At 33.5% G+C, this 64,767-nt stretch overlaps 4 protein-coding genes across 6 annotated transcripts in view; 2 read left to right on the top strand and 2 right to left on the bottom strand.

Moving 5' to 3' along the window:
- Nucleotides 1-6,500: 6,500 nt before the first annotated feature.
- On the top strand, nt 6,501-15,409 carry LOC134722114 (uncharacterized). Of its 2 annotated transcripts, none has more exons than XM_063585638.1 (3): nt 6,501-6,835; nt 12,391-12,546; nt 13,921-15,404. In XM_063585638.1, the coding sequence occupies exons 1-3, from the start codon at nt 6,781-6,783 to the stop codon at nt 14,094-14,096; spliced, it is 387 nt and encodes a 128-aa protein (XP_063441708.1). In that variant the 5' UTR covers nt 6,501-6,780; the 3' UTR covers nt 14,097-15,404. The 2 variants fall into 2 exon arrangements, with proteins under 2 accessions (XP_063441708.1, XP_063441707.1); XM_063585637.1 differs by lacking the exon at nt 6,501-6,835 and adding an exon at nt 10,138-10,237 and having other exon boundaries at nt 13,921-15,409.
- An 8,216-nt stretch (nt 15,410-23,625) lies between these two features.
- Nucleotides 23,626-40,447, bottom strand: LOC134722113 (mitochondrial import receptor subunit TOM40 homolog 1-like). Its single transcript, XM_063585636.1, has 7 exons — nt 40,134-40,447; nt 38,844-39,010; nt 38,386-38,487; nt 27,402-27,507; nt 26,648-26,779; nt 26,031-26,216; nt 23,626-25,485 (listed from the first exon to the last, which is right to left on the bottom strand). The coding sequence occupies exons 1-7, from the start codon at nt 40,315-40,317 to the stop codon at nt 25,334-25,336; spliced, it is 1,029 nt and encodes a 342-aa protein (XP_063441706.1). The 5' UTR covers nt 40,318-40,447; the 3' UTR covers nt 23,626-25,333.
- A 3,970-nt stretch (nt 40,448-44,417) lies between these two features.
- Nucleotides 44,418-61,903, bottom strand: LOC134722112 (large ribosomal subunit protein uL3m-like). Of its 2 annotated transcripts, XM_063585635.1 has the most exons (10): nt 61,800-61,903; nt 52,001-52,207; nt 51,604-51,694; nt 50,866-50,994; nt 50,549-50,648; nt 49,215-49,275; nt 48,562-48,656; nt 48,302-48,318; nt 46,747-46,824; nt 44,418-44,684 (listed from the first exon to the last, which is right to left on the bottom strand). In XM_063585635.1, exons 1-10 carry the CDS (start codon nt 61,877-61,879, stop codon nt 44,433-44,435), a joined length of 1,110 nt encoding a protein of 369 aa, XP_063441705.1. In that variant the 5' UTR covers nt 61,880-61,903; the 3' UTR covers nt 44,418-44,432. The 2 variants fall into 2 exon arrangements, with proteins under 2 accessions (XP_063441705.1, XP_063441704.1); XM_063585634.1 differs by lacking the exon at nt 48,302-48,318 and having other exon boundaries at nt 48,545-48,656.
- A 1,149-nt stretch (nt 61,904-63,052) lies between these two features.
- Nucleotides 63,053-64,767, top strand: part of LOC134722111 (T-cell immunomodulatory protein-like) — a 19,466-nt gene continuing 17,751 nt past the window's right edge. Inside the window, exon 1 of the mRNA XM_063585633.1 lies at nt 63,053-63,325. Within this exon, the coding sequence (XP_063441703.1) occupies nt 63,145-63,325 (181 nt within the window). The 5' untranslated portion in view covers nt 63,053-63,144. The remainder of the gene's footprint in view (nt 63,326-64,767) is intronic.

The raw sequence follows: 64,767 nt of genomic DNA, 5'->3' as shown, positions 1-64,767 counted from the left end.
ATCCCAAATTCATGTATTTAGTTTACATGTTTAATGTTATATTTGTAATTCTCATCAGATTTTGTCAAATGTGTTGACGTCTTCTTATTATATATTTAGGTATGACGAATAGAAAAATTAACCACCTCCTCTTTATTAATTATATTAAATTTTGTACGATTATTTACGTTTGAAGTTAGATTCATAACAAACTGGACATATATATATATTACAGTTAATTGCTATTAATAAGTATTGCAATATGCATTTTGTTTAAAGGAATTATCAGTATTTAGTTCTAAATCAATCCTAATTCTATCTCATTTTTGAATGATAGTTTTTCATATGTGACGTCATGCTGTTTCTAAATTTCATAAATTCAAATGTGTCATAACGTTTCTGCCTTTTCGCCATCGTATGTGACGTCACAATTTTTTTAATTACGTTGACGCCGGGACTGATTCGGATGTGTGTCTATTTTGTGATATACTTGGGTTTAGTTTTCTGTAATTAGTTAATATTTCAGTTTCATTATGTATATCTCTTTCATATTCATTTGTTAAAATTTACTGTTTGCAATAGCATTAAGTATTCTATATAATAAGGATGTTCTTATCCCGTGCATAAAAACAATGCTGTATTTGTCAAAACCTTTTCAACTTTTGATCTTCAGTGCTGTACAACTTTGTACCTTTTTCACGTTCGATCTTTTATATCTAGGCGTTATGTATTCAGGTTTAGTTTTCTGTAATTAGTTAATACTTTAGTTTCTTTGTGTATATCTCTTTCATATTCATTTGATAAAATTTACTGTTTGCAATAGTATGAATTGTTCTATATAATAAGAATGTTCTTATCCCGGGCATAAAAACAATGCCGTATTTTGCGAAATCTTTTCAACTTTTGATCTTCAGTGCTGTACAACTTTGTACTTTTTTCACTTTCGATCTTTTATATCTGGGCGTCACTGGTGAGTCTTGTGTGGGCAAGGCGCGTTTTTGGCGTATTGAATTTTAAACCTGATGCTTTTTGTTATCTGTTAATCATGTTTTTCTGTGTCTAATATGTTCTCCTATTTATTTGTATTGTAGTCCTGTAATATTATGTTGTCATTTCAATGTTAAATTTAACTTTGCCATTAAAGTGCGAGGTTTGGCATGCCTTAAAACCAGGTTCAACCAACCACTTTTATTCCCCTTTAAAAGTGTCCTGTACCAAGTCAGGAAGATGGTCATTGTTATAATATTGTTCGTTTCTCTTTGTGTTGCATTTTAACGTTGAGTCGTTTGTGTTTTCTCTTATTTTTGAGATATTGAGATAAGACGTGGCACGGTACTTGTCTATCCCAAATTCATGTATTTGGTTTTCATGTTACATTTGTTATTCTCCTGGTGTTTTGTCTGATGATTGGTCTGTTTCGGTGTTGTGTCGTTGTTCTCCTCTTATATTTAATGCGTTTCGCTCGGTTTTGGTTTGTTACCCCGATTTTGTTTTTTGTCCATGGATTTATGAGTTTTGAACAGCGGTATACTACTGTTGCCTTTATTTTCCATTGTTTTTGTACAAGCATTCAAGCAGCGCCTGCATGTGAAGATGATATCTCTCAGTTAATACAAAATTTCAATAGCTTGCATATTCTAGTATAGTTATTTTCTTGATGTAATGCTGCTGCTTACAAAAGAAGATTTTGAACTAATAATTCCAAGTGGAGAAGTTGAAATCCTGTCTTCTAAAATGTCGACGATATGTTTCAATTGTCGTAAACACAATCCCCGAAATACGATATACAGTGGACTTATCACCTGCATGGTTTGTACTTACATTAGTATATTACATTAGTAACACGACGGGTGATATATAGAGAGCAGAATCAGCTTCCCCTTCGAGAGCACATAAGATCAAACCCTATTTTTTGGGGTGTGCCCAGATGTAAATCTATTAAATCATATAAAATGCCGATTTTGAAGGTAAATTAAAAAAGGAATGTCAGAAAAACTGACAATATCAAAATTTATCAACCAACGCAACCAGTGAACAACCAGTTATTCCTGACACTGTACCAACTTTTTTGGAAAAAGTTCACGAATGTTATTTGTTAACATTGTTTATAGTTAGCTAAACCTTCTTCTTGTATGATAGCTGTTTATAATTCCGAACCAAACAAAAATAATAGGTTAATGAGACAATAATTGGGATAAAGCAGCAAAAAGTGTGTAAACATACATCACAGACATGCAAAACAAATGACAGATAAATCTAAAAAAGAACATACAAATAAATCTCACAAAAACACCATTAAAAACCTTTTTAAGAACCGACGCAATTGAAGAAGTTAAGTTGGACACAAAGTTGACAAAGACGCCGATCAAACCAGTTTTTGTAGTTGATAGTATATAATTGATGTGTAAGTTTTATTTTTAAATCTTGTTGAGTTTGTTATTACTAGTATATATGGCCATTAGAAATAGCAATTCACTCTCTTATTCAGAGAAAACATCAGTATTTGATAAAATTACATTACATTCAAAACGTGGCTATAAATTCCGTTATTTTTATTTTTAACATCATAACAATTTACAAAAGTTAGTTAATATTTTCTTTCACTTTTAAAATATGGTTTAATTATCTAAAGACGTCACCTCATTTTTCTGTGTGGCTCCCAGGAGTATTTAAAAGATAATTCATATTATTGATTGTTTGCCAATGCTGTATAGCCGATAGTGACTAACGATCAGGTGATTATTAGGAATTGGTAAAAAATAATTATACTGTGTCACCATGTTGAAACTCAAATTCAAAGGTCACAGGCAAAATTACCAGTAAGATGGATTTGGCTAATTCTTTAGGGACTTTCTGGTTATAAACTCTATAATTATGTCGGTTCTTTTACTTCATTGGCATTCAAATATTCGGCTGTAAGCGTTCCTGGTGAAGGTAAATCCAGGAAAGCGCTTCGGACGCATACAATGTATAACGTGTTGTTTTAATTGTTTACAGAAAAATGTCAATATTGCTGCTGGAAGACGATCATCCCTAAGACTATCATAACCTTATTAGTCAGTTCTTCGGGACTGAGGTGATTTATGACAAATCTTTCTAATATTGTCCGTTAGTTAGTTTTCAAATCATAAAGAAACTAAAGGTTCAAATTAAATCTCTCATATATACCTGATGAAACTGAATCCAGAAAAGGGAACCGAACGCATAAAATTTACTATGTGTTGTTTTCATTTTTTTTTAAAGCTGGATCGAAACCTCTGCTTGTGGACAAAAGTCCCCTATGGTATTATCAGCTCATCAGCCAGTACTTCGGTACTGACATGATTTTATCAGACCTTTCTTGAATTTTCCGTTTAAGAATTTTGAAATTATAAAGAAGCTAATGCTTCGTATCCAGCAGGAACATTTCAAAGTCACCTTAGAGGGATTTGGCTATATTGGATCCTAGATTACCTTAGCTGTATTTGGCAAAACTTTAGGAATTTTTGTCCATAGATTTACGAGTTTTGAACAGCGGTTTACTACTGTTGTCTTTATTTAAGAAGGTAGATAAGTGTGGATTACCTGGGAAGTTTAAGGCTTGGATATACCAACATGGGTTGTTACCAAGACTCGCGTGGCTTCTCATGATCTATGAAATGCCAGTAGCAGTCGAAGCTATAGAAAGAAAGATAATTTGTTCCCTCAGCAGATGGCTAGGAGTACTATCAAGTTTTACAGCCATAGGTCTTTACAGTAGATCATCACAACTCCAGCTACCTCTAACATCAACTTTGGAGGAATGCAAGGTATAAAAGAGCAGACTTGTTATGAATCTCAGACTTAAAGCATAGCAAGATTAGTAAGGCTGGAATCAAGAAACGTACTGGGAGAAAATGGTCAGCGAGAACTGCAGTAGATCAAGCAGAAAGTATTCTTCATCACAAAGACATAGTGGTCAACACCATGACACATTCCCAACAGCGGTCAAACGCATTAACAAAAGAGAACAGCACCATGGTGCAGTCAGAAATAAGAACAGTAGAAGAAGAACAAAGGACAAAGCAGTAGAGCTTAGCCGTCAAGGAGCATGGATGAAGTGAGACTTTCCAGAAAGAAAGATCACATGGGCAGATTTAAGGGGGATGGAACCATTCAGTATTCATTCATACTTAGATCAGTGTACGATGCACTTCCTTCTCCTTCATGAAGAGGGACGAAAGATACCAGAGGGACAGTCAAACACATAAATCGAAAATAAACTGACAACGCCATACATGGCTAAAAATGAAAAGGACAAACAAACAATAGTACACATGACACAACATTGAAAACTAAGAATAAACAACACCAAAAACTAGAGGTGAACTCAGGTGCTCCAGAAGGGTAAGCAGATCCTGCTCAACATGTGGCCTGTCGTGTTGCTTATAAGATAACAAATCCGGTAAATACTAGTAGTCTAATTCGGTAGGTCACATTCATGAAGGGGAACTTACACCAGTGGGGATCGATAGGCTGCAAGTTATGTGGTGAAAGAGGCACTATGGCAAATATTCTTTGATGCTGCAAGGTTGATCTGACACAGGGAAGATATCGATGACGGCACAACAAGGTCTAAAACATCTCGCAGGGATGATATTGAGAGAAGAATGAAGAGACAGAGGCAAAGCAGATCAGATTCGTCAGAGAGGGAGATACTGGACATGCAACGAAGTCACATCAGCACTTCATCTTGGACAAGGGCAGTGAATGGAACAAGAGGGCTGATATTGACAAGAAGCTTGTGTTTCCAGAATGTGTAGAGATAACCCTACGTCCAGACATTGTAGTTTGGTCATAATCGTCAAAGATGTTAGTTGCAATAGAACTGACAGTCCCTTGGGAAGACAGATGTGAAGAAAGAAAAGTACACAGAGATGATGCCAATATGTAGAGAGGTTGAACATCATGGCTGTTCCCAGTAGAAGTAGGCTACAGAGGTTTTCCTGTAGTAGATATAGAGGATGCTACAGGGAAAGGGAATAGTCGGAAAGGCAAGGAAGACAACAGTAAGATCGCAAGGAGATGCAGCTGAATGATCATCTTTCTGGTTATGGCATTGCCGATATGATCTGACCTGGAAGCCTTGTGCTGATGAGTAGAGGTTTGGCCACCTCTTTGAACTGCCAACTGGAGGATGTAATGGTACAGGGTCGAAACATCTGGTGAAGTTTGGAAACATCTGAAGACATCAAAGTACCAGAAGAGAGCGACAGATTCAGATAAGAAGGAAGATGAGCAGTCAAGTGAATATTACAGCAGAAAAGCAGAATACCACAATCTGTAGTAGTGATTATAATCTATCAAACGTTTGATACGGTGCTTTTTCTCCGACATTTGGTTTTTAGCAACGACCAAAAAGCAAAAGAGACTGACAAAAAGTAAAATTACCGGACAAAAAGTAAAATGGACCGAACTTGAAGCAACGGACAAAGAGCAAAAGCGAACAAAAAGCGAATCCCGGACCGAAAGCACCATATCACACGTTTATCTCTTTGGATTTAAACATTTTCTGCCTCAAGTGAACTTAATGAACGATATACATGCTGTTTATTATGATAGATAGAAACTACACATGTCGAGCGCACAAAAGTAAGAATAGTTTGATCTTTTTTTCATATAATGTTTACTTGAAAAAAAGACTATCATATAATATATTTACCATCAACACCAAATTTGACACAAAATAAACTTGTGGAGAACGTGCGAAACATTGCAGGGGTCAATTTAGGAGGGCTTAATTCTTCGTCGCCAGTTTTTCCAATGGTGCCGGGAGAGAAAAAAAAGTTTTCATTTAAAAAGACACATTTGTCTTTCCTTAAAGTTTTATCATGGTAGTGCTGTTGCATCGTGTATGTAAACCGCATTTACAGATTCGATTTACAAATAATTTCCTGAATTCAAAAAAAAAAAAGGACGTATCCAAGCATTTGTAAGCCTGTAACAACAAGTCAGTGTCTATTTTTGACTGACTGACCGTCTATAAACAGAGCTCTAGTCTATAAACCCTACTTTGAAAGGACGCTAGAGATTTGATTGTTATCTAACTCTGTTTAATTTTAGATTTTTTTCCCTTTACATTATGATTTTAGCTCTTTTGATGCTTAACTTCTGTTTTGTTGGTTAAATTAATGTAATGGAATGTTTCGAATTTCTATATTTGTAGTTGAAGAAATATTTACTCGTTAGTTTTGGGGTTGTTGTTTTAATAACTTTTGGTTGTAAATCAACTTCATACAAATTATAAAATGACGCGGTTTTACAAATTTTGAGGTTTTTTTTTAAATAATTGACAAAAGTCGAGGTAAACATCCCACCATGAATAATTTAGTAGGAATAAAAGACATGTCCTTGTACAAACAAAGTTAGATTTAAACAATATGTAATGTTAAACAACTTTCTCAAATTTCCATCTTATTTTTGCGTTGACAAAACTGTTAAAAGTCCTTGGTTGTCATATTATCCCGTTATAGCCTCGACCTCGATATGTTTGTTGGTTAAGTTATATAGGTGTCTCTTTCTGAGGGGCATTTTTGATAAGAGAGATAAATTCATAACAATAATACTCAGTAAACAGTGTTTATAAAAAAGATACGAATGGCTGATTCGCAGTAAATTAATTGATTGAATATTAATTGCATTAAATACTAGTCGGAACTTCCTAAGCTTACAACTATCCCAGAATCAATCCATCAGAGCCAAAGCATTGTGTATCGATTGATCGGATCAAGTTTACATCTATATGTGTTAGACATAGCTTTATTGGATAGCTAAGGACTTAAGATGGAGATTACACAATTTGCATTTGTTATAATTTTCCTAGCGAATATTGTTGAAGGTAAGTTTACTATATATTTATTTGATTTGGAGAAGTGGGCTTTGAAAATAGCAAATTGAAAACTTCTGAATCGATATTAATTATTCCTAAGCCTATGTCATATATAAGTCGTGTTGCCAGTGAATGTAACTTCTGTATTGGCATTTAGAGGTCATTCTAGGACAGTAATATATAATATCGTATTTTGTTAGCTTTCGGAGCGATTTCTGTAGTGATATTTGTCCTCGAGTTTACTCAATCTAAAACAGAGTATCATATTAAAAAGAAAATAAAGGCAACAAAATCAGATAAAAAATCGGATACTATCAAAAAGCACCGATCCTTAAAACACCAAGTACAACAAAAGCTTAGAACATCGTATTGGAACTACATAGAAAACATTATAATCGAAGATAGTAAACTGAAAGACAGTAAACCAAGCAAAAAATTTTGGTCATTCATAAAAAACCAAAAAAGTGAAAATATAGGTGTATCACCACTAAAGGTAAATGGTATCACAAAAACAAACCCCCAAGATCAGGCTGAAGCACTTAACCATCAGTTTCACTCAGCATTTACCACACCTAAACCTTTGAAATTATCTCACATTTGTGAACTAAAATCCGCAACACATAAACTTGAAATGAAGCAAATAAACATCACCCCAGAAGGAACATCTAAATTACTAAAAAACTTAAACCCATCAAAAGCTATTGGTCCAGACAAAATATCACCTCATTTTCTAAAAGAAGTTCATCATGAAATCTCACCTATAATATCTGACTTGTTTAATTCATCAGTAAATACAGGCACAGTACCAAACGACTGGAGAGAGGCCTTGGTTACACCAGTTTTCAAAAAGGGAGCAAAATCTAAACCTGAAAACTACAGGCCCATCTCTCTAACCTGTATCCTTAGTAAATCACTAGAACATATAATAGTATCATCCATAATGAAACATCTGGACATTTACGATTTACTATATCCACTGCAGCATGGTTTTAGATCAAAAGTTAGCTGTGAAACACAACTTTTAACTTTTACACAGCAAATACTGGATTACATGGCAAACGGTAAACAAACTGACGTAGTTGTCATGGACTTCTCAAAAGCGTTTGATAAGGTGGACCATCAAAGACTTATCCTAACACTGAAACGCATGGGAATAAATAACATAACAACAAATTGGATAGAGGCATGGTTATCGCATAGATCACAAAAAGTGGTGGTTGACAGTCACACATCAAATAGTTGTCCTGTATTGTCAGGCGTTCCCCAAGGGTCTGTTCTCGGGCCATGCCTGTTCTTAATTTACATTAATGACATGCCAGAAAACCTTAAAAGTAATGTTCGCCTCTTTGCAGATGACACTATTGTGTATCTAACAATCTCATCATTAGATGACTGTCACACCCTTCAATCAGACCTACATAAACTGGAACAATGGGAGCAAGAATGGCTTATGTCCTTCAACCCAGACAAATGTGAAATCATCCACATAACAAGAAAACATAAACCAATCATCTATAAATACACATTACATAATCATATTTTAAAATCAACAAACAAAGCAAAATATCTTGGCGTTTCCATCACAAACGATCTGACATGGAATTCTCATATAAATGACATCACGAACAAAGCAAATGCATCACTGAGATTTATAAAAAGAAACGTCAAAACTAACAGCATAAAAACAAAAGAACTGGCTTACAAAACATACGTAAGACCAAAAATTGAATATTGCAGTGTCGTCTGGGACCCCTGGCAGAAACAACAAATACATAAAATTGAAATGGTACAGAGAAGAGCTGCCAGGTATACACTCAACCAATACAGCTATCAAAGCAGTGTAACAGCCATGCTTGAACATCTAAGATGGCCAACATTACAACAAAGAAGAAATCTTGCATCCGTCACCATGCTATACAAAATTCAACACCAATTAGTCTCCATCCCAGTAAATACATACCTAATACCATCCAAAGAACATAAATTTATACAGCCATTCTCTCCCACAAATTATCATTTGTATTCATTTTTTCCTAGAACAATAAGGTTGTGGAATACCCTACCATACCAAGTAGCCTGTAGCCCAGACTTAGAAGCTTTTAAGTCTGGTGCAAAACCACATATGTATTGCTAAATCAAACCATGTTTTTAACTATATACAAAAAAAAAAAAATTAAAAAAAATGTTTTTTCTTGCAATTATTGTAAATATGTTTAGTTTTAATTTGTTTCCCTAGCATGTGCCTTCTTGTAATCTTCAACATATTGAAGTTAAGAAGTATTATGTAGATGTATTAGATGGTTCGGCTTCGGAAGCAACTGGTGTATTGGTATTTAGGCCTAAGAGTCGCCTAACAATGAATCGAACTTACTCTGAAGTTTGGAGTATGTAATTCAATGTCTGTTTGTTGTTGTGTATCATATTTGTTTTTCGAAAATGTTTTTTTATGTAAACCAGCTTGTTAGTTTTCTTTTTTAAACTGAATACAAAAATTATTTCGGGGCCTTTATATAGCTCTCATATATATGTTTTGATCATTTTTGAATGCCGCACCGAAGTCTATAGTTGCGTTCTTCTTCGACATTAGCCTCTGCATGGTTGACAGTTGTCTCATCGACTTATTTACTTAGAGGTTATTCTATAGAATATGCTACATCAGTATTGTTAGGGGTGAAAGTGAAGGTCTCCGTACGATAATTTTACATATGATAAAAGAATTGTATCTAACACTTTTATGGCTTTTTTCTCCTGTTCAATAAGGGACCGCTTCGGTTGTGTCGTGGTAGTTTAATCGCCTCATGTTAGGGAGGTCAAACCAGACTTGGAAATTAGTTGGTATGTTCTAGCTATCCGCTAAGCATACGGAGTGTGAAGAGCAATAAGTCGTAGGCTCGGAGTCATAATAATCTGTTTCTTAGTTTGTCTTTTGGTCTTGTACAAAGTAGGGGTTATGTTTATATCATGATTGAAATGACGTTTTCGTATTGACAATGCAAATTAAATTTGCATTCATCAGCTTCGTCATCCAGTGAGGCATTTACTCACGTATCTATAATACTAAAATTACGAGGTCCAATTTGTCAGCCGTCATCACGTAAAAACGACGAATCAAAGAATTCAACTTTATATATGACTAATATAGTACAAATGTGTAGATTAAAAATTACACCACTCCAGGCCCTTTTGTTTTCCACGTAATTAATATTGCCAATAATTAAGAAGTTCCGGGTCGAGTCCGAAACCGATACCAATAGTATATTCATCTGTTACCTATTACCTTATCTATACGTTCTGCATTTGACAGGCGCACCACCAAACGGTGTATTCAGGATATGCTATATACACGGGTCATAATCACAGGGTTGACACTACTAAATTGTCAAATGGTTACCTATTGTAGTATTTTAATCAGTAAGACTTTATAAGATAACAATTAATACGAATACTAAAAATAAGGCGTATAGGTACAGTTTTCAATTTGTTAGCGATGATCCCCAAGGGTGACTGGGGTATAGAAATATGGTCACTTGGTCTTCTCCCGACTGGCAGTAAAACACTTGCCGAAGTGGGGCGTCCGTTTGGCTGTGCGGGATGTATTAAGTTCGCAGTCACGTCCGGTCAGAAGGGGACGTTAAATCCGATGCCTCGTGTAAAGAGAGTGCCACACTCTTTGCACGTTAAGAACCCTTGCAACAACTCTTTGAGGGGTCCGTAGGTGACCTGTTGCTAGGCAAAATTTCTGTCCATATCCAATATACCCTCTTTTTCCGGTGGCAGTCCAAATTTCTCCGACCATCATCCCATATGGCCTCGATTGTATCAACCTACCTATTGTATTCATTGTGAACTTGTTCTCGTCCTGAATATGCATGAAATATTTGCCACTGGACGTTAAGCAACCAACAATCAATCAATCAATTTGTTAGCGGGCATGACGTAAAACAGCGAATCAAAGAATTCAACTTTATTTATAACTAATATAGGACAATACTGTTGATTAAAAGAATACTCCATCCCAGGACCTTTTGTTTTCCAAATAATTAATATTACCAATAATTGATAAGTTCCAGTTAGACGGGTTCAAACAGAAAGATTTGAAAGCAGAGACAACTGTGATAACTATCTTATAATCGGCATGACTTTATCAGATGACAATACTAATACAAAAATAAGTCTTGCGCATAGTTATATACTTTAATTCAGTCACGGACCCGCGATATCATGAGAGACCTGGGTGCTTCATACTTTGTATATAGATGCCTCATGTTACGAAGTTTCCGTAGGTCGTCAAATGTCCTTGACCTCACTTTCATGGTTCAGCTCTTAATATAAGTAATAGGATAATTATATTTAGTATGTGCGTACCTTGCAAGGTCCTCATGTCTGTCAGACAGTTTTCACTTGACCTCGACCACATTTCATGGATAAGTGAACAAGGTTAAGTTTTGGTGGTCAAGTCCATATCTCAGATACTAAAAGCAATAGGGCTAGTATATTCGGAGTATGGAAGGACTGTACGGTGTACATGTCGACTGGCAGATGTCATCTGACCTTGACCTCATTTTCATGGTTCAGTGGTTATAGTTGAGTTTTTGTGTTTTTTGTGTTTTGGTCTGTTTTTCCCATACTTTATGCAATAGATCTACTATATTTGGAGTATGGAAGGACTGTAAGTTGTACATGTCTAGCGGGCAGATGTCATCTGACCTTGACCTCATTTTCATGGTTGAAAGGTCAAAGTTAAGTTTTTGAGTTTTGGTCTTTTTATCTAATACTATATGCTATATACGTCAACTATATTTGGTGTATGGAAATATTTTATGATCTATATGTCAGTCGCGCAGGTTTTAGTTGACCTCGACCTCATTTTCGCAATTCATTTCTCAGTGTTAAGCTTTTGTGTTTTGGTCTATTTTTCTTAAACTATAAGTAAAAGGTCATGGTTCATTGGTCTTTGTTTAGTTATCTTGGTTAATGTTAAGTTTATGTGACAGTTTTGAATAAAGCTTTGTACTTAGGACTATCAACATAATATCAATGTCATAAGTAAAGAAGGCGAGACATTTCAGTGTGCGCACTCTTGTTTTTTTTTAAAGTGACCAAGAAGGTTATAAAAACAGGATTAATTGTTATTCGCTTTACGTCCAGTGGCAAATATTTCATATGTGTTTAGGACGAGAACAAATTACCAATAGGGGATTGAAAGGCGGGAAAGTTAGAAAATCGTGTAAATTTTTTTATATAGTTTTAGAAATTTAGCCTTGAAACAGGCCACATTAGGTTGAGATTACTTACAGATGCATATACAGATATTGAGACATCGGATTCAATGTCCCCTTTCTGGCAGGTTCACCATTCAGAATGATGAGTATATAGTTTTTGTTCCAGTAGTATAGCACCAGTCGCTTTTGTCACCGCTCTGGTAAGTTTGTGAAGGAGTTAGCATCTGGATACAGTAATATATGGTATGTGCATGATATTAATTTGTCAGTAAATACTATTTAGATTAAAAAGTTCAATCAGACATACAATGAGTATGACTAAGAATGTGTATATACTTGTAGGTAAAATGTTGAAGTGTTACACCTGTGACTCACGACAAGATGGCCAATGTGGAGAAACCTTTGGATATACTAAAGTCCAAGCTGAAAACAAAAAGCTGATAACAGACTGCAAGGAAAGTCAGGTCTGCAGGAAAACAACAGTGGAAGACTATGCAGGTACTTATTATGTGCATTGAAAGTTTTGATAACGTAAACACAATATATTCATTGGTGGAGAGTTGTATCATACCATATTTTCTTGGATTTGTAGTCTGATATATATATATTGGTGATTGTAACAGTGGTACCGGCATGGTCAAAGTAATGATTATAGATTTAAAATCAACTTTTTGCTACCCAGTCTACAAAAGAAAAAATGTTAAAGTTCACCGTTATTGTCCCAAAAGAATCAGCATTATATTGAAGATCGAATCATACGTTTAGCTCATGTACCAATACAAAATCATGCACATTCCAGAGTACTATGTAAAATATCCCACCACAACAACAATGAAAGGATTACATTCGCACTGTATAATAAAATTAGCTTAAGGTAACGGCGGTACTAAAATGTATGTTTGTTCATGTCAAATGTAAAGTTTTATAACGTATATACTAATCATTTATATAATTTATTTTATTTCTTACCTACTGTGATCTCCTGGTGTAAATGTGACTGTGTTTTGTATATTTTTTACCTCTTGTTTCACATCTGAATGCAGGGGCGGATCCAGCCATTCCAAAAAGGGGAGTTCCCAAACCAGGACAAATGGGGGGGGGGGGGGGTGTTTCCAAATATATGTCCCCATTCAAATGCATTGATCGACCCAAAAAAGGGAGGTTCCAACCCCCGGACCCCCCCCCCCCCCTAAATCCGCCAATGGAATGCGACAGAGTGTATTTTAAATAAAGATGTATCCTATCGTATATATGTAACAGGCATCTTCTAAATTTAAGTATTTCTGTAAGACATTTTCTTAATTTCCTGCAATTAAGGTTCAGGCATTATTAATGCTGGAAAAATTGAAATGCATATTTCAAAATGCCCGAAATTATTCTAAAGAATGAAACGTTCAATAAAAATGTTGGTAGGCTGGATCTATTACGCATTTGTTCTGATTCATTTAAACACGTTGTTTGGCGTTAAATATGCATGGTCTTAGCACTACAATTACAATCACAGTTGGTGAAACCCAACCCATGACACATTCAGCTCGGGCTTTTCTCATAAAACGTTAAAAAAACGCACACACATGAATATTATCTTTCTACAAGCTGACGCATTCCCACGTTTGACGGGTGATGCATGCAGAGCAGGAAACCGCTATCTTGACGACCCATCCGTTTTTGCTTCTTATGGAGTTCATGCCATTTCCACATGTTTTGTTTTTCAATTACCTTTATTTGTCTGTTTTAAGTTGATTTTTGAGATTTGAACACCGGTCAACTGCTGTCAAATTGTAAAGATTTAAAATAAGAAATAATATACAAACACCTCAAAGGTTATTGTTTCCTTGTCAAAAAGAACTAAAATGTAAACTTTGTTTTTAGGACGTTTCGTGGTACGAGAGTGTGTGGAATCCGTGATATCAGGTTGTAGAGAGATGCGTCGTGACGGAGAGGTCTGTGACTGTGTCGGTGAGTTGTGTAACAGTACAGACATACCCAGAGTATATTTTGGATTACTTATCGTCTTGGTTGTAGTCCAGAGATTACTACTGTTATAGACCAGATACAATAGAAGGCGATCATGAACATCAGTGGGATGCGATTACTTTTTACCAAACACTATCACTCTGACCAATAATAGACAATATCACTCTTTTATTTAGATTTGCATTTGCTAAGATATCACCATATATGTACAGTAGTTGTCGTTCATCTTCATATGAATTACAGTGATAATGTTGGCTTTTTTCAAAACTACCTCTACCCTTTTTTATTGGGAAAATATGCGTCATTTTTGTCAAATTGGGAAATTTGGAGTAAACCATGAATTGGACTGAAACTTCAAGTTGCAGGCCCCCTTTTAAGAGTAGAACCCTCTTTTGAAATAAGACCCCATCTCGTCAGTATTGATACATAAATAGACCCTCAAATCTGCAAATAAAGTTAGTTGAGGCATGACAAATGTATAAATGAGTTTTTCTCAGTTTGTATTCATGCACAATTACTACTGATTAGTGCAGTTAGGGGAAAAAAGTTGTCTTTTAGGGAATAATTTTAAGCCATTTTTTTCAAATTGTGATTTTTCTCTTGAGGAAAAGCCTTTATTCTCCAGTAATTCAGGGCAAACAATATCACTGCATTATATTTGCATAAAAGCAAAATCAAGATTAAAATAATCTTATTGAATTGTAGGGAAATATTATTGATTTATTAAAATAATGTGCAGCTTTACCCCTTTCCAGCAACTTTAACGACAAATACCTCTAACTAAATAAACATATGAACAAAGAAGACGGATTTGTAAATAAATAACTAGGAGATAATGTTTATTTTTATAATGAATGGTTAACTAAGCTTCAAGGTTGTAATATATCAACCTCTTTATGAATTCAGTTAATTATTCATTTTTTTGTAAATACTGAGAGTTATATGGAAACACATCTTCTATACATCTTTGCAGTAACATATATATGCACACAAAATTTTGTCTGGGTTATTTTTTTGTCAAATCTATGAAATCTTGAGTACTAGGTACGCTACTCACTAATTACTCATAGTGGACAATAATTGATATATAAGTAGCGGGATCTGCCTACCCTTCCGGGACACCTTATATCATCCCTAGTTTTATTTATGTATATAATTGTTGATGTTATACTATATGTAACCATCTGTAAACAAGTCTTTACTCTGATAAAAGTTGTGTTTGATTAAGTAGGTTAATTAATTTAGTTTTGACATTCAATGTTTTGTCCTGTTGAAGCTCAATATGACATTACATAGTGGTAGAATATATACATTTATACTAGAATCTAGTTTTGTACATATTTTGATAGTTTTGTAACTATTTATGTAATGTATTGGAATAAAAGTCTAAATATAAATAATTGTTTCACAATATATCTTATCAATTCTATACAGCAGTTGCTCTCACGAATTACTATGAAAATAAGGAGATCTGATATGATTGCCAATGAGACAACTACCCAACAAAGTTCAAATACGTGAATGTAAGCCATCAGATGCAATCATATGAATAGGACCTTCAACAACCAGAAAAATCCATACAAACGAGAAAACCGACGACCTAGTATATAACAAAACAAATTTACTTTAAAAAAAATAATATGACAGACATGAAACCCCAAAAATAAAACCGCTGCACTACAAGCTCCTTGGTTGGGACATGTATAAAAGATAGTGGTGGGTTTATTATGTTTGTGAGCGCTTGAAACTACCACATAACCTGGGACAGTGGTGAAACAGCGTAACATAAGTACAACTGTAAAAATCTGTAACAGTTGATAGAACTCAAAAGATCGGTAAGAGGCACACCAAAAACTAACATAAAACAAAGGAAACAAGTAAGGAGATGTGATTTGAATGCCATTGATTCTATACTCAGTATCCCCCAAAGTTCAAATAAAGTGGATGAATATAAAAAAGAAGATGTCCCCAAGGGTGACCGGGGAATAGAAATATAGTCACTTGGTCTTCTCCCGACCGGCAGTAAAACGCTTGCCGAAGTGGGGCGTCTGTTTGGCTGTGCGGGATGTATGAAGTCCGCAGTCACGTCCGGTCAGATTGGGGACGATAAATCCGATGTCTCGTGTAAAGAGAGTGCCACGCTCTTTGCACGTTAAGAACCCTTGCAACAACTCTTTTGAGGGGTCCGTAGGTGGCCTGTTACAAGGCAAAATTTCTGTCCCTATCCAAGATACCATCATTTTCCAGTGGCAGTTCAAATTTCACCGACCATCATCCCAGATGGCCTCTATCATATCAACCTACCTTTTGTATTTATTGTGAACTTGTTCTCGTCTTGAATATGCATGAAATATTTGCCACTGGACGTTAAGCAACCAACAATCAATCAATCAATAAAAAAGAAGATGCGGTATGATTGCCAATGAGACAACTGTCCACAAGAGACCAAAACGACAGACCTTAACAACTATAGATCACCGTACGGCCTCAGTTCAACAAGGAGCAAAGCCCATACCGCAGTCAGCCATAATAGGCCACGATATGACAATGTAAAACAATTTAAACGAGAAAACTAACGGCCTTAGTTGTATAAAAAAATGAACGAAAACAAAATATGTAACAGGCGCATACATAAATAATGTGGCGATGTTTAACATGTTAGCGGGATATTTACGCGAACCCAACCTTCCCCTAAACCCTGGACAGTGGTATAACAGTGAACTCTAAATATCAAGTTGAACAAGGCTAAACTCATCAGATGGACAAAAATACAAGTGTACGTGGATGAACGCCATTATATAGACAGCTGTACAGCATCAGAAACCAAATCCATATATTCAGCTCCACATGAAAAATACGAAAAAATCCAATTATATTAAAGAAAACAATCGGAAACTAACCCAGAATCTACAATGTCCATCTTGACACCCAAAACATGTCCACTCAAAATGTAATTTCAAGCCTAAGTGACTCATTTTTTATATTAAGAAATAAGTATGAACTTTCTTACACGGCTACCCAGGAGGAATACTTTAAAAACAAAAAAATCTTGTATACAATAAAGCAATGAATATTCTAATCTTTTCCGTTATATGTCACCTTTAAAATGGCGCAAATGCATTTTTTTTTCTAAAAAAAATTATGCGTAAATGAAATATAACCTTATCGCAAATGAAAGATTGGATTTTGTAAAAAAAATTGGCGCAAATTTAATGCGTCCTTGAAACCCGACCTGATCAAAAGACTATGTCTTCACCATAGGAAAATCAACCACAACATCTTTTATGTGGGGACCCCGGTTTAGTATCATTGCTTCATAAATAATACGCGAACAGCATGACCAATATCATGACAACAACTGGTTTTAGAATATATGTAATTTCCGATACAAAGACACCATGAATGAAACAATATTGATAAAAAAAGTGCAAACTCTAATGACTTGACAACAGTATAGTAACAATATCCCTTGTGAATACAATGACTCCATGAATGAAACAATATTGATAAAAAAAAATGCAAATTCTAATCATAGGACTTAACAACAGTATCGTAATAATATCCTTTGTGTATAGTCTGTTTAAAGGTTTTGTTAGCTTTTAAGGTGAATGAAGACTTTATAGTGTATTTTAGAGAATATTACCATAAAAGATAGGAAAACCCTGTTCTAGGATTTTAATGGTATTATGTTAATCACATTTCCCTTTTAATCATAAAAAATAAAAATGGGGTCACGCAATTCCTTGATTCTTTTATTCCGTAGAATCTGGTAGTTTCGATAATTTGAGGGGGGATGTTTAAATGGTCAATGTCAATACACCATTACGATGTATCATTGGCTTGGGGATTCAGTTATTTCCATTGTTCTTGGCCTTGTTTTCATGGTACAGCGACTGCTTAAAAACTATAAGAATTTATCACATATTATGAGTAACGAGGACCCTCATGGGGTGTAAGGGTAGTCACATAATCATAAATATAATCCAATATAATCACATAATCATTCATTATTTTTTCAAACAAGCCAGCTGAAGGACGCCTCCGGGTGTGGGAATTTCTCGCTACATTGAAGACCTGTTGGTGACCTTCTGCTGTTTTTTTTTCTTTGGTCGGGTTGTTGTCTCTTTGACACATTCCCCATTTCCATTTTCAATTCTATTAATAAAAAATATAGTCCTAGATGACCAAGTACTAGGAATCAAATAATTATAAAATATTTGATCTGGTATCAAATAATCACTATGAAAACAGCCAAATAATCACATAATCAACATATGTGCACGAGGTGAAATGTCTCACCTTCTTTACTAATCATTGATATAAGGTTGATGATCCAAAATATTATCTTTACTACAACTATCACATAAACTTAACCTAATACAAGAAAATGAGATCAAGGTCATTTAAACTAAACAAGAAACTCATGTACACCTTACAATCATTCAATACACTAAATATAGTTGACATATTGCTTTTAGTTTCTAAGAAACAGACTTAACCAAAAAAACTAAACACTGACCAATGAACCATGAAAATGAAGTCAAGATCAAATGAACCATGCCAGGCAGACATGTACAGCTTATAATCCTTCCATACAGCAAACATAGTTTACCTATTGCATATAGTTTAAGAAAAACGTACCAAAACACAAAAACTTACCACTGAACAATGAACCGTGAAAATGAGGTCAATGTCAAATAAAACTTGCGAGACTGACATGTACATCATAAAAAATGTCCATACACCACATATAGTTGACCTATTGCATATAGTACCGGTATAAGAAAAAAACCCTTCAAAAACTTAAATTTGATCCCTGTTAAGCATGAAAATGAGCTCAACTTTAAATGACACCTGTCAGCTAGACGTGTACACTTTACAATCATTCCATACACCTAATATAGAAGACCTGCATGTTGCATACAGTATGGGGGAAATATACCAAAACATGAAAACTTAACTATAACTACTGAACTTATTGCTTATAGTGCTAGTATCTGAGATATGGACTTGTCCACCAAAACTTAAAATTGTTCACTGACCCATGAAATGAGGTCAAGGTCAATTGAAAACTGACTGACGGGCATGAGGACCTTGCAATGTATGCACATACGAAATACAGCTATCCTATTACTCATAATAAAAGAACTGAACATTCCACTTTTATTTTTTGTCTATCTGATGAGTTAAGCCTTTTTCAACTGATTTTTATAGTTCGTTCTTATGTTGTACTGTTATACCACTGTCCCAGGTTAGGGGGAGGGTTGGGATCCCACTAACATGTTTAACCCCGCCACATATTTATGTATGTGCCTGTTCCAAGTCAGGAGCTTGTAATTCAGTGGTTGTCGTTTGCTTATGTGTTACATATTTGTTTTTCGTTCATTTTTTTACATAAATAAGGCTGTTAGTTTTCTCGCTTGAATTGTTTAACATTGTCTTATCTGGGCCTTTCATAGCTGACTATATGCGGTATGGGCTTTGCTCATTGTTGAAGGCCGTACGGTGACCTATAATTGTAAATGCTTGTGTCATTTTGGTCTTTTGTGGATAGTTGTCTCATTGGCAATCATACCACATCTTCTTTTTTATATTACAAAAATTCTCAACTTTTGTTCAAGTAGTCACTGAACCACGAAAATGAGGTCAAGGACACTGGGCATGTAACAGGCGGAAACTTCGGAACATGAGGCTTCTATATAACAAGAGTGCACACGCTGAAATGTCTCCCCTTTTTATTAATCATTGATATTATGTTGATAGTCCTAAGTATAAAGCTTTATTAAAAACTGTCACAAAAACTTAACATTAACCAAAATAACTAAACAAAGACCAATTAACCATGAAAATGCCAGGCAGACATGTACAGTTAACAATGCTTCCATGCAACAAATATAGTTGACCTATTACTTAAAATTGAAGAAAAATAGACCAAAACACAAAAACTTAAAACTGAGCAATGAACCGTGAAAATGAGGTCGAGGTCAAATAAAACCTGTGCGACTGACATATAGATCATAAAATATTTCCAAACACCAAATATAGTTGACCTATGGAATATTGTATTAGATAAAAAGACCAAAACTCAAAAACTTAACTTTGACCACTCAACAATGAAAATGAGGTCAAGGCCAGATGACATTTGCCCGCTAGACATGTTCATCGTACAATCATTCCATACAACAAATATAGTAGATCTATTGCATAAAGTATGAGAAAAACAGACCAAAACACAAAAACTTAACTATAACCACTGAACCATGAAAATGGGGTCAAAGTCAGATGACACCTGCCAGTTGGACATGTACACCTTACAGTCCTTCCATACACCGAATATACTAGCCCTATTGCTTATAGTATCTGAGATATGGAATGAACCATAAAAATGAAGGCAAAGACATTTGACTGACGGAAACTTTGTTACATGAGGCATCTATATACAAAGTATGAAGCATCCAGGTCTTTCACCTTCTAAAATATAAAGCTTTTAACAAGTTAGCTAACGCCGTCGCCGCCGCCGGATCACTATCCCTATGTCGAGCTTCCTGCAACAAAAGTTGCAGGCTCGACAAAAAAGTAAGTATGAAGCCTTCTAAAATATAAAGCTTTTTTAAGGATTAAGCTTACGCCGCCGCCGTCGCATGATCACTGATCACTATCCCTATATCGAGATTGTTGGAAAAAAAACACACGAGGAGGCACAGTAATGAGATAACTTTAATTGGTAGACAGCATCCTTGAAAAGTTACATCTGACCTCGACCTCAGTTCATGCATTACGGGGATCAAGCGTATGTTCGTAATTAAGATACTGTAGTGTAGCAGTAATTAAGATACTGTAGTGTAAGCAGTAGTTCAACAATAGTAAGTGTATGGAATGATTGTTAAGTGTTCAAATTTGGCAGGGTTCAGCTGTTCTTGATCAGAGGCGGATTTAGGGGGGGGGGGGGCTGGGCCCCCCTTTTTGGAAAAAAGGTTTGGTTGCTTATATAGGGAATCACTGAAGCTTGACTGGAGCGGGCCCCTCTTATGTCAGTCAGTGGGTCCCCACTTATGAAAAATCCTGGATCCGCCACTGTATTTTCATGGTATACATTTCTTAGATGTTATGAGCAATGTGTTAAGTATACTTAATGTATGAAATAATTGCAATCTGAACATCTCTGTTTGGCCGATTAAGAGTGTCTGACCTTAACCTTATCTTCATGGTTCATTGAAAAATGTTATATTTCCTTGTCTTAGATCACAGATGTTAACTTTAGTTGGTGCATGGAATGATTGCAATGTGCACACTGGCAGGTCAAAGTTTGTGTCTGACCTTTAACCTCATATTCATGGTTCATTAGTCAATGTCAAGTTTTCGAGGTCAGTTCTTTCTTTGGCGATTTTAGTATTATGTCAACATACTAGTTGGTGCATGAAACGATTGTGTGGTATACATGTGAAGTATTACAGCAGGTTTATCTGACCTTGACCTTATTTTTATGGTCCAAAAGTCAGTATATTCTTTGAATGATAAATTTATTTCTAAAATACTTTAACCAATTGGTCATCTTAATTTGGTGCATGGAATGTTTGGAAGGGGTACAGGTCTGTCCAACAGGGCTCATCCAACTTTTGACATCATTTTCATGATTTCATTGGTCAATGTTATGTTTTCATGGTTTGGACAATAAGCAGAATGTAAAATTTTTTTGGTGTATGCAATGATTATAAGATGAACACTTCTGTCTCTGTGACTTACAGGGTTAATTTGACATTGACCACATTTACATAGATAGGTTTCTGTGATCTTGCAGTAATAATTTGTCTTTGATTTTTAACACAATATAATCATGACCAGTAAAGCATGGGAGAAATTTCAACGTCCAGTGTCGAATACAATGCATATTTAGGCCGTAAACATATTAGTGTAATCAGAATATAAATAACCTGTTTTGTACTAGACCACAGGCTGGCCAGGATATTTAACTTGATAATGCACATAAAGACAGGTTTCTTATCCACACACATATATCTTACTCCTAACCAATCAAGTCTTTGCTCTCACTTCTGAATGTTTTACAGAGAAGCAGCTAATAATATTTTGTTTATCTCTGGTTTGACCCAGTAGGATTTCGAACCACAATCTCTTACACTAGAGGCATTTACCCTACCATGTTAAGCCATCCATATGATTTAAAAGCACAAGACCATTTTGCTAGCAATTAATTTACAACAAATAAATGAAAAAGTGGAGATAATCTGAGATATGCAAGAGTTAATACATGTTTTGAAAAGGGAATGCGAATCTCTCAAGGCAAATCAATTTTTGTTGTCTGTATGGCTCTTTCAGGGTTAAGGTTATACAAACAAAAGGCAAAATAATCACAATTAATACTAACTCATTCCATGAATGGATATTAAAACCAATAGGCAAATTAACAAGAGTGCACACGGTGAAATTTCTCGCCTTCTTTACTTATCATTGATATTATATTAATAGTGCTAAACTATCACATAAACTTAAAATTTACCAAGAAACCTAAACATTGAGCAATCAACCATATAAAAATGAGGTCAAGGTCAGATGGACAATGGCAGGCATACATGAATAGCTAACAATTCTTCCATACAACAATTATAGTTGACCTATTGCTTATAGATTAAGAAAAACAGACCAAAACACAAACTTAACACTGTGCAATGAACCATGAAAAGGGGGTCAAGGTCAAATAAAACTTGTGCGACTGACATATAGTTCATAAAATATTTCCATACATCAAATATAGTTAAACTATTGCATATATAATTAGAAAAAAAGACCAAAACTCAAAAAACCTGACTTTGACCACTGAACCACAAAAATGAGATCAAGGTCAGATGACATCTGCCAGCTGGACATGTACAACTTACAATCATTCCATACACCAAATATATCAAACCTATTGCATACAGTATAAGAAAAACAGATCAAAACACAAAACTTAACTATAACCACTGAACCATGAAAATGAGGTCAAGGTCAGATGACACCTGCCAGTTGGACATGTACACCTTACAGTCCTTCCATAGCTCTAATATACAAGACCTATTGCTTATAGTATCTGACTTATGGACTTGACCACCAAAACTTAACCTTGTTCACCGATCCATGGAATGAGGTCGAGGTCAAGTGAAAACTATCTGACAGGCATGAGGACCTTGCAAGGTACGCACATACTAAATATAGTTATCCTATTACTTATAATAAGAGAGAATTTTACAAGTAGCTACTGAACCATGAAAATGAGGTCAAGGACATTGGACATGTGACTGACGGAAACTTCGTAACATAAGGCATCTATATACAAAGAATGAACCATCTAGGTCTTCCACCTTTTAAGAAGTGAGCTAACACCACCGCTGCCAAAACACTATCACTATGTTGAGCTTTCTGCAACTAAAGTCGCAGGCTCGACTATAAAACTGGTAAATCTTTCATTAGAAAAAGTGCATAAAATAGAAGCCAAAATAAATCTCTTCCTTTACTGCAGAAGTACAAAGATAATAAATAGGTGAATTCAATATAAACACTTTGTTGAAGAATCAAAATCAATAGGCAAACTTAAAATAAAGAAGACTCATTTCATAAAAGATTTATATACATATAACATCAGCATTGTGTGCCTTATACTTCAACTAGTGTACAAATACACACATGCACACAATCTTTCACAGATACATAACATATTTATTCAGTATACATTTATCACACTATGAACACTTCTGTGTCGGCAAAAATTACACATATAAAAATTTATGTTTCAAATTTGCATTTTTTTTTTTACCAGGATAGTCTGTTTTTTCCCCACTCAAAATAATTTATAGCTTTGGAATTTAAGTAATATTTGGACTGAATATATGTTTTCATTTAGAGAGTTGCTTTAATTTACAAAGCTTGTATCACAATATGAATTTCAATAATAATAATGATATCAATTTTACTGCACAAGAAAAGACTTGACAGATAAAATGTCTTTGATATTACAAAAAGTTGAATGACTCCAAAGCCAAGCTTTTATAGATTGTTATTTATTAAAGATTTAATTTCTATAAGACGGGTTGACACACCTGAAACAACTTGTTGGCTCAATGAAATAAATATATCTTTTTTTTTATAGCACTGTGCTTGGGTAAGAATTTGATGCTTTTTATGAATTGATGTTACAATTACAAATGCATTTACATACAAATAAACAAAGTAAACAATTGTAAAAATTCTATTATCACACTAGGTTTAGGATACAACTATCCTCAGAGCCTACTATTTGTTAGATAAGCTATCTTATGTTATATAAACTGTTGGCTGCAATATTGACAAAAATGTGTCTTTTTAAACTTTAGGTTATAGAACTTTCTTCTTGTATTCCTTCAATACATGACATGAGGTCTTTCCTTATCCACACTTTATACAAATATATTGCTTTCTGCATGACCAGATAACAAGATAAACATTACATTGTACATCATTGCAGTTAAGGCCATACATAACTATTTTTTTTAAACTATGACAATACTTTGAATACCTTAAAACCAGTACTAAAATTGAGAATGGATTATGTATTAGTTGATTAGAAGATAGGTAATCTTTTAACAGATATTTTCCTACCAAAATCTAACTTTTGCTGTAAAACAGTAAATTTGATGCAAATGATTTGGTCTTGCATAAACACAAAATGTTATAGATGTACCCAGCAGTTTCCCTAAAAATGGCAAATAGAATAAAGAGAAAATAGTAACTCAAATTAACACAAATTCCATTTAATATGGTGCAGTGAGGTAAAGTTACATTTTCTCTTTTCTTTATCAAAAATATTTAATATCATGACTTTTGACAGCATAAAGTAATCAAACAAGTTCACAGATATTTTGATGAAGAATGGGAAAAAAAGGCATAATTAATAATCTTTATATATTCAAATGCATGAAACAATGATTAAATATACCAGTAATAACATGTCAACAAATTGCTGTATTCATGCCCACAATATTGATAGCTGGATGACTGCTTTATAATAATGCCTGCATATAGGGGAAATAACTCTTCAATAACTTAAAATCATTGATGAGACAGGACTGAACAGAACAAATTTAGCATATCATTTGTGAAAGTACATTTCATTACTCTCTGATTCTATAGTGGCATATATTCCAGTTGTATTTTGACATTCTACATTCAGAAGTATTCTTAAGAATTTATATATATACCTCTATACTTCATCACACATACACACAACCTAATTCATAAACACACAGTTTTGTACATAATTAGTAAAATATAATGTAAGCTATGATCCTATAATTAGTCCTATACCATATCGGTATTGAGGTTTTTGAAAGTTAGCTAAACTAGCCATTCCACTTAAAGCAAATGTGAATGGAAACGGTAATAATTTTCTCTCCAGTGTTGCTTCTATTCCCCAGTTTGTATCAACACTACCTGTAAACAGAAAATTAATTATGATTTTATACAAGTAAAAATGTCTTCATATATATTTCAGAATATGATCATCAGTCAAAAATAAAATAAAGCTGTCCCAATAGCAGGACTTAAACCCAAGCATGTGCATTTTTGTTGATTCAGGACAGGGGATTTAAATTTAGTACAAATTGGTAAATTTTACAGAATGATAAAGACTCTTGAACAAATTTAGGTTTGTATACTGTTTTACTGTGACCTTTCGCCTCGTGTGAGAGAGGTAAACCCAATTTTGGGCGATTTGAACATATATAAGATGCTGTAGAACTAAGGTTAACCAAACTCTGTATGTGAATGATTGTGTCACATATTAAATTTGAGTTGCTGTGTGTGATATTAAAACAATCCTTGACAGTGAAAATATATGTCATATTTATATTTCACTTTGCAACATTTCTTATACAAATCTCAGTGGAGATAAAAATTTAGAGATCATTTATTATCTTAAATCTGTTTAGTTTTTAAAATGATTTGACACATACACACTGTATCATTATTTGACATACCTCTGAATGTTATGGAAGCTTCTGGAACCTCCAGTTGGTAAGCAAGCTTACATACACTCTCTCCTTGAGCTAGACTAGTCTCTATTTCTGCTCCTACATCTAATTCTTCTGTTACTTTATGATGATAACATAAATGAGCACCACCAACTAAAGGACTAATATTACCAGATAAGGTCCATTTATCACCTACAAAAATAAACAACAAATCATCACAAATTCAAGTTTAGCATTTTTTCTGTTTACAAGAAAAAAATAATGAACACATATATAAACATTTATTTAGTCAGCTTTTCTCATATGAAAGGTAAAGATGCAGTTCACTGATTTTGAATGCATGTTAATTTATTAAATTCTTTCAATTAACAACCATGCTATTCATCTAAAGCAAAAAAAAATATGTAAACTTTTAAACTAAATAGTTAAATATGTATTACAAATTTCAAATCATCAAATCGAGACTTGTTATTTTGTAGAGCATTTTGCACAAGGAATTTTCAGAAGATATATTTGTGGCTTAAAAAAATAATGAATTTGAAGCTTATAATTCCTTACATACATGTACATGTTTTCATTACTTAAATCATTAAGAATACATGTACACTTATTCAATTACTTACCAGTAAGTTTAGAGGCTACAGATAAAGCTGTAAATTCTCCTCCAGGGACTTGAGGACCATACTGACATACTAACTCGGCACCTATTGATAACCGTGATGTAACTTTCTGCAAGTACTGTGTAACTAAAATACCTGTAAAATAAATTGTAATTTTTGGTAAAATTTCATTACTTGGTTTGTTGTCTTGTGGGGGGTATCCTATCACTTTTCTTCAGTCTTAAGAAATGTATTGGCAAAATAACAAATGCTTGAGTGACAATTTAACTCAGGGTTATGAATGATAGGGACAAACACCTCATGTTGATCACAACTTCCTCACTGCAATAACATCTACCTTATATTCCATACTAAGTATAAACAGCTGTGCCAGTGGTGCATGATATACCTGTGTGTGAGTTTAACATATGTTATAGAATAAATAAAACAGTGTGCAAAACTTGTATAAGACTGATGAAAACATGCTTGATTTATCCTGAGACATGTGGAAATTGTTTATAGCAATCAAGTCTGATAACTCTTGAAAAACTGACATGAAAATCATAATGTTCAAAGGAAGCTTACTATAGTCATATTTCTTCAAAAATTTGGTGTGAAAAACTGTCTGGACATATTAAATGACTAATGTCACAATCTGTATTACATGCATTTACCAGACATATTGAGTATGTCTAGATTGCCTCGAGTTAGTAAAGTGTATGTTGAACTGACAGTATGGCTACATCTATATTGCCTAGCTATTAAAGTTTGTGTTTACCTGACATATTGACTACATCTAGATTGCCTAAAGTTAGAGATGCTGTATAATCTGAACCTCTGTAGTCTAGACCTGCTTGTGTTGCTACACATTTGCTGTCTTGAATCTGTCAATATAAAAATCAACAATACTTTGACCTATTATTATACATCAAATTTCTACACATCAGTGCTCTATAGTTTTAATTAATTGTACGAAACAAAAAATACAATTACAAGGCTGACTGCAGTAGTTGATCAGTTCAAATGAATGTGATGTAAGCACTATCTACCTGTAATAAGAATAAATGGAGAATGAGTCTATTGGCAAAAGATGCCATGACTTGTAAATAACAAGTCAATTTACTAAATTTATTGACAAACTAAAGAAAATGGAGAAAAATACAGCAATTCTATATTTATAAAGGGTAATAACTAATGAACAGTATAAATGACCCCACCCAATTTTGAACTTGATCTGTGTTCTGCTATAATAATCATTGTGAATAAGTTTGTAACATTTGGTTGGGGCCAACTAAAATCAGAAAGAGTACAAACTAGAGGCTCTAAAGAGGCTGTGTCGCTCACCTTGGTATATGTGAATTAAACAAAGGAAGCAGACAGTTCATGACAAAATTGTGATGTGTTTGTACATCTTACTTTACTGAACATTCTTGCTGCTTACAATTATCTCTATCTATAATGAACTTGTCCGTGTAGTTTCAGTGGAAAATGTTTTATGAAAATTGTTAAAAATTGACAATAACTTCTTAGGAGGTCAATTGACCATTTTGGTTATTTTACTTATTTTTGAGTTTTAAATTGCTGAACATTATTGCTGTTTACAGTTTATCTCTTTCTATAATAATATTCAAGATAACCAAAAACAGCAAAATTTCCTTAAATTTAGGGGCAGCACCCTAACAACGAGTTGTCCCATTCATCTTAAAATTTCAGGGCAGATAGATCTTGACCTGATAAACAATTTTACTCCTTGTCAGATTTGCTCTAAATGTTTTGGTTTTTGAGTAATAACCAAAAACTGCATTTAACCTCCATGTTCTATTTTTAGCCGTGGCGGCCATCTTGGTTGGTTGGCTGGGTAAAAAAACACAAACTTTAAACTAGATACATCAATGATGATTGTGGCCAAGTTTGGATTAATTTGGCCAGGTAGTTTCAGAGGAGATTTTTGTAAAAGATCATGGATATTTACGAAAAATGGTTAAAAATTGACTATAAAGGGCAATAACTCCTAAAGGGGTCAACTGACCATTTTGGTCATGTTGACTTATTTGTAAATCTTACTTTGCTGAACATTATTGCTGTTTACAGTTTATCTCCATCTATAATAATATTCAAGATAATAACCAACCAGATGCTTCGCAGGGCGTAGCTTTATACGACCGCAGAGGTTGAACCCTAAACGGTTGGGGCAAGTATGGACACAACATTCAAGCTGGATTCCGCTCTAAATTTGGATTGTGATTAAATAGTTGACACAGCATAGGTTTCTGACACAGAATGAATGTATTCAAATGAACTTAAAATTTTTGTTTTCTCTTAGAGCAATTCACTATGCTGTTGAATATTAATCCTCTCAAAAAATGTTTGAAGAAATTTTCTTTTTATTTATGAAATTTAAAATGAGAAAAATTGAACCCAATTTTTTAATCACATCCCCCTTTCCCTTATTCCAAAACTAATTTCAATTAAAATATCCTAATGGAGTTTGCAACAATTACTACTCATTTAAATACATCATAAAATATTAAGATGTAAAAAAACTGCTTGTTATCACTGAATGGTAAAGATTATTTAAATTTATCAGTTGGTAGTAAAAAGTGAATATACATTGTATATTTTATATAACAAAGATTTAAGTTGATTCTGGATAAAGAAAGATAACTCCAATTAAAAAAAAATTCTTGCAGATATTTCTTGCTTACTATACTGGACAAAGAAAGATAACTCTTAATTAAAAAAAAAATTGCTATTTCACAATATTGTGAAATTAGATATTTCTTGCCATTGCACAATACTGTGCAATTGAAAAGACTTGCTATTGCACAATACTTAATATAATAATTTAAGATCCTGATTTGGACCAACTTGAAAACTGGGCCCATAATCAAAAATCTAAGTACATGTTTAGATTCAGCATATCAAAGAGGCCCAAGAATTTAATTTTTGTTAAAATCAAACTTAGTTTAATTTTGGACCCTTTGCACTTTAATTTAGACCAATTTTAAAACTGGACCAAAAATTAAGAATCTACATACACAGTTAGATTTGGCATATCAAAGAACCCCAATTATTCAATTTTTGATGAAATCAAACAACGTTTAATTTTGGACCTCGATTTGGGCCAACTTGAAAACTGGGCCAATAATAAACCAGATGCTCCGCAGGGCGTAGCTTTATACGACCGCAGAGGTTGAACCCTGAACGGTTGGGGCAAGTATGGACACAACATTCAAGCTGGATTCCTCTCTAAATTTGGATTGTGATTAAATAGTTGACACAGCATAGGTTTCTGACACAGAATGAATGTATTCAAATGAACTTAAAATTTTTGTTTTCTCTTAGAGCTATTCACTATGCTGTTGAATATTAATCCTCTCAAAAAAATGTTTGAAGAAATTTTCTTTTTAATTATGAAATTTCAAATGAGAAAAATTGAACCCAATTTTTTAATCACATCCCCCTTTCCCTTATTCCAAAACTAATTTCAATTAAAACATTCTAATGGAGTTTGCAACAATTACTACTCATTTAAATACATCATAAAATATTAAGATGTAAAAAAACTGCTTGTTATCACTGAATGGTAAAGATTATTTAAATTTATCAGTTGGTAGTAAAAAGTGAATATACATTGTATATTGTATATAACAAAGATTTAAGTTGATTCTGGACAAAGAAAGATAACTCCAATTAAAAAAAATTCTTGCAGATATTTCTTGCTTACTATACTGGACAAAGAAAGATAACTCTTAATTAAAAAAAAATTTGCTATTTCACAATATTGTGAAATTAGATATTTCTTGCCATTGCACAATACTGTGCAATTGAAAAGACTTGCTATTGCACAATACTTAATATAATAATTTTAGATCCTGATTTGGACCAACTTGAAAACTGGGCCCATAATCAAAAATCTAAGTACATGTTTAGATTCAGCATATCAAAGAGGCCCAATAATTTAATTTTTGTTAAAATCAAACTTAGTTTTATTTTGGACCCTTTGCACTTTAATTTAGACCTATTTTAAAACTGGACCAAAAATTAAGAATTTACATACACAGTTAGATTTGGCATATCAAAGAACCCCAATTATTCAATTTTTGATGAAATCAAACAATGTTTAATTTTGGACCTCGATTTGGGCCAACTTGAAAACTGGGCCAAAAATCAAAAATCTAAGTACATTTTTAGAGTCAGCATATCAAAGAACCCAACCCATTCATTTTTTGTTAAAATCAAACTAAGTTTAATTTTGGACCCTTTGGACCTTAATGTAGACCAATTTGAAAACGGGACCAAAAATTAAGAATCTACATACACAGTTAGATTCGGCATATTAAAGAACCCCAATTATTCAATTTTTGATGAAATCAACCAAAGTTTAATTTTGGACCCTTTGGGCCCCTTTTTCCTTAACTGTTGGGACCAAAACTCCCAAAATCAATACCAACCTTCCTTTTATAGTCATAAACCTTGTATTTAAATTTCATAGATTTCTATTTACTTATACTAACGCTATGGTGTGAAAACCAAGAAAAATGCTTATTTGGGTCCCTTTTTGGCCCTTATTCCTAAACTGTTGGGACCGAAACTCCCAAAATCAATACCAACCTTTCTTTTGTGGTCATAAACATTGTGTTTAAATTTCATTGATTTCTATTTACTTTAACTAAAGTTATTGTGCGAAAACCAAGAATAATGCTTATTTGGGCCCTTTTTTGGCCCCTAATTCCTAAACTGTTAAAAAAACAAAACTCCCAAAATCAATCCCAACCTTTCTTTTGTGGTCATAAGCCTTGTGTCAAAATTTCATAGATTTCTATTAACTTAAACTAAAGTTATAGTGCGAAAACCAAGAAAATGCTTATTTGGGCCCTTTTTGGCCCCTAATTCCTAAAATGTTGGGACCAAAACTCCCAAAATCAATACCAGCCTTCCTTTTATGGTCATAAACCTTGTGTTAAAATTTCATAGATTTCTATTCACTTTTACTAAAGTTAGAGTGCGAAAACTAAAAGTATTCGGACGACGACGACGCCAACGTGATAGCAATATACGATGAAATTTTTTTCAAAATTTGCGGTCGTATAAAAATCTAAGTACATTTTTAGATTCAGCATATCAAAGAACCCCAAGGTTTCAATTTTTGTTAAAATCAAACTAAGTTTAATTTTGGACCCTTTGGACCTTAATGTAGACCAATTTGAAAACGGGACCAAAAATTAAGAATCTACATACACAGTTAGATTCGGCATATTAAAGAACCCCAATTATTCAATTTTGATGAAATCAAACAAAGTTTTATTTTGGACCCTTTGGGCCCCTTTTTCCTTAACTGTTGGGACCAAAACTCCCAAAATCAATACCTACCTTCCTTTTATAGTCATAAACCTTGTGTTTAAATTTCATAGATTTCTATTTTCTTTAACTAAAGTTATTGTGCGAAAACCAAGAATAATGCTTATTTGGGCCCTTTTTTGGCCCCTAATTCCTAAACTGTTGAATCCAAAAATCCCAAAATCAATCCCAACCTTTCTTTTGTGGTCATAAACCTTGTGTCAAAATTTCATAGATTTCTATTAACTTAAACTAAAGTTATAGTGCGAAAACCAAGAAAATGCTTATTTGGGCCCTTTTTGGCCCCTAATTCCTAAAATATTGGGACCAAAACTCCCACAATCAATACCAGCCTTCCTTTTATGGTCATAAACCTTGTGTTAAAATTTCATAGATTTCTATTCACTTTTACTAAAGTTAGAGTGCGAAAACTAAAAGTATATGGACGACGACGACGACGACGCCAACGTGATAGCAATATACGACGATTTTCAAAATTTGCGGTCGTATAAAAACAGTAAAATTTCCTTAAAATTACCAATTTAGGGGCAGCAACCCAACAATGGGTTGTCTGATTCATCTGAAAATTTCATGACAGATAGTTTTTGACCTGATAAACAATTTTTCCCAGGTCATATTTGCCCTAAATGCTTTGGTTTTTGAGTTATAAGCCCAAAACTGCATTTTACCCCTATGTTCTATTTTTAGCCATGGCGGCAATCTTGGATGATTGGCGGGGTCAGAAAACACAAACTTAAAACTAGATACATCAATGATGATTGTGGCCAAGTTTGGATTTATTTGGCCTGGTAGTTTCAGAGGAGAAGATTTTTGTAAAAGATCATGGATATTTACGAAAAATGGTTAAAAATTGACTATAAAAGGCAATAACTCCTAAAGGGGTCAACTGACCATTTTGGTCATGTTGACTTATTTGTAAATCTTACTTTGCTGAACATTATTGCTGTTTACAGTTTATCTACATCTATAATAATATTCAAGATAATAACCAAAAACAGTAAAATTTCCTTAAAATTACCAATTTAGGGGCAGCAACCCAACAATGGGTTGTCTGATTCATCTGAAAATTTCATGACAGATAGATCTTGACCTGATAAACAATTTTACCCTCATGTCAGATTTGCTCTAAATGCTTTAGTTTTTGAGTTATAAGCCAAAAACTGCATTTTACCCCTATGTTCTATTTTTAGCCATGGCGGCCATCTTGGATGATTGGCGGGGTCAAAAAACACAACCTTTAAACAAGATACATCAATGATGATTGTGGCCAAGTTTGGATTTATTTGGCCTGGTATTTTCAGAGGAGAAGATTTTTGTAAAAGATCATGGATATTTACGAAAAATGGTTAAAAATTGACTATAAAAGGCAATAACTCCTAAAGGGGTCAACTGACCATTTTGGTCATGTTGACTTATTTGTAAATCTTACTTTGCTGAACATTATTGCTGTTTACAGTTTATCTCCATCTATAATAATATTCAAGATAATAACCAAAAACAGTAAAATTTCCTTAAAATTACCAATTTAGGGGCAGCAACCCAGCAATGGGTTGTCTGATTCATCTGAAAATTTCATGACAGATAGATCTTGACCTGATAAACAATTTTACCCTCATGTCAGATTTGCTCTAAATGCTTTAGTTTTTGAGTTATAAGCCAAAAACTGCATTTTACCCCTATGTTCTATTTTTAGCCATGGCGGCCATCTTGGATGATTGGCGGGGTCAAAAAACACAACCTTTAAACAAGATACATCAATGATGATTGTGGCCAAGTTTGGATTTATTTGGCCTGGTATTTTCAGAGGAGAAGATTTTTGTAAAAGATCATGGATATTTACGAAAAATGGTTAAAAATTGACTATAAAAGGCAATAACTCCTAAAGGGGTCAACTGACCATTTTGGTCATGTTGACTTATTTGTAAATCTTACTTTGCTGAACATTATTGCTGTTTACAGTTTATCTCCATCTATAATAATATTCAAGATAATAACCAAAAACAGTAAAATTTCCTTAAAATTACCAATTTAGGGGCAGCAACCCAGCAATGGGTTGTCTGATTCATCTGAAAATTTCATGACAGATAGATCTTGACCTGATAAACAATTTTACCCTCATGTCAGATTTGCTCTAAATGCTTTAGTTTTTGAGTTATAAGCCAAAAACTGCATTTTACCCCTATGTTCTATTTTTAGCCATGGCGGCCATCTTGGATGATTGGCGGGGTCAAAAAACACAACCTTTAAACAAGATACATCAATGATGATTGTGGCCAAGTTTGGATTTATTTGGCCTGGTATTTTCAGAGGAGAAGATTTTTGTAAAAGATCATGGATATTTACGAAAAATGGTTAAAAATTGACTATAAAGGGCAATAACTCCTTAAGGGGTCAACTGACCATTTTGGTCATGTTGACTTATTTGTAAATCTTACTTTGCTGAACATTATTGCTGTTTACAGTTTATCTCCATCTATAATAATATTCAAGATAATAACCAAAAACAGTAAAATTTCCTTAAAATTACCAATTTAGGGGCAGCAACCCAGCAATGGGTTGTCTGATTCATCTGAAAATTTCATGACAGATAGATCTTGACCTGATAAACAATTTTACCCTCATGTCAGATTTGCTCTAAATGCTTTAGTTTTTGAGTTATAAGCCAAAAACGGCATTTTACCCCTATGTTCTATTTTTAGCCATGGCGGCCATCTTGGATGATTGGCGGGGTAAAAAAACACAACCTTTAAACAAGATACATCAATGATGATTGTGGCCAAGTTTGGATTTATTTGGCCTGGTATTTTCAGAGGAGAAGATTTTTGTAAAAGATCATGGATATTTACGAAAAATGGTTAAAAATTGACTATAAAGGGCAATAACTCCTTAAGGGGTCAACTGACCATTTTGGTCATGTTGACTTATTTGTAAATCTTACTTTGCTGAACATTATTGCTGTTTACAGTTTATCTCCATCTATAATAATATTCAAGATAATAACCAAAAACAGTAAAATTTCCTTAAAATTACCAATTTAGGGGCAGCAACCCAGCAATGGGTTGTCTGATTCATCTGAAAATTTCATGACAGATAGATCTTGACCTGATAAACAATTTTACCCTCATGTCAGATTTGCTCTAAATGCTTTAGTTTTTGAGTTATAAGCCAAAAACTGCATTTTACCCCTATGTTCTATTTTTAGCCATGGCGGCCATCTTGGATGATTGGCGGGGTAAAAAAACACAACCTTTAAACAAGATACATCAATGATGATTGTGGCCAAGTTTGGATTTATTTGGCCTGGTATTTTCAGAGGAGAAGATTTTTGTAAAAGATCATGGATATTTACGAAAAATGGTTAAAAATTGACTATAAAGGGCAATAACTCCTTAAGGGGTCAACTGACCATTTTGGTCATGTTGACTTATTTGTAAATCTTACTTTGCTGAACATTATTGCTGTTTACAGTTTATCTCCATCTATAATAATATTCAAGATAATAACCAAAAACAGTAAAATTTCCTTAAAATTACCAATTTAGGGGCAGCAACCCAGCAATGGGTTGTCTGATTCATCTGAAAATTTCATGACAGATAGATCTTGACCTGATAAACAATTTTACCCTCATGTCAGATTTGCTCTAAATGCTTTAGTTTTTGAGTTATAAGCCAAAAACTGCATTTTACCCCTATGTTCTATTTTTAGCCATGGCGGCCATCTTGGATGATTGGCGGGGTCAAAAAACACAACCTTTAAACAAGATACATCAATGATGATTGTGGCCAAGTTTGGATTTATTTGGCCTGGTATTTTCAGAGGAGAAGATTTTTGTAAAAGATCATGGATATTTACGAAAAATGGTTAAAAATTGACTATAAAGGGCAATAACTCCTTAAGGGGTCAACTGACCATTTTGGTCATGTTGACTTATTTGTAAATCTTACTTTGCTGAACATTATTGCTGTTTACAGTTTATCTCCATCTATAATAATATTCAAGATAATAACCAACCAGATGCTTCGCAGGGCGTAGCTTTATACGACCGCAGAGGTTGAACCCTGAACGGTTGGGGCAAGTATGGACACAACATTCAAGCTGGATTCAGCTCTAAATTTGGATTGTGATTAAATAGTTGACACAGCATAGGTTTCTGACACAGAATGAATGTGTTCTAATGAACTTAAAATTTTTGTTTTCTCTTAGAGCAATTCACTATGCTGTTCAATATTAATCCTCTGAAAATAATTTTTGAAGAAATTTTCTTTTTATTTATGAAATTTCAAATGAGAAAAATTGAACCCAATTTTTTAATCACATCCCCCTTTCCCTTATTCCAAAACTAATCTCAATTGAAATATTCTAATGGAGTTTGCAACAATAACTACTCATTTAAATACATCATAAAATAAACTGTAAATAAAATGTAAAAAAACTGCTTGATATCACTGAATGGTAAAGATTATTTAAATTTATCAGTTGGTAGTAAAAAGTGAATATACATTGTATATTGTATATAACAAAGATTTAAGTTGATTCTGGACAAAGAAAGATAACTCCAATTAAAAAAAAATTCTTGCAATAAGATATTTCTTGCTTACTATTTTGGACAAAGAAAGATAACTCTAATTAAAAAAAAATTTGCTATTTCACAATATTGTGAAATTAGATATTTCAGTACAGTGCAATACAGTGCAATTGAAAAGACTTGCTATTCCACAATACTTAATATAATAATTTTAGATCCTGATTTGGACCAACTTGAAAACTGGGCCCATAATCAAAAATCTAAGTACATGTTTAGATTCAGCATATCAAAGAGGCCCAAGAATTTAATTTTTGTTAAAATCAAACTTAGTTTAATTTTGGACTCTTTGGACCTTAATGTAGGCCAATTTGAAAACGGGACCAAAAATGAAGAATCTACATACACAGTTAGATTTGGCATATCAAAGAACCCCATTTATTCAATTTTTGATGAAATCAAAAAAGTTTAATTTTGGACCCCGATTTGGGCCAACTTGAAAACTGGGCCAATAATAAAAAATCTAAGTTCATTTTTAGATTCAGCATATCAAAGAACCCCAAGGATTCAATTTTTGTTAAAATCAAACTAAGTTTAATTTTGGACCCTTTGGACCTTAATGTAGACCAATTTGAAAACGGGACCAAAAGTTAAGAATCTACATACACAGTTAGATTCGGCATATCAAAGAACCCCAATTATTCAATTTTGATGAAATCAAACAAAGTTTAATTTTGGACCCTTTGGGCCCCTTTTTCCTAAACTGTTGTGACCAAAACTCCCAAAATCAATACCAACTTTCCTTTTATGGTCATTAACCTTGTGTTTAAATTTCATAGATTTCTATTTACTTATACTAACGTTATGGTGCAAAAACCAAGAAAAATGCTTATTTGGGTCCCTTTTTGGCCCCTAATTCCTAAACTGTTTGGACCTAAACTCCCAAAATCAATACCAATCTTCCTTTTGTGTTCATAAACATTATATTTAAATTTCATTCATTTCTATTTACTTTAACTTAAGTTATTGTGCGAAAACCCAGAATAATGCTTATTTGGGCCCTTTTCTGGCCCCTAATTCCTAAACTGTTAAAACCAAAACTCCCAAAATCAATCCCAACCTTTCTTTTGTGGTCATCAACCTTGTGTCAAAATTTCATAGATTTCTATTAACTTAAACTAAAGTTATAGTGCGAAAACCAAGAAAATGCTTATTTGGGCCCTTTTTGGCCCCTTATTCCTAAAATGTTGGGACCAAAACTCCCAAAATCAATACCAACCTTCCTTTCATGGTCATAAACCTTGTGTTAAAATTTCATAGATTTCTATTCACTTTTACTAAAGTTAGATATTCGGACGACGACGACGACGACGACTGACGACGACGACGACGACGACGCCAACGTGATAGCAATATACGACGAAATTTTTTTCAAAATTTGCGGTCGTATAAAAACAGTAAAATTTTCTTAAAATTCCCAATTTAACACAAACTTTAAACTAGATACATCAATGATGATTGTGGACAAGTTTGGATTAATTTGTCCCGGTAGTTTCAGAGAAGATTTTTGTAAAAGTTAACGACGACAGACGACGGACGCCAAGTGATGAGAAAAGCTCACTTGGCCTTTTAGGCCAGGTGAGCTAAAAAATAAGCAATTTTAGGTTTAAAACTTATTGACATAAAAGTGGTGCCACCCAAATTTTGAATTCAATCTGTGTTTTGTGGTCATAAGAATTGTGTACAAGTTTTATAACATTTGATTGAGGCAACCTTAAGTTAGATAACTGAATCCAATTTTGGGGAATTAAGATATTCCCCCCTGTTACACATTAAGCTCCTGTTGCCTAGAGGCAGGGGGATAATAAACTAAACATACCTGTGTTACAAGCTTTGTTCTAATATTCTGTGAAAATGCATGAATGATGTTGGCATTGAGATTACCACTAGCATCCATATCACCTAAAACCACTGGAAACATCTGTAAAAAAGAATACAAAATAATGCAATGCTAATCTTGCCTTTTGTTGGCACATACACATGATGAGGCATATAACAGTAACATAATTTGTTTTAATGTATTTAAAGGAAAAAATGTTATTCAACTTCTTGTTCTAAAATAAATTTAATAGTATTTATCTGGTATGGTGAGAAGGAAGGAAAATCCTTGGTTAATTTTATCTTATTTTGGATGATATAAAATAACTTAAGGATAATTATTCTGCGACATTTCAGTCCTTTGTCCAATATATATCTTCCGGCTATTGGTACCAGATAGATTAAAAATGAAAATTTGAAGCTTAAAATATTTCTGATGCCTATAGTCAAGTGACAAACCTCTTGTGGTCCTAATTGTTTAGAGCCAACATATGTAGCACCAAATCTGTACCCAGATGATGCAGGATTTACTGTACTAAGATTAATGGTATGACTGACTTGAAAATGACTGCTTAATCCTTTTGAAAAGATAAACTTTCCTCCCTCGAAGCATTGGGGAAATATATCTGGAAAATATATAGCATATAATATACAATACACATAAAAGTAATTTTATTTGTTGTTGGTAATCATTTTAAACTTGAATATTCATCTGGGGTTCAAATTAACAGAAAATTATAGGTCCAAGAAACTGAAAATTTCAAATTACAAATTTAAGCAATTAGAAAATGAATTCATGCAACACCTCAGTGTAACTGACATTTTCAGGAGGCTTTGATGATGTTAGTTAGTTTGGTTCATATGTGTTTCTTGTTTTTTATATAGTTTAGAACTTTAGATGATTGTTTTTCCTGCAAGTATTTTGGGGCCCTTGATAAGGTTTCGAGAATCCCTTAAATGAGAGACTCAGTGTTCTACCCAATGGCCTTCTAGCATGAGGGGGGATAGGACCTTTATCAGGACTCCAAGAGTGTTTTTAAGCTCAGGATTTCATGATTTTAAGCCAGGATTTCAGGATCAGGACCCCTCTTATCCCCCCACTAGTATCATGGTAATGTGATGCTATAATCTTAAATGTGATGCTACATGTATCTGAAGTGGTTTTCTTATAGATTATGTTATGGTTGTGATATTTTTATTTACATTGTTTCCAAATTCTTTCTTTTTTTTATGCCTGATTGAATGATTAGTGTTTTACTCTCAACACTATTGACATTATGCTATTTTCTCATGGTCAGTTTTAATCGGTAGAGCATATAAAGAAAACCACTGTCACTAACATTCATGTGTATGCATGAATTGCACCGGTTTGGGAAAATACTTCATTACATATTGCAAAGTAAAGAAATTAGCTGTAGATTTCATGTATTCCAGGAAAATGCACTCTCGAGTATTCGGCTATTTGGGAGATAAATGTAATGTCTGGAAGAAATTTCTAGAGTAAGTATTGGAACTGTTCAAGTCTGGAAAATTGACATCTATACTCCATAAAGATTCCACCAAAACATAATTAATATCTAAAATTTGACAGGTTCTTTGTTCTATATCCTTTCTTGAAAGGTAGTGTTCAAACTGATATTGAGTGATAAAGTAATTATGCAAAGATGCCAAGGTCATTTAAAAGGACCAAGAAAAGGAAGATCCATAAAAACTGACATTAGCAGTCGATGCCATGAAATAGTATCGAACCTTTGCATTTTCTGTGGAGCTCTTCAAATGTCCCTGGATTATTGTCAGCCGCTGTTTGTTCGGTTGGTTTTGGTGTTTCTGTGGATGACTGAGATGATGCCGGTGGTGGGTGAAGCGGCGGTGGCGACAATGACATGCCACCTGTAGTTTCATTTGGACCTGCAGCTGAAATTTTGTTACCCATATCTACAAATGTCTTTGAAAGTTAAATAAAATAGTTCATTAAAGTTCCCGTAGTGATGAATTTTATGTCATTTCTATGCCGGCGAATCTCATGTGTTTGCTGCCATGTGCTCGCATGCGCAATCTTCCCGGAATTATGTCTAAATACGAAACAAGATCGGTGAAAGCTTAGAATTTCCGCAACTGTGTTCCTAAAAAAAATTGTAAGTTGTTGGCACTTTTTTTTTGTCTGTTAATTTTTTTTTTTTTTATAAAATAACATTTTTATTCTTATTGTGATGAATTAAAAATCATTGTGATCAAGAACAATACCCCAGAAAATATTTTGTATCCAGATTTTCCTCCAGTGGCAGATCCAGAAATTTTCATATAAAGTGGCGGCCCACTGAATGACCTAAGAGGGGGCCCACTCCAATCACTCCCTATATCAGCAACCACATTCCCCCCCTAAATCCGCCTCTGTCCTCATTTTTAAAATTTTTGAAAAAATAATTTGATTGATAGCATAAAAGATCATAAAAAAAAACTCAATAAATGTTCACATATAAATTTTTTTGACTCGGACAAAAAAACAAAATCAACCCTTGCAGTTAAATGGTTGCTCCCTTAACATTATTTACTTGCAAGTGATTAATCAGATCTCATTCCATATTCATGTGACCTTCAATTTAAAACTGAAGCTAGAGATGGTCAATGCATGAATTAGGTGTGTTTAGTCATTAAAAAAGAAAAGAAAACGACATTTAATGTGAAACAAGAGTAAACCATTTTATTGACTGATTTGTTCCCCACCTATTTAACTAAGCTTGATTATGCACGGATTCGTCATATGACTTATATAATTATCTCTACCGTCATTTTTTGAGAACATTTTTACGTGATTCATCAAAATCAGTCAATTATTTTTATCATCTACTAGAAAGAGTACATTTTATCGTCATGCCCCAAAAATTACTGTTTGGCAAGAGTTTTTACCATTATTCCTCATGAAGGTACCCTCATTATTACACATTTATAATTAATGCTGCAGTGGTTCCCTACATAATCAACAAAATTTTTCCCACAAAAAAGGGGGGGGGGGGGCTCCTCGATCTGCTTATGGTAAATTTTACAAACACATATGCACCATCAAGAGTTGGTTGACCGTTATGGAACATCTGTTTCACAGTCACAGATGATATTGGATATGTTCGTAATATCCTAACTACAATCCCATTCTCTTTCCACAAATGTCACCTACCAAGTTAGGCCTATTTATGTGGTTTGTAATAACATGAACAACACGACGGGTACCACATGTGAAGCAGCATCTGCTTATTCTTCCAGAGCACAGTAGATCACCAGTTATTGGTGGGGTTTATTTTGCTAAGTCTTCAGTTTTTTTATGTTGTGTCTTGTGATCTAATCTTCGTGTTTGTCTCCAGACATATAAAGATTGATAAAAAATGTAAAGGGCTCAAATGTTCAACGATTAATGATCATAAAAAAAGTCATCCTTACTCAAAACATCTGAGTTATTGCTCTTAAATTACTTTTTTATATTTTTTTATCATATACTTAGCATTAATATGATAGCTTTTGCATATGTGTAACGAACGGAAGTACACAAGCCATAATTTCCCACCCAGGCTGATAACCCATATCAGCCCGGTCTGATAACCCATATCAGGGGCGTCTCGTGCAAAAACCCATAACAGTGCTTCTCGTGCAAGTTACTTCCGGTGTTTCCGGTATCGGTTGTTTATTTTTCCATTGTGACGTCAGATATTGATGACGACGTCAAAATTTACGGGAACTTTTGTGGGGATAGTTTAGTACTTGCTAACAAATGCCATTGGCAATTATGAATCATTTTATAGTATACAACAAACATGGAGTAATAATGATCAAGAAACTCTTCCAAATATCAATGTTTCAAAATGCCTCTATAGGAAATGTTACCATACAATGTACATATATATGGAGGTAGTGATGCTGTTAGTTGACAATTATAGTATATCGAATTTATAACTTAATTTCTTAATAAAGTTTTTGACTGTTTTAGTTGTTGCATTTGTTTTTTTTTCCTTACATAAAACTATTGTCGAAAGTATATGATAAAGCGATTAATACATGGCCTTTTCCATATCAGCCTGGGTATCATCCCTCGACCCATATCAGCGCCTCGACTCCGTCTCGGGCTGATATGGGGGTCTCGGGATGATACCCAGGCTGATATGGAAAAGGCCATGTATTAATCTCTATATATTTTCATTTTTCTACCCATATACCTTTAAAACTATAATGCATTTTTCAGTGCCTTTCCATCCTTAGTTTAAAACATAGTTTTCAGATCTGTGTAAGAAAAGCATGGATAAATGATCTAATTTTTAATTTGATTGCCTGTATGGGGACATAGCAATAGAAAGTATCCCCATTATTCAGTAATTGTTCTTTTTTATGTACTAGGTGTTATCACCAGACCTATAATCAGATTGGCTGTGTGAAGTACATAGAATGTTTTGTTATGCTCCTGTTTACGGCTGTGTGAAGTACATAGAAAGTTTTGTTATGCTCCTGTTTACGGCTGTGTGAAGTACATAGAAAGTTTTGTTATGTTCCTGTTTACGGCTGGGTGAAGTTCATAGAAAGTTTTGTTATGTTCCTGTTTACGGCTGTGTGAAGTACATAGAAAGTTTTGTTATGTTCCTGTTTACGGCTGTGTGAAGTACATAGAAAGTTTTGTTATGCTCCTGTTTATAATCTTTAGTGTGTACACATGATCTGTATTTACATTAGATCGGATGTATGATGTACACAGAAAGTTTCCTCATGCTTCTGTTACTGTATATTTATCTCAACATTGCTGATATATACCTCTGCCTATTATGTATTTGGATTAGTGTTTAAAGGAGTTGTTTTTTAGGGTTGTTATACTTGGTTCTAATAACTTCCTCCTGGTGTAATCTTGGAAGGCATGAATTGTAATTTTTCAGTGATGACATATTTATTCATAAAGATAACCTCTCTAGTGTTCACATCCGTACTTAATCTCTTTTGTTCAGTCTATTCATTTTATTTGTGGTAATGGTACATTCTGAAAAGTGATCTATGCCAAATGATTGTCTAAATGTCATTTTTCCCTCTGTATCAAATAATGAGCCTGTCAGGCTAATTATGATTTTCCTATTGTTTGGTAGAATCATACAACAGAAACTGTGTACCTCACATCATGAAATTAACCAATTTACATTTTATCTTACAAATAGAGAGAAGATGCAAAACCCAAAGCAAATATGGGTTATTCCAAAAAGAATTAAATATATCAAAATAATAAAAAAATTATAAGGGGAGATAACTCAGATTACTGTAAATTCAGAAATTATTGCGTGCATTTATTATTGCGATCTTGTCATTTCAAACTTAAATGCGATTTTAATTTTTATGATTTCGAGAAAAGTCCTGATTAATTCATATAAAATATTACAAAATGCGAGTTTTAATTATTGCGTTTACAACTCTGTCGCATTATTCGCAATAATAAAAACCTCGCAATAATTTCTGAATTTACAGTACTAAACCATCATACTGGTTGTTTCACTGGCAATCAAATCACATCTCCTTTATCTATACTTATTAAATAACATCTTATACCTATTTTGTCTGCATTTGATGGATTCATTTTAATGAACTGTCAGACTGATCCTGAAATCTCCAAAAATTTGAAGATGTGGTATGTTGCCAATAATACAACTATCCACCAGAAACCAAATGACATAAAATAAGAAACTAAAGGTCACTGTACAGCTTTCAACAAAGAGTTAAACCCATATCTTATGTAAAGTAATATTAAAATAAGAAGATGTGGTTATATTGCCTATGAGACATATATACACAAGAAATCAAGATGTGAAGTGTGTATGATACCGCATAAAAGTTTCTTTTTAATTTTTCCATGTTAAAGTCATTTAAATTATACTATATATAAAAAAAAAGATGTGGTATAATTGTCAATGAGTCAACTCTTAACAAAAGACCAAATAACACAGAAATTAACAACCATAGGTCACTATATATGTTCTAAGGCAGTACTACACAGTTTACCAGTACAAATTATTCATATAACACATAACATATTCATTTATTAGATTCTTCATCTATATACTCAATAGAAGGTTCTTTAAAATCAAAAAGAGTTTCATCAATATATTCCTCCTGAATTGTATCTGTAACATCCTCGGGGTAAAATGTTGGCATGGGTGGTTCATTCTGTATCTCTCTCCGTCTATTTGGCAGACATGTATCCATTATTCTGACGTAACAATGATTACCACCAGGGGTCGTACCAGTCACATATAACACATTGTATTTAGTATTGATTCTCAAAATCTGAAACAGTAATAAAGAAAAAATTTATAAAGGTCAACAAATATATTCATGACTTGTTTTTAGATGATCTATAATTTCCCAGAGCAGTTGATTATTTTTTTATCATCAAAATGTGGTTTATTTCATCTCAGTTTTTCATTGGTCAAATTTCAAAATTTTCTTGCTTTCATCTGAATTTGCTATTGTGTTGTCATGGGAAAACTAGAGGCTCTCAAGAGCCTGCGTCGCTCACCTTGGGTCTACGTACATAAACAATGGATACATAAATTCATGACAAAATTGTGTTTTGGTGATGATTTGTTTGTAGATCTTACTTTATTGAACATTCTTGTTGCTAACATTATCTCTATCTATAATGAAATTGGCCCAGTAATAACAGTGGAAAATATTTTCTAAAAATTTACAAAAAATTATGACTATTGGTCTATGTGAATATTAAACAACAAAGGGCGCAGATGGATTCATGACAAAATTGTGTTTTGGTGATGGTGGTGTGTTTGTACTGATCATTCTTGCTGCTTACAATTATCTCTATCTAAAATGAACTTGGTCCAGTAGTTTTAGTCGAAAATGTTAGTAAAAATTAACAAATTTTAAAATGGTTAAAAATTGACTATAAAGGGCAATAACTCCTAAAGGGGTCAACTGCCATTTCGGTCAAATTCTCATGTTGACTTATTTGTAAATCTTACTTTGCTGAACATTATTGATGTTTACAGTTTATCTCTATCTATAATAATATTCAAGATAATAACCCAAAACAGCAAAATTTCCTTAAAACTACCAATTCAGGGGCAGCAACCCAACAACAGAGTGTCTGATTCATCTAAAAATTTCAGGGCAGATAACAACAACAACAACAACAACAATACTCTATTTTAAGAGGGTTACACAGTTAGCTATATAACTAATCTTCCCTGAGGCCCTCGTAATGAAAAATCAAACAAAACACAAACATATACTAGTACATTGCATACATACATTAGCATAAAAAGTCAAGTGTGATAATAATGTTCAATACAACTTGATAAAATGTGATGAAAAAATAAACATGATGACATGATCAGATAGATCTTGACCTGATAAACACTTTAACCCCATGTCAGATTTGCTCTAAATGCTTTGCTTTTTGAGTTATAAGCCAAAAACTGCATTTTACCCCTATGTTCTATTTTTAGCTGTGGCAGTCATCTTGGTTGGTTGGCCAGGTCACCAAACACATTTTTTAAACAAGATACCTTAATGATGATTTTGGCCAAGTTTGGTTAAATTTGACCCAGTAGTTTCATAGGAGAAGATTTTTGTAAAAGTTAACAGACGACGCCAGAAGCAGAGTGAAGAGAAAAGCTCACTTGGCCCGAAAGGGCCAGGTGTGATTAAAGGCGACCATTGCTGCTTTCGTCACATAGGAAGAACACATCTTTTTGTAGTTCATAGAAAAAGAAAATATTGTCTAAAAATAATTAAAGAAAAGATTACACAACCAAATGTTGTGCAATATAATATTTCTCCAATCTCTAATAAGTTGAACAGTTAAATCTCATATATCAATTTCATTGAAATGCTTCATTATCTGTGTTTCTTTGCTCACTAGTACACACATTATTGAGGGGGATATGATGTCTTATTCTTCATACAGTTGGATCATACAAGAAATCTTCAGAATAGACATTCAATAAACCTGAACTGCTAATGATAAAAGTTCATAACTCAGTGATGCAATAACTAAACTCTGATCAGGTAGAGTTATAACACAAGCATACATGAGATTTTTGTACTCCATATTAAAGAAACACTCATAATGTCTCATACACTATCTCACTGGTGCTCATGATTAATGAACAACATAAAGTAAAATGCTGACAATACAGTATTAGCTTTGCTCATTGTTGAAGGCTGTACAGTGACATATAGCTGTTAATTTCTGTGTAATTGGTCTCTTGTGGAGAAATGTCTCATTGGCAATCATACCACATCTTCTTTTTTTATATATTAACAGAGTAAGTAAACACAAAATATATAAACTACACTTCTGAATATTTGGTTAATAGAACTTATTTACCCTCAAGCCTTTAGCAAAGTTCCAGTCTGCTCCCATGTGACCAGGCATTTTCTTTCCTTTCCATATACCTGCCATGTTCTGTAATCAAAGTAAAAATAAAGTGAATTGAGATACAGGGCTATACATATGTTGTGGGACACCAATGAAAGTCACACAAATGAACAGCTAATTGGAAATTTGTTAGCTGACGAGCTTGTGTATATACTAAGTAATCTGTAAAACATAACATAATGATATATGACATACTGTGGATTCATTATTATTCATGAGATACCAATTTTCGTGGGGTTTGTGGGTACAGTGAACCATGAATTCAAATGTTTAACGAATAACATATTTTCAAAAAGCTGTGTATGCAGAGATTGGCAAAACCACAAATATGCAAGATTTAAGCAATCAATGAAAATTGATACCCATAAAAATAAATGAATCCACAGTACTATTTGACACTTTAATATCATGATGAAAAAGAACTTGGAAAAAATTTGGCCAGGATTAAAAACATGATTTAATTGTCATTTGCTTGAACTAGATACCATTGAGATGGGAGCCATCTCTGTGGGCCCCGCTTCAATAATGTGGGGTAAATAAGTTGTATGGAATATCTGATATGAAGCATTATTTGAAGTTATTACATAGTCTCATGTGTGATTTTATTCTAAGATTTTAAGTTATAAAGTATGAAATATTAACGGTTCTCGAGAGGTAGAGCTGACACAATTGGTCAAGAACAACGAACGGATGGACAGACTGACGGACTGACCTTTGACCTAGGATGCATACATTATGACACATTCTCTGGTGTTGGTTAATAAATATGTTAAGTTGAAAATGTTTGTCAGGTATAAAGTATGAAAAATTTGTTAGCGATGGACAGACCAACAGACAGACAGACCTTTGACCTAGGAAGTTGTACATACACATGTTAAGCATTAAGTATAAAATCATAACGGTTATCTAGATATGAAGCGGACACGATCTTCACCACAGGACACAGGGTTGTCAACTGAAACCAAAGTTTTTGACCTTGACCTTTGACTTAGGAAGTTGTACATACATCATGACACACCCTCTGGTGTTGGTTAAAATGGATGTCAAGTATAAACTTTGAAATCATAATGGTTCTCAAGATATAGAGCGGACACGATCTTCACCACAGGACACAGGGTTGACAACTGAAACCAAAGTTTTTTTTACCTTGACCTTTGACCTAGGAAGTTGTACATACATCATGACACGCCCTCTGGTGGTGTTTAATAAAAATGTAAAGTATAAAGTATGAAATCATAATGGTTCTCTTGATATGGAGCGGACACAAAGTTAAAGTGTTACGGACGGACAGACTGATCACTAAAGGGCGACCCGCCTGAATGTGGGGCCCTTATAACAATTAATAAAAGAACACCTAGAAATAACACTCAAAAGAACAACTGTATTTTTACAGTATGACACTAAATTTTTATCATCACCTTCTCAGCTGCCTAGTGGTTTTGTAACAACTCAGGTATCTACCAAAGACATAAGAATTTGATAACAGTTTATTTGTTTTACTTACCCCTCCCCCTCCAGTCCCTCCCATTCTCCTGTGCCATTTAGTCCCCCCATGAGAAGCTGGACCACCTTATTTGTTACTTACCCCTCCCCCTCCTGTACCTCCCATTCTCCTGTGCCATTTAGTCCCCCCATGAGAAGCTGGACCACCTTATTTGTTACTTACCCCTCCCCCTCCTGTACCTCCCATTCTCCTGTGCCATTTAGTCCCCCCATGAGAAGCTGGACCACCTTATTTGTTACTTACCCCTCCCCCTCCTGTACCTCCCATTCTCCTGTGCCATTTAGTCCCCCCATGAGATGCTGGACCACCTTTCATTCCATGTCTCTTTACAACTCCTTGGAAACCATAGTCAATACTGCAAAATAAAATAAACATTGAATAAACAGATAAATAAAGCAATGTATGATAGCAACACACAAGTGTAGTTCAAAGAACAATGTATGCAACACACACGCATAAATATATAAAAGAAAAAAGTCATGAATGATGATTTTATAGTGAAAATAGCATACAATAATGTGTCAAATATCATCAAATATCATCTTGCATTGCACAGATGTCAAGTTATTGACTTCTAGTAAAGAATCGGACTCAGATTCATGTTGTTTAAAACTTTTAGTGATGTGTGAGGTTTTTCTCCTGTTTAAGGCATCACTATGACTCTATTGCATTACTTTTGGTTATCTCACATGTTTAAAGGATAATGTGGTATGAATAAAACATTTTAAATATGGTGGATGTTTATTTTCATTTTTTTGTATATTTAGGAAAACTTGTACTTTTGTGGACATTTTATTATTTGGTTTTACACAAGTCTGCATATAAGTCTATAGATAATTTGCATTTTGTAGAACAATTAAATTCATGGTTCACCTGTACCCACGAAATTAACATGTTATTTCATAATACATACGTTTTTGCCTGAGCATCTATATAATCTCCGACCCTAAAGTGCATTGCTGTTAATGGCAACCCTAAAATTTAAAAAAGACACTGTCAGGAACCTGATGATCAGTGGTTTTCGTTTGAAATGTGGATATGTTTTCCTTGTTTCTTGGTTTTTTTATATAGATTAAACTATTGGTTTTCCTGTTTCCATGGTTTTACACTAGTCATTTTTGTTGTCCTTTATATATTACTGTTCGGTGTGGGCCAAGGTACTGTGTTGAAGGCTGAACTTTGACCTATAATGGTTTACTTTTACAGATTGTGACTAAGATGGAGGGGTGTCTCATAGGCACCCACACCTCATCTTCTCCTATTTACTAAACAATCACAGAAATTGCATTGTTAATATTTGACAGTGAGCATTACAGTGATTACACCTAAATTCCTAGGATTGTATATTAACATAAATATATGTATATGATGTGGTAAGTATCAAATGCTTTTTACTGAACAATTGTATTGCCATACCATAAAGAAAGGCAAAATATTTCTGAACCTTACAAAAATAAGATCAATATCTGCAAGCATAATAAAATAAAGAACAGAGTTCCAATGTCCATGTGTTGCATTTATTTACTATTACAAGTGGCATAACTCTTTTTTTTAAAGTTGATAGTCCACTTTTATATTGTCTGAGATATTGCTGATACAATGTATCTAACTATATTAAAAGTTTTATAAAAATCTTGCAAGAATTGTACCCATGAGAGTGCTAACAGGGCCATTTTCTATAAATTTAATATTTCCAAGTGGACGGACACCCTGTATTTCAATGTCCCTTTGAAGGCGTTACGTAGGAGACATAAGCCTGGGAAAAAATTTAGACAACTGCTGAATTTCAGTTGGATAGAATCACGGAATAATGTAAATGGTTAACCTATTTTGTAATATATCTGAGAGACTATTTAATCAAGGCCGACATTATTATTATCTACAGCCTTGTTTTCAACACTGAGTCTGACTGCTGATATAAACCTCTTGCAAGAAGCATATAAATGATATGGGGAAAAAATATATACAATACTGTGGATTCATTTATTTTTCGTGGGTACCAATTTTCGTGGATTAAGGAAAACTTGTATGCTTGTGGATATTTGATTTCATGGTTTTGCCAAGTCTGCATACAAGCCTATTGAAAATGTTTTATTTGTTGAACATTTAATTTCGTGGTTCACCTGTACCAACGAAAGCCACTGAAATTTGTATCCAACAAATAATAATGAATCCACAATATATGACGAACAAAAGATAGCAGAGAACAGTAGTTACAGAGTATACAATACTTAACATTTATTATACCTGGTTGGATAGCAGCATTAGGTGATACAAGGAATCTTGTCATCTTTCTCTTTGGTGGGACACCAGCTTCAGTAAACAAATTATTATACTCCTTACTAAACTACAAAAGAAAGAGTAATTATAGTCATCTCTGTGGTAAACTATGAACATGATGAACAAATCTTTTTCCCAAAACTATAATTTTAAAATATTTTGCAAAAATATGTATATATGTCATAGATGTAAGAAGATGAGGTATGAGATGATAAATGATAATCTATAAATATGTCCCATAAACGGGCATATTTAAACAGGCTTATAATAACTCTGAATCTTACCAGATGAGGTTCACAGCTAAGGGCACCAACAACAACACTACCATACTTCCTACCCCACCATGGCTTCCATCCAGCTGATTGGGCAAATTTTTCTGGTGGATTGTATCTTATAACATGATTATCAATGATCTATATAAAATAGAAAACTATTTTTTACATGTATAAAATTAAATGAATTGTTTATCATGCAAAATTTACGAAAATTTATTTTCATTTTGATGTCACAATCACTTTCACAGTCTTCTGAAATTTCTCAATTTCAACAAAGTCAGTTACAAAAAAGGACCTGTAATCTAGATGAATGACGAAATACAGGTGATTTTATGACAATTTGTAAGTGACTAGGAACACAATTTTGTGAAGTTTTGAATTTAATTCAGAAGTGTTGTATTCTACATATTGTTTAAGCACTGTAAACATTGACATTATCCATTGGTAAAATTAGGTAAGTATATAAAGGAAGAAATTGTATTTACAGAGGCAGGTGTAACGAAGAATTGAAGGAAGAGTGAACAGGAAAAAAAAATAGTTGGTTGTAAATCCAAGTCCAATTTGAAATTGTTATATATATTTTTATCATTGTAATAATTTTCTTCTTTCTTTTTATCAAATGAAGGGAAAATAAGGTCTATGAAACTGAAATACAATAGAAATTCAAAACGTGAGGGTAGTCACAGAAGATGAGAGAACTTTTAGCAGTTTTGATTCTATATGATATCATTCATTACTACTACCAACCTGAAGTAATGTTGTTTCTATTTTTGTACCATCTTTTCTCCATTGAGGTATAACTCCTATCTTTAAGGCTAAGACTCCAGTTCTTCTTGTTCTATAAATAGATATATAAACTGTTAACATTAAACTCATAGAATTCTGCTTCTGAAAATAACCCAGGTCTTTTTAAATTTAAACAAATGGATTGGTCAGTTTTAAAAGTTGAGTCTAAAACCCCAAACTCCAAGATTTGTTTTGAAAAGACATATCTTTATATTGACATCAGCACTGGTCAGGAGATATGTATGTAATCTTAAATTCTATTATCTAATTTCAGATTGTTCAGCGATAAATGTATTCAATGGATTTCAATATATTTGGTTTGTTTTTTATACTTTGCTACAAATATTTCCAAACTTACCTTAAATCCCATTCGCCTCTTTCTAAAGGTTCTTCTTTCAATGGGCTTGGTTTATTTTTATACTGTTCTACTGCTAAATCTTTCATAAATTGTTTATTTTCCTGGGTTAACCCCTCATCAAAGGACTTGACCCTCCGTCTTACAAACCATTCAGGGTTCCTACTGCTTCTTTTTCTGTAACGCACTGGTTGATAACAAGTTAAAACCCTGTGTTGAAATGAATTAATAATATATTATACAGCAGAATGGTTGATGTAAAATTCTACATGAAGAGTTTAAGAAAAGAATTTTAAGGGACATTTTCATCAGCATGATCAGTCTAATCCTATAATTCTATTGAAAAATTGACCCACTTTCCCGGATATGATTGGACGTATTTTTCGCCACCTCTTTCGCAAAAACAATATATTTTTCGCCACTTCATAATTTTTTTCGCCAAGTAACACAAATATATTTCTTTTTAAAATTTTACTTTTTTTTCCAGCCCCCCCATAAATAAAAAGTGTTTTTACAACAAACCAAAACATCTTATCACTTGAAATTGATCCCTTGTGCAAGGTGTAGTCATTACATTGAAGGGTTACTCTCATGCCAACCTTTTGAATAGATTTCTTCATGACAACAGTTTTTTTTCCTAGACCAGCGTAAATAAGTAAAACTATATGCTTGAAACAAGTTTGTCACTGAAAAGACTTTAAAAGTACAAACTCAAATCAATGATCTTTATGAAAGTTAAATGATAAAGTTTCAAATCAGATCTTGCTTTTTTGGTCATTTTTCTTCATAACAACAGTTTTCTGTTCTGGACTATTATTAAGAGAAGGAACGGAAGCGTAAAAATTTTGCTTCCAACACGTGCGTCGCAAAGTGGTTAATAAATCCTTTTTGTGACATGTGACAGAAGCCATTTAACCATATCATACAATCAGTACCTTTATTAATTAGTCCTTTGATGTCATGAGCTATAAATGCAATCAGCTGATTTTCTGTCAAAATTTTATGAGTTCAAGGTGAATTCTTAACCCTTTCACGTTCCGCCAAATTGGACTCAAACTTATGGAAAGACACTATCAAAGTTCAATCGCATATAGCATTCGCACTGAAGCTTACACAAAGGTCGTTTTGGGTCCATTTGAGAGATAATTGATAAAATATTTCAAAAAATATGATATATCAGAAATTTTGTCTTTTGAAGTCACGTGTTATCTGTCCAAAAGTCACGTGACTTGCGAAAAAAAGTGAAAAAATACAAAAGTCTTCCAAAAAAGGTCGTGTGGAGACTTTTATAATGGCTAATAGGATACAGTTTTGGTGTCAAAGCAATGTCCTAAGTCATATAGACACAGGAAAGTTACCATTATGGTATAGTTGGAGGAAATACATGCTATATGCCTTTCAAACGTTGATGCCCGCAACATGCAAAATAACGGTTTTCAGCCTATGATCATGATGATGTTTTAGTTTAAGGGGGGGGGGGGGGGGGGGGGGGGTGCAATTAGGACACAAATTCTTTAAAAACATGTTGTTAAGTTGAGTTTTGTATGTATTCATGACCCTCTTTTTGAAATTGAAAGTAAAGTTAAGTTAAGTTTCATTTAATATAGGGAATTATTTTTTCACCTACGGCTTTGAGGTTTGAACATGCAATCTTCCTGCTGTGGGCTAGAGCAGCTTCCCACTGAACCACGGGAATTCCAGTTTGAAATATCTAAATTTTAGTAGTTAACTCTTTCCTTAGGGAACGAAGTGAGTGTATTCAAATAATCAGCCTGTTTTCTGTTTTCATTTAGAAATTAAGTCTCGATATAACATATAATTGTTGTAAAACCCATTATTTTGAGCAAATATAGGATGATATCATACTTTAGTCTGCCATTTTTTTCTAAACTTTTACCAGTTTCTTTATTTCAACAAAAGTGTTTTCGACATTTCCATAACCAGGCACTTCAGAAACAATGTTCTGTTACATCTATTTCAACTTTGAAAAAAAAAAAATCACGACTTTTTGTCTTTTTTGTCTTTTTTTCAATTAATTTGGAAAGAACTGACCACAAATTGAGAGTGCATTTCAAGTAAATGATTGCGTTGGTACACTTTCAATCACTTATTCGACTTGAATACAAGTTTTAATCATACTTTGAATAGTTTCCCTCAAAAATACACGGTGTAGTTAATAAAAAAAAGTTATATTGCCTCTAAAATCAACAGTTTTTTTTTCCATACTCTACGGAAATATTGTTTTCAAATTAAAAAAAACACGGTTTTTACAGGAGAAAACGTTGTCCGTTAGGGGCGATTTGATACCAAACCGTACTCGGAAGAAGTTTTAGGCACCACGAATCACACAGCTGTGATATAGGGGATTGATTTGAGCCATCCACCACTTCTGTACGTCAACAAAAGTCAAAGATTCAATACTTTGCGCAAGCTAGTTGCCCAAAAATATAGCCCATTGGTACCAGAGTACCGATGGGAACGGGAAGGGGTTAATATTGTCTGATCAGTAAAGTCAGAGAAACACGAAAAAAAAAATTAAACAGGATGGCTGAAAATAAATCGTTATATATATTTCTTTCGCCAAATTCTTTCACCAATGACGGATTTTAATCGCCGCAATTATTATTTTTTTCGCAAATTGCAAACAAGTGTGCACACACTGAAATGTCTCGCCTTCTTTACTTATCATTGATATTATGTTGAAAGAATGAAAGTTCTAAACAATTCTTCCAATCAACAAATATAGTTGACCTATTGCTTATAATTTAAGAAAAACAGACTAAAATACAAAAACTTAACAGAGCAATGAACCATGAAAATGAGGTCAAGGTCAAATAAAACCTGCACCACTGACATATAGATCATAAAATATTTCCATACACCATAAAGTTGACATATTGCATATAGTATTAGAAAAAAGACCAAAACTCAAAAACTTAACTTTGACCATTCAACCATGAAAATGAGGTCAAGGTCAGATGACACCTGCCAGCTAGACATGTACACCTTACAATCATTTCATACACCAAATATAGTAGACCTATTGCTTATAGTATCTGAGATATGGACTTGACCACCAAAACTTAACCTTGTTCACTGATCCATGAAATGAGGTCGAGGTCAAGTGAAAACTGTTTGACGGGTATGAGGACCTTGCAAGGTACGCACATATCAAATATAGTTATTCTATTACTTATAATAAGAGAGAATTCAACATTACAAAAAATCTTAACTTTTTTTTCAAGTAGTCACTGAACCATGACAATGGGGTCAAGGACATTGGACATGTGACTGACGGAAAGTTCGTAACATGAGGCATCCACATACAAAGTATGAAGCATCCAGGTCTTCCACCTTCTAAAATATAAAGCTTTTAAGAAGTGAGCTAACACCGCTGCCAGATCACTATCCCTATGTCGAGCTTTCTGCGACAAAAGTCGCAGGCTCGACAAAAATGGCGACCGCCAGCGGAAACCCTGCTATTTGAAGACAAGAGTGCATACACTGAAATGTCTCCCCTTCTTTACTAATCATAGATATTATGTTGATAGACCAAATATAAAGCTTTATTACAACTGTCACATAAACTCACCATTTACCAAAGAAAACAAAACATTGATCAATGAACCATGAAAATGAGGTCAAGGTCAGATGAACCATGCCAGGCTGACATGAACAGCTAACAATTCTTCAATGCAACAAATAGAGTTGACTTATTGCTTATAAATTCACAAAAACAGACCAAAACACAAGAACTTAACACTGAGCAATAAGCCGTGAAAATGAGGTCAAGGTCCAATAAAACCTGCATAAAAAATTATAACAGACATGTAGATCATAAAATATTTCCATACACCAAATATAGTTGACCTAATGCATAAAGTATTAGAAAAATAGACCAACACTCAAAAACTTAACTTTGACCACTGAACCATGAAAATGAGGTCAAGGTCAGATGACACCTGTCAGCTAGACATGTATACCTTACAATTATTCCATACACCAAATATAGAAGATCTATTGCATATAGTATAAGAAAAACAGACCAAAACAAAAAAAATTAACTATAACCACTGAACCATGAAAATGAGGTCAAGGTCAGATGACACATGTCTGTTAGACATGTACACCTTACAATCATTCCATTCATCAAATATAGTAGACCTATTGCATATATAGTATAAGAAAAACAGACCAAGACCAAAAACCTTAACTATAACCACTGAACCATGAAAATGAGGTCAAGGTTAGATGACACATGTCTGCTAGACGTGTACACCTTACAATCATTCCATACATCAAATATAGTAGGTATATTGCATATAGTATAAGAAAAACAGACCAAAACCAAAAAACTTAACTATAACCACTGAACCATGAAAATGAGGTCAAGGTCAGATGACACCTGCCAGTTGGACATGTACACCTTACAGTTCTTCCATACACCGAATATACTAGACCTATTGCTTATAGTATCTGAGATATGGACTTGACCACCAAAACTCGTAACATGAGGCATCTATATACAAAGTATGAAGCATCCAGGTCTTCTACCTTCTAAAATATAAAAGCTTTTAAGAAGTTAGCTTACGCCGCCGCCAGATCACTATCCCTATGTCGAGCTTTCTGCAACAAAAGTTGCAGGCTTGACAAAAACCTATAATGACCATATTTCTTTTCCTCAAGTCACCCTTTCGAGTAACATTCAGTTACAAAATGATTACTTTTAATTACCAGAACTACGATTCAAAGTTTATAACGTGGGAATGAGGAGCACTGACCATTTCATTAAATGGAAATCTTTTTCATAATACATATATATGCAAAAGATATAATGGTTTGAACTTCAAATTCTCTTAATTTGCTTTAGAAATGTAAATACATGTACATATTGTATTCCACTAGAAACTGTAAAGTTGAAAACAAAGACCTGTTTCTTTTGTTAATTATTCAGAATCGAACATGAAATAGAGATCAATTTATAATGGTAGTCCCCATTGATTATTGGTTGCTTATCATCAAAACAGTGGCAAATATTTTATGTATGTTTAGGACAAGAACATGTTGAAAATACATTCAATAGGTAGGTCTTACAATGTAGGTCATCCAGGATGAAGATGGGGAAAAAGTTTAGACTACAATGTACCATGGTAAAAAGAGGGTATATTGTATGTGGACACAAATTAAGTCTTGCAACAGATCACCTACATACTCCTCAAAGGGTTGGTGCAAAGGTTCTAAACGTGTAAACTCTCTCTACATAAGAATCAGATTAAAAGTCCTCATTCTGAGTGGACATGGCTGCGTAAATATACTTGATACACTATGTACATCTGACTAGCCAAACAGATGTCCCACTTTGGTGAGGGTTTTACTTTTGGTCAGAGGAACAGTGGTGACAATATTTTTATTCCCCAGTCACCTTTGAGGTGTAGTCCCAAGTAACCGAATGAAATTTCGAACCATTCAAGCGATTAATGTACTTATCAAACAGTATGCATCACAATGACAAAAATGATTTATATACAGAGAACTGTTTTAGTCAGTTAATGAACGTTAGTCAGTTAATGAACGTTAATCAGTGATAAATGGACTGTTTATTGTAACCATGTAATTTTGGTCCAAAATTCACAATTATAACAGGAAAATAGTAAAGGTTGGCATCTCTGTTCTATATGATCTAGAGGTATAGGGGGAGACTTAAGATCTCACAAAACATGTTTATCTTAGCCATATTTTTTTTAACCTGTCCCAATTTAAGAGCCTATGGCCTCTGTGAGTCTTTTTTTTGCTTTTAGTTTATTGATGTTTTTCGACTTCCATTTTCACTTCAGTAATACATATTTTTGTTTAAGGTCCAGCCGAAGCCCACCTCTAGTTGCATGATTTTTTTCTCTTATTGTTTTGAAGATCAATTAGGGCCATAGGCAGTTTCTGCTCTGTTTTCTTAATTTTTAGTTACGAAATACCATCAATGTGTTACAAATGACTTTGGTCAGGTTTGTTATAATTTGCCAGGTTAACTACAAAGGCAGTGTCTGCGCGTACCCGCATGCGCAGACACTGCCTTTGTATAGGGATTTCGTGTAGAACAAGTGAAGAATATGAAAAAATAATATTTTCAAATTGTATTTATTAATTAAAATTAAATGCACAATGATGGAAAATGAAACTGTACAGTCCCTGAAAAGAAAAAAGAAAAATAAAACTACTAAAATTAAAGCTGGAGTTTATAAAAATTAAAGAAGCAAGTTATAATATCAATTTAAACCAATTACAAAAGATTCATGTAACTAATTAAGATTTGGAACACATTTAACATATCAAATATGATTGTTTTGGCACGGATTTCCAACCGGCTGCACATTTCAAATGTTGCCAGCCTCCGTTCACGTTTCATTAATCATTATTACTTGCTTCTTTAAATTTTAATTTTTATAAACTCATGCTTTAATTTTAGTAGTTTTATATATTTTAAAATTTTAGTTTCTGTTTAACATTTTACTTAAAGATTATTTTAAAATATCATATGGGTATATTTTTAATTTATAAAAAAAATATTCTTTAAATTTGCATTAAAATTTTATAATAGTATTAATTTCTATCATGTTTTTCTTTTACAGTGACTGTACAGGTTCATTTTCCATCATTGTGCATTTAATTTTGCAATGATTATTATGTATCATTATTTAATAAATACAATTTGAAAATATTATTTTTCATACTTTTCACTCGTTCTACACGATATCCCCATTTTATCGATAATTTCCGTAGATATTTCATGTTTTATACCCGATCCAATGGCATTTTATTAGAAAACCGGATGTGGGTACACACAGCCTAGAACGGCAATTTGACTATTTGTACCCGCATGCGGTTACGCGCAGACACTGCCAACTACAAAACCCCGAAAATCACACAAATTGTAACGAACTCCTGTTGGTTGCCAATTTGACACATTCAACATTTCCATTCACAATTTTATTTGACTTCTATTTATGTCATGCCATGCCTTAAGACTTGCCAAATGTATTAAATTTATCTGTTCTCAGAGTTTAAGACTACTTGTCAGAAACATAGCCATAGCAATTTTAGCTTTTATCTGACAGCTTAGATAATCTATATAAGATAAACCTCTTATTTGTTATATTTACAAGAAATCTACCCGGAAATTTGTGTTTAATTATAGTCAATTGTGTAAAGATGTTAATATCAGTGAAAATACACCTACTTCATGTAATTGCAGTAATTCCGAATATATTTATGGACCCATTTCCCATGTTATAACAGGAGATCTTAACATCGTTCAAGACCGAGAGTTAAAATCATTTCTCAGTAAAGGACCTAAATATCGTCCCCCGTCAATTATTAATTGGAATGAGTGTCGTAATATCATCCACGACTCACTCCATACTTACTGTATGAAATGGATAAAACGGGAAAAAGCTGACAAAAAATCTTTGGACTCTTTTTTTAATTCAGTAATGAAAATAGTTGATATACGTATTCAACATTTTAAAGAACATTTTACTATTAACAATAACCACAATAAACCTATTTCTCGTATCAAACATAAACTAAAAGAACTAACCAAGGAATTTGTTTTTGTCCCGGCCGATAAAGCTGCTAATAATATTATTATTGTTTGACGTAAATTTTACATTGAGGTTCTGAAAAAGGAAATCACCAATTCACCAACATTCCAACTGACTCCATTTTCAGAAAACGAAATCTGTAACAAACATAAACTTTTAGCCACCGCTTTACAAGCAGAGCCAAATACAATGAAAGTCCCAACTATGTATTGGCTTCCGAAGCTACATAAAACCCCTTACAAATATAGATTTATTTCGTCATCAAGCCATTGTTCAACTACTAAATTGTCTATTATTCTTACCAGCACACTTGGTACAATTAAAAACCTTATAATAAATTGTTCAAATAAGGCCTTCGAAAATAGTGGAATAAATTACTTTTGGAGTGTCAAGAACTCGTTGGAAGTACTTGATAAATTGCATGCTTATATTGGTGATTTTGAATCTGTTCAAAGTTTTGATTTTTCTACCCTGTATACCACATTGCCTCACATTCTCATTAAGAAAAAATTCACACACCTAATTAAATGGGCATTCAAAAAATCAGAATGTGAATATATATGTTCAAACTCTTTTAGGTCATTTTTTAGTAGCAATAAACAAAAAAACTATGTTAATTGGACATGCTTTGATACTATATATGCCCTGGAATTTTTACTAGATAACATTTTTGTTCGCTTTGGGGATTCCGTATATCGTCAGATTATCGGAATTCCAATGGGGACTAACTGTGCACCACTTATTGCGGACCTCTTTTTGTATTGTTACGAGTTACAATTTATGACAAAAATAAGCAAAGACCCATCAAAACAACATCTGATAAACAAATTTAATAATACTTTTAGATATTTGGATGATATTTTGGCTCTCAATAATGACGACTTCAGTATGTATATTAATGAAATTTATCCTGGTGAACTTACTTTAAATAAAGCTAATACTAACAATGACCACTGCCCTTTCCTCGATCTTGATATCTATATCACTAACGGAAAGCTGAATACTAAAATTTATGATAAAAGGGATGATTTTTCATTTCCTATCGTTAATTATCCGTTTTTAGATGGTGACGTTCCCCTGTCACCATCTTACGGTGTTTATATATCTCAACTTGTACGATTCGCTCGTGTATGTAACAATGTTTTAGATTTTAACGAGAGAAATTTATGTATTACTGAAAAATTATTACACCAGGGTTTTCGATATCACAAACTAGTCAAAACATTTACTAAATTTTATCATCGGTATAAAGACATCATTCGTAAATATAGCTCAACATGCAGACTTTTTATACGTTCAGGTATTTCACATCCAATTTTTTATGGAAATATTCTTTATAAAGCACAAAGGTGTCAGTATTCACCTCATAAACTTACAAAACCTTTGAATAGACTTATTAAGAAGGGATATAATTACGATACTGTTGTCAAGTCATTAAAGATTGCATATTTTGGCGTTAATATTGAGTCACTGATAAGGTCTTTGCGTCGGAACTAAACACATTTATTCTAAAAACAGTTGTTGGCATGACACGGGTTATGTTCTTCTCATATATGTTATGATGGTATGATACTAAACCCCTTACGGGAAGGATTGTGTCTGATGTTCATATGATGAAATCATAATCTTTCAGTCAGTTTAATTGAAGTCTGGAGCTGGCATGTCAGTTAACTGCTAGTAGTCTGTTGTTATTTATGTATTATTGTCATTTTGTTTATTTTCTTTGGTTACATCTTCTGACATCAGACTCGGACTTCTCTTGAACTGAATTTTAATGTGCGTATTGTTATGCTTTTACTTTTCTACACTGGTTAGAGGTATAGGGGGAGGGTTGAGATCTCACAAACATGTTTAACCCCGCCGCATTTTTGCGCCTGTCCCAAGTCAGGAGCCTCTGGCCTTTGTTAGTCTTGTATTATTTAAATTTTAGTTTCTTGTGTACAATTTGGAAATTAGTATGGCGTTCATTATCACTGAACTAGTATATATTTGTTTAGGGGCCAGCTGAAGGACGCCTCCGGGTGCGGGAATTTCTCGCTACATTGAAGACCTGTTGGTGACCTTCTGCTGTTGTGTTTTTTTATTTTGGTCGGGTTGTTGTCTCTTTGACACATTCCCCATTTCCATTCTCAATTTTATGAACTTGAAATTTAACAACAGTTGAGATTTTAATTGGTCAAAGATTGGCTTATGAAAGTAAATCACACCTAGAAATTGTGAAAGCATCACGAAAGAGTATATTCTGCAGACAATTTGATGCACAAACAAGAGGTGATCTTGAAGCCATAACGTTCCATGAGAAATCACTAAAGTGTTCATTTTCTGTATTTTATTTATTTTCAACTGTATATATGATTTTATTGTGCACAATTTCCCGGGTCAAATCAGACATTGAATTTGAAAAGAACCACTTTTAAATGCAATTGACGGTTTGTAATAAGGTTCCTGTGACAAATCCTTCGTTAATTGATTTTTTTGGAAGATGTTAAAAAAAATGTTATAAAATTTTGTTTTATCTTCCAACTGATTTCACCTTATGTTATGTGTTCTGTTTCTGATTCCTTCAATCTAAGAATAGCTGTAGTTGGTATATATATATGGAAAATGAGGCTAAGTAGAAGAGCTGTATTTATAAACTGTACAGTCATATCAAATTCAAATTATTTTTTTACTTTGAGCCTTAATATGGATCACCAGTATAATGAAATACATGTACAATGTATACATATGACATATAACTGAACTCCCTTTAAGCAAAACTAATTGAATCTTAATTAAATTTTTTAATCTATTAATGATTTCAAAAAGTATCATTCACTCAACAGTGTGTGACTGTCCTATACAAATATTTAAGATATATGCTTAAGCTTTAAGTTTTACATATTTTTTTCATTTGGAAAAGTTAAAAAAATATGTGTTAAAACCACAATAATACCATTCAAATGCATTTATCGTTTAAAAGGGGGGGGGGGGGGGGTATAACCATCAACCCCTTGGACCCGCCTCTGGCGCATAGCCAAATATTTGAGATTAATTTCTAATCGAGTAGACCTTTTCATGATTATTGATTACCACGGTACATATTTCATTTGTAATAACGGAACATTTGTTAGGATCATTGAAAAGTTTATAAAACCAGGTTAAGGTTCAATTAGGGGAACAGGCGATTTTAAAATAAACAAGATAAATGAGTGTGCAATCATCGAGGAAATGGTTATCCCGGATCATCAATAATGAACACTTTACTGCATTTGAAAATAAAGATTTGCACAAAATAAAGATTACAAACCAGACCTAAAAAGAAAATTACTCGACAACGATATACTTTAAATGTAATAAGTTAATTTTTTTCATATTTTATGATAATGAATTTTGCATAATTTTTCCAACCGAATTATCCGTAAAAAATTTGATAGTAAAATACTGAATTCACAACCAAATGTTTGCACTCGGAATAGTCATTATTCTTTTAGGAAGTCAGATTCATCATCACAAGAATATTACACGGAAAATATCTGAAAATCCTTATTATTAGCAAATCACAATGAAAACATGAATGTTCATTTAATTATTGTATTATTGTCCTACTTATCCTTCATACCATTGGCTGTTCCAAGTTCTTTTGATGATGTGACATCAGAAACTCTTGGTGCTTCTGCCAAGGGCTTGATAGCAGCCTTTGGGGATTATAATGCTAACAAAAACACTGACCTGTTTGTTATTGGAGATGCAGGTAATTTGTTTTAATGTCTCGTATCGAAGACTACCATGTGTTGTGTTAGTTACAGCTCTTATATAGTCAAAACACAGGAATCGGAAGTTCTATCAATAAAATTCTGGAAATAATAAAGTCGACTATCAATAGAGCTTCTCTTCGCTTCTCTTCTCTATGAGAAGCTGTATTGGTAGTCAACTTTACTATCTACATAATTTTATTGATAGAACTTCCGATTCCTGTGGTCAAAAGCATTTCATCTATATCTATCATGTCTATACTAGTCTGATCTGCCATACCACATTTCCCGGTACCTTGAACAAACGAATAACACTGACGATACCTGAATAAAACTTGTAATGACTGAATAATACTGTTAATACCCAAATAACACTTGTAATGACGGAATAACACTTGAAATTTTAATATAAGCACATATTGGTGACTTTAAAACATTGATTAATAAATAATAGTATATTAGGCCAATTAAAATTAATTGCTAGATTTTCATCCCAGCCTGCCCCTCTGAAATCGTCCCGCTCCGATTTTTTTTATTTAACAAAAATACGATTTCCAGATTTTGTTCATGTCTGTTACCGGGAACCATCAATGATTTCATTTCATTCAACACTTCCGGTTTCAAATTTCGTTTTTGTATTTCTTTGAGTAAACTAACGACTCAAATGATTGAGTCGACATATTCTGCTGCTCTATGATGACAACATCATCTACCGATAATAGAAATTGATAACGAGAAGGGCATGAAATATTCGAGTAACGAGTAAAACGCCTTGTCATTTAACGCTAATTGCGGTAGTCACAAGTGAATTGAAAACCGTGTTTTTTCTTTCTTTAATATTTATTTATTTACGATAACTTTGTGTCAGGAAATTTGTACTGTGAATGATATCTAAAGCGCAAGAATCGTAGAACAAATTGGTACAAGAAACATGACTGGATTAAAGAAATTGACACAAGCACAAATTCGTTTGATTTATGACCGTATATATTGAGAAAAAAACCACGCATTTTAATTCACTTATATTTACCCATGGCTATTGTTTTTGTTGACAAAAAGCAAACACCCTCTGTAACTGTCCCAATACCCTCAATATAATCATTAAACAACAGCTAATTTTTGGTTAAGTTCATGTTTTACATCATAATTACTTTCCACACTGAGTTTACATTTTATTTTGTACTCATAATATTTGTGTTGCATACAGTTGTACCAATACATTTTATTGATTTTATGTGGACTACAAACCATTGCTTAGAAAGCAAAATAAATTTGGAGTAGGTCTAGTCCAATCGAAGAGAGCATTTCTCTTCTCTTTGATGTATACTATAAATAGGTTTCTAAAGCGGCAATTACATGTATAACAGTGGTTACCAATCATGGATTTTTATTTAAGAGTTTAAAAAATAGTATCGGATTCCTTATACAGCATGTATATACA

The sequence above is a fragment of the Mytilus trossulus genome, chromosome 6, assembly GCF_036588685.1.
Source record: "Mytilus trossulus isolate FHL-02 chromosome 6, PNRI_Mtr1.1.1.hap1, whole genome shotgun sequence".
Classification (NCBI taxonomy): Eukaryota; Metazoa; Mollusca; class Bivalvia; order Mytilida; family Mytilidae; genus Mytilus; species Mytilus trossulus.
The sequence above is the reverse complement of the archived record's forward strand: the minus strand, read 5'-3'. Positions and strand labels throughout refer to the sequence as shown.

Coding starts and splice junctions, on each gene's coding strand:
- LOC134722114 (XM_063585637.1), top strand. CDS start 10,159: ATGCTATATACACGGGTCATAATCACAGGGTTGACACTACTAAATTGT. Junction 10,238..12,390: donor CTATTGTAGTATTTTAATCA/GTAAGACTTTAT, acceptor ATATACTTGTAG/GTAAAATGTTGAAGTGTTAC. Junction 12,547..13,920: donor AACAGTGGAAGACTATGCAG/GTACTTATTATG, acceptor CTTTGTTTTTAG/GACGTTTCGTGGTACGAGAG.
- LOC134722113 (XM_063585636.1), bottom strand. CDS start 40,317: ATGGGTAACAAAATTTCAGCTGCAGGTCCAAATGAAACTACAGGTGGC. Junction 27,508..38,385: donor GAACAAAGCTTGTAACACAG/GTATGTTTAGTT, acceptor TTATATTGACAG/ATTCAAGACAGCAAATGTGT. Junction 26,780..27,401: donor AGATGTAGTCAATATGTCAG/GTAAACACAAAC, acceptor TTTATTTTACAG/GTATTTTAGTTACACAGTAC.
- LOC134722112 (XM_063585634.1), bottom strand. CDS start 61,879: ATGGCTTCAAGATCACCTCTTGTTTGTGCATCAAATTGTCTGCAGAAT. Junction 46,825..48,544: donor GAGGTACAGGAGGGGGAGGG/GTAAGTAACAAA, acceptor CTTTGATTACAG/AACATGGCAGGTATATGGAA. Junction 44,685..46,746: donor ACTTTGCTAAAGGCTTGAGG/GTAAATAAGTTC, acceptor TTACTGTTTCAG/ATTTTGAGAATCAATACTAA.